Raw genomic sequence first — 59,261 nt, 5'->3', positions numbered from 1 at the left:
TGGCGCTCTTTTAGCTTATGGTCAATAATAATATCGATTTGATTAATAAGACAGTCAAACTCCTTTTCGTAACACATCCAATTGCTAGAACTGTGTATTTTGTGTTGGTTATTTAGATTTAACATGAATGAATATTCGAAGAGAATAAATGGGTTATTAGAAGTTAATGGAGCATTTACAGGATATTTACTATGTAAGTAATTAAGCTTTTTAATTAGAGGATGATTACTAATGGAAAACAGTTTTAGCAAAAAACAGTATTTCAAATATTTAAATCTAAGGTGTAAAGGGGAAATGTTGCACTCGACCTGTAACGAATTAATTGGGGTTTTTTTTCATGGCGCCAGTGATAAGTCTCAGGCTGTGATTTTGAATAATATTTAATTTGTTAACCAACTTGTCATTAGCAGAAAAACATAGAAATCCATATTCAAAATGACTGCGTACAAGAGATTTATATAGGGTAAGAAGGATTTTTGGATCAGAACCCCAATATGTTTTTGCAAGAGACTTTAAAATATTAAGAGCCTTAAGAGCTCTATCAACTATGTGGTCTACATATTTGTTCCATGATAAGTTATTCATGAATATAACACCTAAAAATTTAACTTCATTTGTGATAAGAAGAGATATATTATTATAGTTTATTTTAATTCTTTCAGACCCTACTTTATTAAAAACTATGACTTTAGACTTTTCAAAGCTAATGTCCAATGCAAGATAATTAAAATAAGAATTTAATTTAACTAAAGCTTCGTTTAACTTAAGATTTAGGGTAGTTATATTATTACTAGAACAATAGACTACCAAATCATCAGCAAACTGTAAATTGTATATATGAGAGCCTAGAATTAAGTTTAATCTATGTATATAAAGTGTGAAAATCAATGGACTCAAAATGCTACCTTGACATGTACCTTTATGAGAAAGCCTTGGACCAATAAGTCTATTATTATACTTAACAAATACCTTCCTACTGTGCAAAAAATTAAAAATCCATTGTATAACTTTTACAGGTAAACCAATCGCAGCTAATTCCGTGGATAGAATATGATGGTTAACATTATTAAAGGCTCCAACTACATCGAAGAAAACTCCAGCGAGAGCTTGCTTTGATTGTATAGCATTATAAATATCAAGATGTAAGTGAGCAATGCTCTCCCTTGAAGACCTGCCTCTTCTAAAACCAAACTGATTAGAAGGTAAAATATGATTAGACTCTATGAAATGTTCCAATCTTTGTTTTAAAAGTTGTTCAAATATTTTTCCCATGCAAGAAGTCAATGCTATAGGTCTATATGAATCAAAGTTAAACTTGTCCTTGTTGGGTTTTAAGATAGGTACTAAACAATCAACCTTCCAATCCATAGGAATAAGATTATGCTCCCAAAGAAGATTCAGGATATTTAATAAAATTAGTTTAGATTGAGAAGACAGGTGTTTAAGCATTTTATATGAAATGTAGTCAAGGCCAGGTGTAGAGTCTTTTCTGGATGAAATAGCAGAATTTAATTCGACAATGGTAAAAGATTTTATAATAAAATTTTGATTAGGAAGAATATGGCAGAAAGAATTAAGATTAAAGGCTGGCTCTACAGTATCTGGAGTATATTTTTTGAGAAAATCAAAGATCCAAGAATAGTCAGAGTTGTTATGGGAAGGTGGAGAATAGCTTTTGTTAAATTTTCGCGTATACGTCCAAATGACTGATATAGGAGTCGATCTGTTAAATTGTTCACAAAGTTTTATCCAACTGTTTCTTCTCTCATTTCTGATAATATATTTTTTGGTGGCTTGTAGTCTTTTAAAATTAATGTAATTAGCCTCAGTGGGATCAGATTTAAAAGTCAAATAAGCGTTTTTGCTATTTAATACGGCTTTGGTGCAATTGAAATTCCACCAAGGAAGAAGTTTTTTTTTTTTATTTAAGTTAGAAGGAGAGCATGAAGATAAAGCTGTATTAACCAAAGAGTGCTTAGAAATAGAAGATGATTTCCACAGTGCTGAGTGTAAAATATCTGTAAATTTTGTGTAGTTATGAAGGGGGTCTTGTGTATCAAGAGAAAATTCAGTGAGCAATAGTTGGACATTTAAATTATAAATGTTCCAATCAACGTTGTTCAGGTTAGGGAAGCAGGGTAGTGAGCTACTATTGGGAATAGGAGTGGCATTGTAATGATTGTTATTAAGTAAAATTTTTGTGATTACAGGAAAGTGGTAGCTGCCTAAGGGATCGTCATGTACTGACCAGTCACACTCTAGAGCCAATGAAGGTGATACTATGGTTAAGTCAAGAGCATTCTGTCTCCATATGTGCGAACCAACAGTGGTCATACTTCCGTCATTAAGTATAACCAAATTATTGTTATTGATAGACTCTAAAATGTCTTTGCCTCGACAATTAGAAGTAGAACAGCCCCAGGCTGAGTTTAGGCCATTAAAATCTCCTGCTAGGAAGATTGGTTCTGGTAAACTTTTAATTAACCTGTCTAGTTTAGATTTAGAAAAAGCAGGATTGCAATTAGTTGGACTGTAAAAGCTTATGATAGTAAGTTCTTTGTTGCTAGAGTATTTTATACGAACAACAACATTTTGAATGGAGTCATCATAAAAAGTATCAATTTTAGAATAAGAAATAGAGCTATGTATTAATATGGCTACGCCATTGTGGGTGTTTCCTGAATCAAGACGAATTACATTGTAATGACGTATCTTAAATTTTTGACAAGGCTTTAACCAAGTCTCACAAATTAACGCAATGTGAATATTTTTGTCCAAAAGGAAATAATTAAAAATATGTTGATTGTGTAGAATACTCTGAGCATTCCATTGCACAATATTTAAAGTATCCATAAAGTACAAATTATTTATTAGTAACCTTTTTTAATGTATCTTGCAGGACATTTTTAATATTTTGGGAAGAGATAGGTATTTCATTATTTTTGTTTAGTGTTATAAGTTTTACTAAAGCTTCTGTAATAGATTTGAGTATTATTTCGGAATTTAAAAGAGATAAGAACTGATCAGTTTTGTTTAATGATGGAAAGTGAGAGCTGTTTAAAACATCAACAAAGCTTTTTTTCTGAAATTTATCTCTGTTAAGCTGGATTTTTTCTTTTTTAACAGGGCATGCAGGGGATATGGCAATGTGATTGCCAGAGCAGTGACAGCAACTGGCTGCAGTATAAGGAGTCTGACAATCTTTAAAATTGTGACCTTCGCCACAAATGCTGCATCTTTGTGAATTTTTACAGAATTTTGCAATATGACCATATCTTAAACACTTTAGACACTGCTTTACTGGCGGGATGTACTGCCGTACTTCGAACCGCCAGCTGTTGAGGTCCACACTATCTGGTAAATTGGGACAGGAAAAGGTTATAGAAATTGTTTTTGTGGGGATTAATTTTATTTCTCCATTTTCTCTTACACGTCGCATAAATCTACGTATAGATATAATATTTTTCGTGCTAGTTAGAGCTGAATATATTTCTTTATTGGATAATTCTATAGGCACATGAGAAATTACCCCAGTGACCTCTGTAGCGGCAGCCGGAAGGGAAGCTTTAAGTTTGTACCCATCAAGATATTTTTTGTTGCCTAAGACCGCGTTAGCAAAAGCAGGTCTATCAAAGATAACTCCAACTTTACTTTTATTAATGCGTTTTAGTTGTTTCACGCCTTTATTATATTTTTTTATGCTATTAGCGAGTGTCATCATGTCTCTTGTTCCGATTGGCTTGTCAGCCTCTGTACTCTCCAGGAATACAATATAGTCAAAATTACCCCCGTTCTCAGGGTAGTGCCGCACGTAATCGGCTACCCGAAACGGGGCATACCTTTCGGCGTCTGTTAGCTCAACAGATTTTATGGACTCGGAGTCGGAGCTCAACGAGTCGTCCTCAGCGTTACCTTCCTCCTTCTTTTTCCTTTTCTTACTTCTCCCCATCTCTTGATTAATTTATAAGTATTTATTTATAAAAAACTCCAGTGAATGAATTATAAAATTAATAAAATATTTTTGAAAAAAAAAGACCGCCTTTTCACTTCAAAGTTCCCGCGCTTCTCAACTCTTTAAGTTTTCAATTTGATCTTGACTTTATTCACAGATTATAATAGAAATTGGTCAAATAAAATTTAAAATGGTTTAATAGTATTAATACTAAATACTTTAATGTTGTAATGTTTGCACGTATACATATTTATTTTAGTGTATATGCTTTCTGTCTTTTAAATACTAATAAATATTCATTATGTTTATACACAAAGTAATTCATTTTTATATTAATAATAATTGAATCCTTGTTAAGGGCATAATAGAAAATTAGTAAAGAATTTCCCTGAAACATATTATAAGTTTGTAAAACTGTTGTCTGTAATTAATTATTATATGTGATTAGCAATGGATTAGCACTACGACTATTTATATTTATAATAAATGCCAACACAGTAAGTATCTAACTTACAGTTTAGCAACACTGTTAAAAGTCATAACAGAAAAAGATGAATTCTTTGAAATAAGTATTAGTGACTAAATAACGTAGAAATATGAATAAAAAACATAATAACAAATTTCTCTTAAATATTAAATTGCTATAAAAATAAAAAATGCAAAAATTACAGTTATCATTGGCAATAATAAAGCCTCATGCTGTCAAAAATCCTGTTGCGCTTTCATACATAAGAAACGTTATCAAAAATAGTTTTATCGTAGTCAAAACGAAGAGAATTTCCTTAGATAAGGAAACTGCTGAAAATTTTTACGACGAGCATGTTGGGAAGTTTTTTTTTAACCGCCTAGTAACTTTTATGTCGAGGTATAAAAGGTGTTCTGCCTAGAGGTTATTTATCCTTATGATAGAACCTTATTTTGAAACTTTCTCTTTTTTTTTATAGTGGCTGCATAGATCTGCATATTATAAGCCATACAAATGCGGTAGAACTCTGGAGGCGAATGCTAGGCCCCACTAAAGTTTATAAGGCACAGTTTGAACAGCCTAATTGCTTGAGAAGCATGTTTGGTCTATCAGACACGAGAAATGTTGCACATGGATCTGGTAAATGAGATTCCTTTTCTTCAATTATAATGCGTTATTAAATTACGCAGCTTACAGATCATCTGTAATCATTCATTTATTATATAGCTTTAAAGAATGATTTTGCAATCTAATGTTTTATGCCACTGTTTCTAACTTAAAGCTGCTATAAAAGTAATATTTAAAGATTAATATCTTGAGATATAAGCTTGTTTTACATTTATATAAATAATATATATTTTTTTAAATTAATCATACCTTTCATTAAAGACGTACAAAGGTATAATTCAAAGACCAAATTGCATCACATTTAGGACAAATAATAAACCATAATAGCCTATGAAAAATGATATCAAACTAACAGGGTCTATTTAACTGGTAGCTAATACTGCTATCTAACAAATAACAGTGTCAAAAAAAAGACTTGATATGATAACATACATATATGATCAGGGTTCGCCAAACCGATTCATAAAGGTAACCGTTTGAAACGGTTACCGTATGAATCGGTTACCGATTGAAAAGGTTACCGTTTTATTTCGGTTCCAAAACCGTAATAAAACGGTTACCGATTAAACTGTAATACCGAAATATAACGTTATGTATTTCGGTTTTAAATGATTCGGAGAAGTAACATAGGGTGACAAAATCTGTGAGCCATCGTTTAAAATGAAGAGTCTGTAATGTTCCTTTGCTTTTATTGATAATGCTTGGTTTTTCATAAGACTGGCTTCTTTAACTATGAAAGTAATTAAGTTTTTTGTTTTGAATTATTCGTTATATGCAATGTAAACATTAACGAAAAAGAGATGAAAACTTGCTCGCGCCACGCCCGGGGCCTGTCGTCTATCACAAATAAATAAGTTTTAAGTAAAATCACGCAACACACGGGAGCGAATGAGATAGAGATATGGTGTACGTTCGTACCGCAATCCGAGCTAGCGCAGCGCAGCTACAAGAACGGGAAGTGCCCGCTTAAACTTACGACGCGAACGTTATGCCTACTACCGGTTTATTTCGATACTGTATTACCGATATGATTCGGTTACCGAATGATTCTCTTACCGTTATTTTGATTCGATAAATACCGTTTTATAAAGGTAAATAACCCATACCGGAATATCCCTGTATATGATATTTCTGTTTCACCTTCAATATACACTTTACTTGCAGGTAAAATATTTTTAAAGTATCCAGAAGTCTTAGTTTATTAGATCAGGAAAAGCCAGTTTTACTTCCTAAGTTATAGTTTTTTTTTTTTCATCACAGCAGCACCATATTAGTAATTCACTCATATAAAAAGTTTTATCAAAATCAGTCAATAATTATCTACTTCTAGATTTACAAATCTGTAATCGGTTACGTTGTTTATATTAACGCTTGAACACTCAGTTGTTTATACACATATAATTTTAGTTTTAAGTACAAAAACTACGTGAATACAGAAATGTTGTTACCATTTTCAGATTCAGACACATCAGCCGAGAGGGAGATAAAATTCTTTTTTCCAGACTTTTCATTCTACAACTGGCACACCCATGACGAAGTAACATACAGAAAAGGACCTATCATATTTAACCATCATCTTTTTCAACATGTTAGGAAATTGTAGACCAAAGTTTTTATTAGTTTTTTAATTTATATTGTTATCACAGTAAGGGCCGGTTTCGCCAGTTACATAAGGACAGTCCAGTAGGACATAAGAATCTGTCTCCTCAATTAATTACTACAACTTTTAAATTCATATTTACCTACAGAAATACATCATAAATACAGTAAAATTTGATGGAAAAAAAGATTAATATGTCAAAATCTTTTGTGTCTGTTGGATAGCATCATCTTTCAAGTAGCGTTATCTGCTTGGTCTTGTGGTTGTCTGTAACTGGTGAAACAGACCCTAAATATTGTTATTATTTTGGTTTTTGTTGTCAAGTATTAAATTATTGTTAAAGTTTTATAGGTGCTTGTAATGGAAGCTTTAAAAGCTAAGATTATTTATCAAGATTTTTCTTTTCAAGTGATGAGTGATAAATTAGAAATTATATTACTTGTACGTATTTTAATAGGGGAATTTTGATCAATTGGACATTTATTTGATAAATGTTAAAAGTAATCTAGATTAGAAGAAATATAATTAAAAAAAAAAAAAAAATACCTTGCATATTATTTATATTTAGTCCATGCTCAGATAACAACAATAATCTGTTTTTTACTTTTTTTCAATCAATTAGTCTGTTGACTCCAAAATGAAGAATTTTCTTAATTCGATTTTTTACATATTGAAAAGCAACAATTAGTTGTAATTAATGCACCAAATCATCACCATAATGTAACAAACATAGGAATGAGACTATTGACTAAAGTATGCAACATGTAGCAAATATGGGCACACGATAGCTGGGCAACTAGAATATAACATAAAAACCATACTGATATCTTTGATCAATTGAGATGTTAAGTGATTTAAAAACAATTATTCAATCAATAAAAATAATCCTTGACAGTCCTTATTAGCTATTTTGTTAAAAAAATAAAAATATACCTAAATAATATATGGTTATATTTCAAATTCCAAAAGATAGAATCACTGTAAATCATAAAAACATATAATTACAAGAAACGTACAATTATTCTAAATTACATTTAACTTACAACATATCACAAAAATTTCACATTTAAAATTTTTCGGTAACTTTAAAATTTACGGACGGATTAAAATTAAACGATTGAGAAAGTTATTTACACATTAAATTCACGAATGTTATGTCAATTTAGAAATCTAATAGGAATGCGTTAAAAAAATATATTTCGTTGTTTTACAAGTAATTTTAAATGATAAAAATTTATATGAACATCAAGACTTTCTATTTACTCTCCTATTTTGACAAATACTTTTGGTCTTGAGAAAACTTTGATGCCTTCTTCCAATTTCGCAAGTTGCTTTTCTAGTTCCATTTTTCTATTTCTCATTCGCAGCGTGTCAGTTTTTACTGGCATTTTGTTTAATTCATTTACTAACTCGGCAAAACCTTAAAAAGAAAATTTTTCGGAAATTGTACTAATGAATAAATTTCCTATAAATATATTTTTTAATTTCCTAAAAATAAATTGTAGAATTTTAGCATTACAACAATTAAAAAATGAGAAGCCTTTAGTCAATAAAACAGACTATAAATTAAGTTTCACTTTCTAAATTGCTACAACATTAGACATTACAAACTTAGGTAATGTACCCAGTGCTATGTATTTTATGAAGTGAAACTTCTTTATCAAGAATCATTGTGATTTGAAACTCTATGAAACAAAAATTCATCACAATAAAGAAACAAACATAAATATAGTATAGGAGAGAATGAGATAGAATACATTATTTTATATTTTTGGTGAAAAAAAACAAATGTTACATAGGCTACTTTTCAGAAGTCTGACTTATGCTGTGTGAGAACACACACTTTTTTATTTTGCTCTAACCTTAAGTATCTTGATAGACAATCATCTTTCTATTATGTCATCAGCTTTTTTGAATCTACCCTGTGACGAGTAGACATCATAGTTATCAACTTACTTTTTCTAAGCATCCTCAAAGTTTCCTTCCTTTCATTGTCAGGGAGAGTTACGTGGCCAGCGGGACACATTGTGTTGCCATCATCAACCTTTGTATCTTCCTTGACACTATCTTTTCTATCACGGAGATACTTAGGCAAAACTCCTTTCTGGTAACCTGGAAGTTTGAAAAACTTGGTTTTTGAAGTAAGACTTCATTATGCACATTTGACTTGGGGAGTAAGCTGGTGATTGAATGACAAGAGTGTTACGAAAAAGTACTTGGGCGAGGTGAACGTGGAAGTTGAGAGGGAGGATATAAGTTAGTGAAAATAGAAAGAGAGAGTCACATTTTGGCGTGAACTTGGGGAGGCCTGTATACAGCAGTGAACTGCGAAAGGCTGAAGTGAGTGATATATATGATAAAATTAATATATATACCTGGAGGTAAATAAGGATCTTTACTATCCTTCCTATCTAAAATAGCATTCAGGCGGCTCCGATTCCTTTCGTCCATGATATCATCCCCGGCTCTACGAGGTGAATGAGACACTAGAGGAGGGCTTCTTGCACTCCTCGAGTCTCCACTAGCTTTCATCTTAGCTTCTGTGTCATTACCTTCCTTTGTCGGATACAGCATAGTTAGCTTTGTACTTTCCATTAACTTCTGTGATAAATTTGACTCAATTGTCTGGCAACCGATATCTCGTAAGCGACTAGATGACCCAGAAGACTGGATTTCGTCACACGATGATTCTTCTTGCTGCTTTGCTTCCCTCATTTCTTTCCTCCGTAGAAATTCGGCCATGTCACCTTTCTTCATCCTGACATCGGTGACTTTCTTTCGGTTTGATAAACTAGTTTTACCGACATTTAATGTGGTTTTACCACTTTTGTTTGACGGGGAAGATTTGACTGGTCCCAGTGTGTTAGTGGTTACTGGTGTTGTGAGACGCGATGGATTTGACGATTTTAAAGTTAATTTAGGCTCTTTCGGTGATTTGTTCTGTATTAACTTCAACTGTTTCATATTCTCTTTGATGAAATTCTTTTTTTCCTTTTCTGAAATTTGAAGCAACAAATAACAAAATAAACAAAATCTTTGATTATAAAATATCAATAGGCGTTTTATACTTGCATTTAAATGTAACGATCATATATGTACTTACTAGGTTCAGGAAATATTCCTTTTAATGTATACATATTAACCAACAATAACAAATACCAAGATAATAAAATATACACTCATCATTTAGTGTCCGATTAATGAATTACACTTTTTAAATGAAATTATATTCCTCCATATTGAACTACAAGTATTTCAAGAAAAATAAATTCAGTGTATCTTTTAGTTTTCGTTCCGTTTTTGTCACTTTTTAAGTTTTTAAACAACTGTCAACATTCAAAAGGCTGTTTCATAGACTAAATTGCTTCTGGCCATTTTCTCATTATGGTTTAAAATTACAAAACCATGTTTCCACAAAAATATTATTTATGTTGACGAAGTTATTACCTAGGAGATTTTTATGCTTGAAATAAGAAGATAAAGCTAGATAAAATCATTGATAAGCTTTCGATAACATGAATATGGTATCCGTGCCTTTACTTATTTAGAACTTGCTCGAGATAAGTACATTTTATTAAACAAATAATTATGTTACTGTATTAAGTTGCCTACGATATCATAACTTCAAATTAATATATTAGAGGTTTTACTGCACCTTGTCTTTAAAAGTCAAATACTAATCATATAGGTACTCTTTGTAATCAAGTTTAATCAAACAACTAATATTTTTTTCATAAATTATAGTAGTTATCATGACTAGCAGTGCTAATAAAACATTGTCCAGTATTGCAAAGTATAGACTATCACGGAGAGGAAAAAAACTACAGTTGTCTGATGATCAACGAACTTTGATCGCATTGCCAAAAGATGTGCCTGAGCGAACTTGGTAAAGCATATTTATTTTTCAAGTTTACGTCTTTAGATAGTAGGCTCCAGTCATTATAGATTAGATTATAATTACGAAGGCATTGAAATGAAAACTTGCTACACGGAAATAAATATATAATGCTCAGGAATAATGCTTTCTATTAGACAGACAGAGAGAAAGAGAGAGAGAGAGAGAGATAGAAAGAGAGAGTAATGTAAAAATTTTAAAAATAGATGAGTATGTTCACAGATTAGATGATAAAAACCAAACGAATTCACAAACTCTAACATTTAACAACTATGTGTGAAAAACTAGACTTGACTTTCGACTAATGTGAAACTTTTACAATACATATATTACTTATATTTTAGTAACAGATTAAGTTTATCCCTAAGATCTATAATCATATACTTATTTGAATGTTTATTATATTTGTTGTCGCTTCTATAACTTACAGGGCAGAAATTCTTCAGAAAGAAGAAAATGACCTCATAATCTACGACATACGTGAGGAAATTTTAGAAGAGGCGATGAAGATATGTTATAAGAAGTACATGGAGAAGCAAAATGTTTTATTCACAGCTTACTGTGCTTCGGAGGCTTGGTTAAAACTAGTTAACTGGTAAAATTACGTTGATTGAAATATACATAAACCTGGACAACAGATCAGGGTGTCTATTCTCTTTGTATTTCTATAAAGTTAAGACTAGACAGTTAAAAATAGGGATGTTATTTAACTATATGTTCCGTATCTCTAACTGAAACATTTATCCATAATAAAAACGTAACTGTAATCCAATAACGTATAACAGTTTTGAATAATTTTACAATAGGGACGGAATTTATATAACATACGCTTCCCTGTAATATCCCACTACTGGCCATAGGCCTCTTTCCCCATGTAGGAGAAGGATCAGAGCCTTATCCACCACGCTGCTCCAATGCGGGTTGGCGGATATATTCCCTACTATGAGTAACGATCGCTATCAGGTGTAAATGATAACAACCGGGACCGACGACTTAACGTGCTCTCCGAGGCACGGTGGGGAGACCCACAAGGACTGCACAAACACCCAGACCACGGCAAACACCTGTATGGCCAATACAAATGTTTGTCATGTGCGGGGATCGCACCCGCAACCGCCAGCGCAACAGGCATAATCCATAGCTGTGACCGCTGCGCCAACGAGGCGTCACATATATAACATATATTACACATCTTTGAAGTAAATGTTCTTTACGTACGCTTGTCTTGGGGAGTAACCTGGTGAATGCGTGACGAGAGCGTTACGAAAAGTGTGATCGGGCGAGGCGAACGGAAGTTAAGAGGAAATATAAGTTAGATGGAAGTAAAGAAGTTTTACTTCAGTCGTGTGGTCTAAAGAACACTCATTTTTTTATTTATGCCGTATCCTACTTTTTTGTATTTGCCTCTTTTAGTTAAAGATTATATTTAGTATCGATTACACGATATTTCTGTATGAATATTCCACAAAAGTTACAAGCAGAATTGTTGTTATTTTGCAATTCCCTACAAATAAAAATCATCCAATCCAAGGTACTTCTTTCCTCACGACCCCGGTGAAGATCCAAGCGCTTATCCACCTTGTTACATACCTAAACGCAATGAGTCCTGGATACCAGATGAGCTTCCAGATCCATCGCCCAAAGATACTTGGTGCAAGCAAGAGCTGGTCGTCCAGGAAGAGATACAGGATGAGGTCTTAAGGAAGTGGCCAAGTTCATCATCTATAGATATATCGATTGTTGAAGATATACCTAAGAAATACTGGTTATTTTCCTTTTTATTATTTTATTGTATTTTCCTATTTCTAAACACGGTATCAAAAAGCAAATATTTTCATTTTACAATCGCAATGTTTATATCACAATTTGAAAGTCACATTTTGATTAAAACTTTATGTAACATTACCCTTGACCTTTCATGAAATTATTTATTTATTTATTTACTTATAAGGGATGGTACACAGCACAGAAAAAATTATAAAACAAAAATAAATAATATATAATATGTTTTTTAAAGCACTTTAAATATGTATTGTAAAATAGTAAATATTTGACATTTTTTTTAAATAAATGGAAATTGCTGTTTCTTTTGAAAGAAAAAATTTGATAAATAATAATTTTTTATTTATTATTAATTAACTTCAGCCTATCGCAGTCTATAGCTGCTGGACATAGGTCTAACCAAGTATGCACCAAACATCACGGTTTTCGGCAATCCTCATCCATTATCATAAACATATCTTAATACGATAAGGTTAAGTAAAATGTTTGCCTCCCTTTTTAGAAAAAATCTTATAATTACTACATATAAATTATATATCATTTTATAGATAATTGCTTGCTCAACCGGCATCAACAAAAAAAAAAAAATTACTATTGCTTTTTTAAAATTGATTGTTAAAATAACGCGCTCGGCGGCTTTCATTTCGGAACAACGTTAACATGATTGACGGTCGGTAAATTTTTGCTTATTTAGTGCGAATTATTCGCAAGGGTATTGCTAGTTATTATTATTATCAAACGTTTATCTACTATTTATCGTAGGAGTAGAAAATACTCAAGAAAAGGAAACACCTACAGATATTGAATTGTCCGTCGTCTGTTACGACTTTCAACGTCGTCGTCTGTTACGACTTGAAACGTTCGTCGTATATAAAATAGTTCAGACACCATTTTGTTCAAGGTTTCCCGGTAAAGTACATCTGCCAAATGAATTAGCAGATGTCTCTGAGGATACTTCAAAAACGATCTCCTATGTAAGTTAGTTTCGTACTGAATTAGGTACTTACCTAATTGAATCTGAAGGCTCTAGATGACTCAATTGGCCTTAGTTGGATTTGGGCCTCTTTTTCTATGAAAGACGATATCTTTCAAGCAACTGGTTCAAAAAGGGCAATATGATAATAATGATAATAATAATTATGCTATATAGAGGTGCCCTTTGACTCCTTTGTGACGCTTTTCGTTGTTTTTAGTTGAGTCATTATAATTTTGAGATTTTCGTCTACAGACATTTTATATATTATATATTATTTTTACGCTAAAATTTTTTATTTATTCACGATATTTTCAATATAGCAAACCGCTGATCTGGTCGCGGAGTTGGTAAAAGTGCTGATCATATCTTGTCTAATAATGTATCTAAATAATAAATATTCCAACGACAAATTGGTATTTTGGTTTGAGGTAGAAAAATTTAAGATTTATTAGTGATAATTGAATAAATGTGATCCCAGGATACGGAGTCATCAAGCTCTGCTGGCAATATCGGAACTGAGAGCGAAGTGCTAGAAAACGTTACAGATTATAACGTCGCAGAAGATTCACCTAAGGTAAAAAAAAATTTCAACCAGATTAATTTTATTAGACCTGCCTAAATGGTAGCCATATGGTACCCACTAATATTTACTATAGAATACAAGTATTAACCTTTTTAGAGCTTGTTTCACCTGTATATGAAGCAACCTGATGTGATGAACGGCAAGCAGCTTATAAAACTGTAAGATATAGGTACTTTTTTGCCATAAGGGAGACGTTTTAATTCGTCTGTACATTATATTTTATCATCATTATCATTACAGCCTATACAGTCCACTGCTGGACATAGGCCTCCACAAGTTTACGCCAAAAATAACATGAACTCACGTGTTTTACACATAGTCACCACGCTGGGCAGGTAGGTTGTAGACCGTAGGGCTGGCTTTGTCGCACCGAAGACGCTGCTGCCCGTCTTTGGCCTGTGTATTTCAAAGCCTACAGTTGGATGGTTATCCCGCCATCGGTCGGCTTTATAAGTTCCAAAGTGGTAGTGGAACTGTATTATTCCTTAATCGCTTCTTACGACACCCACGGGAAGAAATTATATTGTAAGTTGTAGTCTATTGGTTGAGATTGTATCAACAACTTATGTGTTAACTGAGGTAGGGCACAGAAGGAAATTTCCTGCTCAAAATATGGAGCAGCCCGACTGGGATAGTACCTCGACTTTACAGAAGATTACAGCTAAATAATACTGCTTTCAAGCAGTGTTGTGTTCCTGTTGGTGTGTAAGGTGACCAGAGGTCCCGGGGAAATTGGGGATAGGGTCGGCAACGCACTTGCGATGCTTCTGGTGTTGCAGGCGTCTATAAGCTACGGTAATCGCTTACCATCAGGTGAGCCGTACGCTTGTTTGTCGACCTAGTTGTATAACAAAATGTAAATTATAAACAGCGGCCGGTGTAACAGGGCTTTTACGTGATCCGTTAAGTTGATTAGTTAAGCAACTAATTCTAACTTTATACAAGATAACAAAAATGTTAAAAAGTTTGTAAATTGAGCTCTGATTGGTAAGGTTAAGTTTATTAACAGATTTTGAATATTTAATTTAGACGAGGAAATCTTCACGAGTTATGTTTTTTTTGTAAAATTGTAAAATTAATTCGATACAGCCGATTTTTGATTTGATTAACTTAATTACTTTAATTATAAAAATATATTAATGTTTATATTCAAATATATTTTAGATTATTCTTTTTGTTTATTCCCATATCATACCATTCCACATCATACTTTGGACTGTATTTGGGCCGTAGTAGGTCCATTATATAATTTTTATGTATTTATTATGTATTATTATAGCGAACATTACAACCGTTTTGGTGTAATAGTGCGTAGTCTCTGTAGTGGGATTCCCGCTCGGGACGTATATCACGTCGGAAAACACGTTAACCCCTCGGTCCTGGCCGTTATTATAAATATCTGATAGCGATCGTTACTCATAGTAGGAAACATTTCCGCCTACTCGCAGTCAAGCATGTTTGATTAAACTCGAATCCTTCTCCTACATGGAGAAAGAGGCCTATGCCCAGCGGTGGGATGGTACAGGACGAATCGTTATACCCAACATAGACCATAGGAAAGTCTTAATTTGGCACGCTTAACTGCGTACATCACAAATGTTTGTACAAATAAACCAATGTAGCTGTCTGTACATTTTATGTGTATTTCTGAACCCTGAAAACAGGTATAACTGAGGTAGGGCACAGCAGAAATTTCCTGCTCAAAATATGGAGCAGCCCGACTGGGGTACCTCGACCTTACAGAAGATCACAGCTAAATAATACTGTTTTCAAGCAGTATTGTGTTCCTGTTCGTGAGTAAGGTGACCAGAGGTCCTGGGGGGATTGGGGATTGGGTCGGAACGCGCTTGCGATACTTCTGGTGTTGCAGGCGTCTATAAGCTACGGTAATCGCTTACCATCAGGTGAGCCGTACGCTTGTTTGCCGACCTAGTGACATAAAAAAAAAAAATAAAAAAAAAAAACAAAATTTCATTTTAATGGGGCCATTATCTGTAAGGGCTTTGTTTATTTATTTGTCTCCAATATACCTACCCTGCTGTGTGGCTACGGCACTAAAGAATTTAGCCACCCCCTCTCTTCCCGTGGGTGTCGTAAGAGGCGACTAAGGGATAACAAGGTTCCAGAACCACCTTGGAACTTAAGAAGCCGACCGATGGCGGGATAACCATCCAACTGCTGGCTTTGAAATACACAGGCCGAAGACGGGCAGCAGCGTCTTCGGTGCGCCAAAGCCAGTACTGCGGTCACCAACCCGCTTGCCCAGCGTGGTGACTATGGGCAAAACACATGAGTTCACGTTATTTTTGGCGTAAACTTGTGGAGGCCTATGTCCAGCAGTGGACTGTATAGGCTGTAATGATGATACCTACATATAATACTTTTGGTAGGAATCTCTGTTGGGTGATCTGAAAACCACTACACCGGTAAACGGATCACTCCAAGGAGCCGGGGATTCAACCGTTGATAAATTGAAGCCGAAACGAAAACTTACAGACAAGAGCAAGTTGTTCAGTAAAGCGAGGTATTTTATTTTATTATTATGTTTCTCGTCGCAGCTTCCTTCTCCTTACTTATTCTCTCTAGTCTCCTTAGGTACCCCTTCAGTGGCGTGGCGTACTTTTGAGCGTACTTTTGAGCATTTTGATTTCTCACAAAAGAAACAAAAATGCTTGCATCAAATTAAAATAAATATTTATTGACTACTAGCGACTCGCCCCGGCTTCGCACGGGTGCAATGCTGATACTAAATATACTACAGAATGTCTTTATTTATAGTGTGAAGCTAGCTTATGACATGGTTATTAAACATAATAACAACAACATTCAAATATGCGTCGTTAGATTACGCGTTGTTACAGAATGCGTTGAAGAAATAAAGGTTCACTGCTCGTTCCCCGTAGGTGTAGCGTGATAACATGTAGCCTATTGTGTTGACCCAACTTCTTAATAATATTCGTGCCAAATTTGAAGTAAATCCATGCAGTACTTTTTGAGTTTATCCTGGACATACATACCTACAGACAAACAGACAAAAATTCTAAAAACCATATTTTTGGCTTCGGTATCGATTGTAGATCACACCCCAAGTATTCCTTTTAAAAAATATTCAATGTACAGTTTTGATTTTCCTACCCTTTTATTATATGTATAGATAAGTTATCATTTCCTCCTAGAAATTGGGAATCCAATTAAAATAAAGTAAGTTTTGGAAATCCCGGCAAGCACGAAGTAACATCGTGGATAACATTTTACAAATTTTTTTTGCTTAAACACGCTAGGGGCCCCTGCAGCCCGGGGGCCCCGTATAATTGATACGGTTGATACGGCGGTAGCTACGCCCCTGTACCCCTTACTCTTCTTTCGTTTAGTTACTTTGCGTGATATGTATTTTATAACATAATTTCTATGATAAACATGGTTTTTGTAATTTTTTTCAAGAATATTTATAGAAATAAGTTAGTATATATAATTATCTAATAAAAGGACGCGAGGAGTGATAAAATATTCTTTTTTATATTGTAGAAATGAAATTAAAGATTTTATAATTTGATATATTTGCTGGTTTATACCTAAACTCACTGTGCTCGTGACTTCGTCCGCGTGGAATTAAGTTAATTAAAAAAGTTATTAAGTTCGCAGAGTTATAAAATAAATAAATTTCTAAAATATAGGTAGCCTATGTTACTCCTAATACATTAGCTATCAGTCAGTGAAAGTGCTGTTTAAATCGGTCCAGCTGCTTCAGAGATTAGTCGGAACAAACAGACAAACAGACAGACAAAGATTGTAAAAAAATGTTATTTTGGTATATGTACCGTGTATATATCCATGTGCATATTGTAAAAAGCGGTTATTTTAATATTACAAACAGACAGTGAGCCGTACGCTTGTTTGCCGAACTACTTATATAATAATAATAATAGTAAAATACTCATTCTTATAGTTTGGGGAGATCAAAGGCGACTCTTCCGCCACTAGACGCAGACTCTCGGTCCAGAATCAGTATCATCTCCGATTGTCGTCTCAGGAATTTGAGGTAATTTATTTATAACAAAATTAAATTAATTAATAATTAATTTAATTTTAATTTTTTATGTTTGGTATTCTGTTTTTATTGTTATTCGAACTTTTGTAATGCACTCGTTGACTACATTTTAAAGTTTTTTTTTTAAATTTTAATTAAGTGCTTTTGCTGTTTCTTTGGTTTTGAATTTTGTTTGTTAATATTTTATTGATGTAACGATGGAACAAGGTCCTTTTATGTAAGTGTTGCGTACTTCTGTAAGTGACTAGTTCACCATAAACTTATTTTTACGAATATTTGAACCCTGTATTGTTAATAGTGAATAAGTCGTTGTACTGTGTGGCTACAGTACTAAAGAATATAGCCACCCCCTCTCTTCCCGTGGGTGTCGTAAGAGGCGACTAAGGGAAAACACAGTTCCGCTACCAACTTGGAACTTAAAAAGCCGACCGGTGGCGGGATAACCATCCAACTGCTGGCTTTGAAATACACAGGCCGAAGACGGGCAGCAGCGTCTTCGGTGCGACAAAGCCGGTACTGCGGTCACCAACCCGCCTGCTCAGCGTGGTGACTATGGGCAAAACACATGAATTCACGTTATTTTTGGCGTAAGCATGTGGAGGCCTATGTCCAGCAGTGGACTGTATAGGCTGTTATGATGATGATGATGATGAAGTCGTTGAAGTACCTTTATAAGAATAAATAAATAAATAAAATAAATAAAATTGCTCCGCCGTAGTTGTAGCGTAGTATCTTGTAGCATAAAGTGTTAATTACTAAATAGGCCTTTTAAAACAGAAGTGGTCAAATCGATCCTGAATATTACCAGATTAATGAGTTGAAGCCAAACGAATAAAAGGAAAAACGTACAAACTAACGGACCAATTACGTTATTTCTTTAAGCTCGGTTGCTTGTCATCATCATCTCACTTAAGCTTAACGCAAACCACTGCTGGACATAGGCCTTCCCAAATTCGCGCCAAAAATGGCATGAACTCATGTCTTTTGCCCACAGTCACCAACCCGTCTGTTCAGCGGCGTGGTGACTATGGGCAAACACGATTGCTCAAGTCAAGATTATGTATTATTTTTTGCCAAGTTACAAAAAAGGAGGTGGTACTCAATTCGACTGTATTGTTTATTTGTCACCTCTTAATTATTTATTGAGCGTACCGATTTTGATGATTCTTTTTTAATCGAAAGGTGGTGCTTATCAAGTATTTTTCGAGTTATCCTTAATAACGCGTATTTAATTTTTTATTTTTAACTACCTAGTTACGTTATATTATTTGTCGATGTAACTTGATGTCGGTTTATTTTTCGTTTACGAGCAAACTTTGTTGGATTAACTATACACAAACAAATTGTGTTGGAAAAAAGTGCGTGCATACAAAGTACACAGGTCAGAAGTGAAACTTCTGTGGCAAACTAATTTTTAAGTCTCGTTTATATTTATACAAATCTAATGCCTTGACTCTAATAACTTGACGCTGCGTTGGCGCAACGGTCACAGCCATGGATTGTGCCTGTTGCGCTGGCGGTTGCGGGTTCGATCTCCGCACATGACAAACATTTGTATTGTTCATACATGTGTTTGCCGTGGTCTGGGTGTTTTTGCAGTCCTTGTGGGTCTCCCCATCGTGCCTCGGAGAGCACGTTAAGCCGTCGGTCCCGATTGTTATCATGTACACCTGATAGCGATTGTTACTCATAGTAGGGAATATATCCGACAACCCGCATTGAAGTAGCGTGGTGGATTAACCTCTGATCCTTCCCCTAAATGGGGAAAAGAGGCATATGCCCAGTAGTAGGATATTACAGGCTGAAGCGTAATGCCTTAGATTTCCGTTCCAGCGCCATCTAGTTAGTTTGCAATGTAATACAATCGATATTAATGTAACAACCTTTGTAGTTTGTATAGTACACACTAGGTGGCTCTGTTGTTCGACAAAAACGTTGCACATCCTCATGACGCTAATATTATTATTATTGCGTTTCATCCGTAAAAAGAAGTTTCACTTCAAAAACGTAACAAAAGCAAAAACAAATAAGTAAGGAATGAAACAATAATTCTTTGTTTACTATCAAATAAATTTTTAAAAAGTTAAATAATGCCTATTAAGGTTGTCTGGAAGAAATCGCTCTTAGCGATAAGACCGCCTTTGTACATCTTTCTTCGTATGTATCCCTTTTGTAACATTTCTTTGTAGTGTACAATAAAGAGTATTTATTATTATTATTATTAATGCCCATGTAATGTTTATAACATAACGAAATTCGTGAGAAGTGTATACGATCGCACACGTGTTCTGTGACAAAAGATATGACTGAAAGAACGCACTGAATGCAAAACAAGTTTATGCAGTGTATACACGAATAATATATTAATAAGGAATAGTTGTCCGTTTGTTCACTTTATTATCGCTAGCATCAAATCGAGAAATAATAAAAACTCCTTATTGTACACCAAAATAAGTAACATAACAAGAAAAAAAGAACATCATCGCAAAATAAGTACAAACAGATTTATTATAGAGACAGATAGTATGTTATTTTAATCGACTTTTAAATAAGGAGGTCCTCAATTCAACTGTATTTTTTATGTACGTTACCTCAATACTTTTGACTGGGCGGACCGATTTCGATGATTTTTTTTTAAATTGAAAGTTGGTGCGTGTCATTTGGTTTCATTTAAATTTAATTGTGATCTGATAAGTACTTTTTTAGTTAATAATGCGTATTTACTTGAGGATTTTTTTGTCGACTTACGTTGTATTATACCTAATAACCGTACTGTAACTGTAACTGTGTAATACTGTAACTGGGTGTACTGATTTTGATGATTCTTATTTAACCCAAAAGCTGATGCTTGTTTTGTGGTCTCATTTAAATTAAATCGAAAAATAATAACAACTTTTTGAGTAATCTTTGATAACGCGTATTTACTGACTAATTTTTTTGTCTAACTTTTTTGTTTGCGAGTGAACACAATTATTTTCTGGATATTTGGTGATATTTTATTAAGTTTTCTTACTACCTTATTACCATTATCAGGATAACCAAGCATGTCGTGTTTGTTTTATATGGTTGTAGTTTGAGGAATGTAAATGTTAGGAAAGTTAAATTGTAATTAGTACTCTACAAGTAAGAGTGGAAGAATAGAATAACATTAAATTTGTCTACTATTCTTAGCGAATGATGTTGCGTAAGCGATCACTTGTTACTGTATAATGTTGTTTTTTTTGAAGTGAAACTTCTTTATGGATAATTTTTTTTACGTATGAAACGTCACGAAGATGTGCGACGTTTTGATGTGCAACGTTTTTTAATTATGATACCGCCTACTTCGTCCGGTACAGGCGTCACCCGCATCGTGACCCGCTTCACCTTAGTTTTCAATAGTTTTTAATTATTTTTTTTTCAATAAGTTTGCCAAAGAAGTTTCTCTTCTGACATGCGTACTTTGTACGTACTTTTTTTGGTTATTTCGGACAGAAACTACGAAATTAATTAGAAATTTTTTTGGCACACATTTATATAAGGCATACACTAATACTAAAAAAGCGCAATATTAATCATGAATTTAAACCAATTAAAAAATTTTTAGAATTATAAGCAAGTCAAACTGCGGGATGCGGAGAGTTTAGTGTATAGGTCGTTGAACCGTGCTCTAGCATATTCAAATGGAAGTCAATACAAATTGGAGGGAAGTAAAAAAAAACTCGTATTTTATCAATACAATGCATTATGCTCGTGCATATAATGTGAACACTTGTGAAATATTATCAAGGGCTGGCATTTTTCAAAAAATAAAAATAAGTGTCCACAAATAATATGTACAAATATATATATTTTAATTTTTTTATAATAGCTGCACAGTTTTCTAAATAATTGTGTTTGCTCGCAAACGAAAAAAAAACCGACTTCAATTACATCGAAGAGTAATACAACGTAGATCGACGAAAAAATAGTAATACTTTGTTCGTATTCCATATAACGCGACATTATAAAATTGTACAATTATATAATGTTCTACTGTTATTTCTAACATTTTGTTAGCGATTGTAGGCAGAAGCGCTGACATCGCTTATTACGGCGGGTTTTTTAGTTGAAGCGGATTTATATTGAATTACGGTTTATGTCTTTTTTATTAAAAATATGTACTGTTCATGTTTTCACACAGCTCCGATGCACGACTGGAGTTTACCCCTTCAGATCAACTGTCTAAATAGGCACAAAAAGGCTTACTAGTCTAAGAAATATATTATTACTATATCAAATTGTAAATAAATGAATCTATAACGCCATCTATCGGAACCTAATTGCGTTATTAGAAAACGTCTGAACGCCATCTCTAACAAGGTCATTCGTTCAGTAGATTTTACTGTTCAATTTTTTCATTCCGGGGCCTTAAATGAAAATCGATTCTTAAGAAGAAAACTCCAAAAACAGTCAAGTAAATACGCCATATCAGATATAGCTCAAAAAGTTCGAGTCAAATCTCAATTATATTTAAATGGGACCACATGACAAGCACCACCTATCGATTAAAAAAAGAATCATCGATATCGGTCCACCCAGTAAAATAGTAATGAGGTTAATATAACGTTGGTCGACGTAAAATAGCCAAGTAAATACCCAGTATTAGCGATAACTCAAACATTAAAAGCTCAAATATATTTATAACGAATAAACTGCTACTCTCTACTCTAGTGGAATATTGTAATTTGATCGATAGTGAACGACGTAATTTCATAAAATTTTGATAGATGGCGTTGTGGCACAGTATTGAACATAACCGCAGTCGTCTTAACATCGTCATGTAAATACGTGTCATTAAAGATTACTCAAAAATTGCTCATTATAACTCAATCATATTTAAAACGGACGACATGACAAGTATTAGCTTTTGATTTATACAAAAAAGATCAAAATCAGTGCACCCAGTAAAAAGATATAACGTATAATACAACGTAGGGTGACGAAAAAACCGTCAAGTAAATACGCAATATTAGATATAACTCACAAATTACTAATCAAATCTCAATTAAATTTGAATGGGACCACGTGACGATTAGTAGCTTTTAATTTATATAAGAAACGTCAAAATCGGTGCACCCAGTAAAAAGTTATGAGGTATAATACAACGTAAGGTGACGAAAATAATGGCAAGTAAATACGCGTTATCAAAGATTAATCAAAAAGTAGTTATCAGATCTCGATAAAATTTATATGTGACCACATGATAAACATCAGCTTTCGATTAAAGTAAAAATTATCAAAATCGATACACCCAGTTAAAAGTTATTGCGGATTTTCAAGAGTTTCCCTCGATTTCTGTGGGATCCCATCATCAGATCCTGGTTTTCTTATCATGGTACCAAACTAGGGATATCCCCTTTCCAACAAAAAAAGAATTATCAAAATCGGTACACCCAGTAGAAAGTTATGTGGTATAATACAACGTAGGTCGACGAAAAAAGCGTCAAGTAAAAACGCATTATTAGATATAATTCGAAAAGTAGTTGTTAGATCTCAAATAAATTTAAATGGGACCAATCGGCACACACCACCTTTCGATTAAAATAAAATTTGTCGAAATCGGTCTACCTGGTCAAAAGTTCTGATGTAACATACATAAAAAAAAAAAAAAAAAAAATACAGTCGAATTGAGAACCTCCTCCTTTTTTGGAAGTCGGTTAAAAAAAAAAAAAATTGATATTTTCAACTTCTCATACGCAGTTTAAATTTGTTAGAACCTAGTTGTTTTTAAAACTTTAAACATAATTCAAATGCTGACAATACCGCCTTTTGTGAGTATGAATTTTGATCTATTCTATAATATAAAAATGAGTCGCTGAATGTGTTGCTAAGCGCAAAACTCGAGAACGGTTGGACCGATTTCGCTAATTCTTTTTTTTAAATGTTCCTTGAAGTAGAGGATGGTTCTTACGGAGAGAAAAATTCTAAAAAAAATTTAAATTTCCTGAAAAAGTCTAAAAACAACACTTTTCTATACTCCCATACAAAAGATTTGTGATAATACTTAAAAGTCAATTTGAACTTTAATACCATACGATAAAGCGCCGGGTCAGCTAGTGAATGTGTGAAATTAGTAAAATTAATTAACTTGTTACTTAATATTACTTACAAGTATTATTTACAATCACCAAACATCAAGAACCTACAAACTTCCATCTCTTAAAGAGTCTTCATTCAACTCAATATAAGCAAGTAGGCTTATAACTTTGATACATCGTAAGTGACAAGAAGACACTTGAAAAGTTGCTAAGTGACAGCCCTGAATAGGTTATACACCCCAGGTGTGCAAAGTTCATCGACCGCTGATTGTCCTCGACGTTCAGAACTTGGTAACAAGGGAATTAGTAGAATTCACCTTTTTATAGCTTTTAGGTAAACAAGGATATATACCACAAGATAAGGAGTACTTAGTCATGAGTCGTACCGTAGAATTTAATAGTTACTAAATAAAGAGCCGGAATAGTTTAGTGGATAGAACGTGGAAATCGATTTCGGATTTAATTCCTAATTGTCATTATTAATTTTCCTTTAAAAATTCATCTCATTCTTAGAAGTTAAGGAGTAATCGTGAACAGCCTCGGAAGAAATTCGTGTATTTGTCCATCCAGCAAGTCACAGGTGGTTAGCGTAGCTGATTAAGTTCAGACCTTTATACTACTAAGATCAGTATACTATATAGAATCTTAATCTTACAGAAGATCACAATAAAATACTACTTCCAAGTACTGTTATGTTCTTGTGGTAAGTAATGGCTGGTTTACACAGTGCGAGCTAGCGTACGAGTCAGTCTTCTGAGTAGGTGCACTTTTTTTTACGCAGAGGAAATCTTCAAAAAGATGCCCGGTTCTTGGGGTAGAAACGGGTTATGTCGGATTCTTACCCACTAAAACCTCTGCGATGGCCGTCTTCGACACGAAGTTGGAGGAGCTACGGGATCGCTTGCGCATGCGTATCCGCTGATCCACCCGTGCCTCGCTCCAACCGAGATTGTTGGAGCCCGTTAAAGAGGGCAAGCATTATAATTATTACAGCCTATACAGTCCACTGCTAGACATAGGCCTTCACAAGTTCACGCCAAAAACAACGTGAACTCATGTGTTTTACCCATAGTCACCACGCTGGGCAGGCGGGTTGGTGACCGAGCATTATAATGCTCCCACCAAACTGCACGTTTGAGCTAGCAACAGTACGAGGCCGACCCGGCTGCCACTGGGCTGTTCTACTGCAGTAATTCGCACTGTTTGGACGTAACTTACGAGTAACTCGTACGTGTGTTGGTCATTAGCTCGTAACCGAGTTACTTCAGCAGTTTTTGTATTCACTCGCCTGCTCGCCCGCCAGCAACTCGCACACGACAGCGGCTCGGCCGTCGCTCGCATCGAGATATTTTCCAATTCCTGACATAATATTGTTGTCATAGAGCGTATCACCGTTTTTATTATTAAAACAAGTTCACTCGACATCGCGACTCGACTCGGACGGGGCAGTAGCTAGGTGTTGTGTAGACAGCAAAGGCGAGTCGAGCTACTGGCCAGGCAGCAGCTCATCATTATCATTACAGCCTATACAGTCCACTGCTGGACATAGGCCTCCACAAGTTTGCGCCAAAAATGCCGTGAACTCATGTGTTTTGCCCATAGTCACCACGCTGGGCAGGCGGGTTGGTGACCGCAGCAGCTCGCCCTGTGTAAACTAGCCTTAATGTAGACAGAGTTTCCGGAAATGGCATTATGTTGACAATGGGGATAGGGTCAGGCGATTTTATGAAGTTTCCGGTGTCTTCCACAAATTACGTTATTATATTTTACAATTAAAAATGATTTAGATTTGTTGACTAAATCTTCTTAATGAAAGAAACGCGGTCAAACAGACCTAACTTTTATAACTTATATTGTGCTACTTTTAAGTAAATAATCCTTACTTAAAGGATCTCTGAAGGAGACCGATCGATCGAGTCCTTTGTATCGCTAAAAGCCTTTGTTCATTTGATGAATGGCTAATTCGCATTCAGTACAGTGTTATGTATTTTGACGTTTGCTATTGATAATGTCAAGATGGCGTATTATGGGGAAAGGGTGGTGTCGCTAATGGGGTCAATGGTTGATGCCTTGTGTTCGTGTTGAGTTTAAGTACTCATCGATTGGGCTATTTTTAGACAAGAATAATTATATTATATGACAATTTAATCGTAAACAGAAAGGGATCTTAGCGCACGCTGGTCTGTCAGACCGATGATATTATGTATACGACATTAGATTTTTTAACAAAATATACAAAATAATCAATCGTGCTATACTAATTGTATAATACCAAAAAATAAATCCTGCTAATGTTTACAGTTTTTTTTTATTATAGTATTAGTAGTTCATTTAGTATTTAGTTAAAGTATTAGAAAGCTTGTTAATTGTGTGTGCTTGCAAACGAAAAAAAACCGCCTTCAGTTACATCGACAAGTAATACAACGTAGGTAGATGAAAAAATATTCAAGTAAATACGCGCTATCAAAGATTACTCAAAAAGTTGTCATCATTTCTCGATTTAATTTAAATGAGACCACAAAACAAGCATCAGCATTTACAGTACATTAGTACATTACATACATTACATAGTAGTACATTACAGGGTTTAATACATAAAAGGCGGTATATACAACGTAAGTCGGCGAAAAAGTAGTGAAGTAAATAAGCATTATTAGTTATAGCTCGAAAAGTACTTGTTAGATTTTAATTAAACTTAAATGGGACTACATGACACAATACACCTTTTTATTAAACTAAACCATCGAAATTGTTCCACCCCAGTCAAAAGTTCTGAGGTAACATAATACAATCGAATTGAGATCCTTTTTTTGGAATTCGGTTAAAAAAACCTGATTCGTTCCAGCTAAATGACTGTCTTTATCAAGTTTAGCTCTTAGCAACAAAATTCATATTTCAATAACGATGTAACGGTTGTCCTTCAACTATGCTTCCTTGTCCTTTGATGTTTCTAATCGAAACTTTTGTCATGGTCTTTGAAAGATCATTAGATTATAATCCAGTCTGATGCCCTTCCAATCTCCTCGCTTCAAAGAATACAAATGAGCTCTAATCAAAGAGGCAAAGGAAAACGGGTCCAAGCGACCCCATTTGCACCGTCCTAATTTCTGTAATCCTCAACTTTCGCCCCCAATAAACCTTATCCCTTTACGTTTAAGGGTTAAATTTTAATGAATAGTTGCAGTTCTACTAATTGAGGAAATGTAATAGTGCCAGTGATGTGGTCCGACTAGTAATAATATCGATGTTATAAATCTGGTAATATATTAGTTATCCATACATATTATTATCTACTTGATTGTTATTACTTACGATTTAGCCGTGATATCCCACTGCTGGGCATAGCCCTTTTACTTCATGTGGGGGAAGTCATCATTACAGCCTATATAGTCCACTGCTGGACATAGGCCTCCACAAGTTTACGCCAAAAATAACGTGAACTCATGTGTTTTGCCCACACACACATGAGTTCACGTTATGTGGGGGAAGTATTGGAGATTAATCCATCATGCTGCTCCACTGCACGATCCGCTCCACTCCACTTCACAAATATTACTTACGAAATCATTAATGAAGATATAATCTATACAAATAAATAAAATTAGAGTGTCTGTTTGTAATATTAAAATAACCGTTTTTTACTAAATGCGTTTCGATGTATACAGGGTACATATACCAAAATAACATTTTTTTTATAATTTTTGGCTGGACCGATTTTGACGGAACTTTCACTGGCAGATAGCTGGTGTAATAAGGAGTAACTTAGGCTACTTTTATTTTAGTTTTTATTTTATTTTATAAGTCTGACAATTGAACAATAGCTTTTTCGTTACGTTCCACGCGGACGAAGTCGCGGGCACAGCTAGTAAAAAACTTACGTATAATTTCAACGAATAATAAGTAAAGTAACATAAATTAAGTCTCTGGGTAGTTTACTACATCAATAAATAAAAAAAAATACGTTATTAATTGTAAAAACGATGGAATAGATAATAATTATCGTCATATCCATATATGTATAAGAGGTAGAGTTATATATATAAGTATATATGAATATATTTCCGCGACATATATGTCGCTAAGGGTCATTTTCGAGTACTTCAGAAACCTTTTTATTTTCACATACATATATATAATTTTTTTGTATAAATCTGTAATTTAAAAATATATTTTACTCTAAGCGATGGGGTTTGCAGTCGCTGAAACAGTGTCTTTGTATGACAAAGGGGTAGGGATCTAAAATGGTAAAATTTCGCTAAGCGCAATACTCGAGAACGACTGGACTAATTAACTTTGTGATAACTTTTGGTTTTTACGGAATAAAAAAATTTATAGGAGAAAATTAAAAACTTCAGAAAATCAAACGATTACTTCAACTTCAGAGACAGTTTGGATGACGGGAAAATGTCAGCTAATATCGAATATCGTTTGATACAATCTATCGATTCTACAAGACTTGGTTCTCATCACTGTGCTCTACAAAACTTCGTGTATTAGTTTAAATTTTACGTTATATCATAGTATGTTTGTAAAGTTCGTGTACATTAGCAAGATTCATTTGCTGGGTGAATTCTGATAACATTTGCATAGTACGTGTTTGAAATTAAATTTATAATCTTTTCTGTGAATATTTATCTGTCTGTCATATTGCGTTTAGTAGCTGTTTAGTTTAAAAGAGTAATTGAGTGGAGTTGGTGTGATAATTAGTGTCTAAATTCTCATTAAAATTATTTATTATTTGTGCTGTGTGGTTACGGCACCAAAGAATTTAGCCACCCCCCTCTTCCCGTGGGTGTCGTAAGAGGCGACTAAGGGATTCCAAGGTTCCACTACCACCTTGGAACTTAAGAAGCCGACCGATGGCGGGATAACCATCTAACCGCTGGCTTAGAAACACACAGGCCGAAGACGGGCAGCAGCGTCTTCGGTGCGACAAAGCCAGCCCTGCGGTCACCAACCCGCCTACCCAGCGTGGTGACTATGGGCAACACACATGAGTTCATGCATTTTTGGCGCGAACTTGTGGAGGCCTATGTCCATCATTGGACTGCAATAGGCTGGAATGATGATGATGAAAATTATTTACAGGTTATGTATTCTAAAACTGTAACAGGTGTAATAGTGTTAGTGAATACATTTTGATTTTTTTTTTAATATCTAACTAATCGCTCTTATTGAAATTAAAGATAATAGTCTTCTACGTAACTTCTACGTAAGATTGCCGGTGTAGGCTGGATGAGGATTGCGGAAAACCGGGATGTCTGGCGCGAACTTCGAGAGGCCTATGTCCAGCAGTGGGATGTTACAAGCTGAATCGTGGTCTTGATCGTGAATGTATAGTAAATAATTTTAGCAAATCAATATGAAAAAATATCTGTTCCGAGGTAATCAAAATTATCAATATTTGTAAATCGTCACTCACTCAGAGTCACGATGTACCCGAAATATCGTGAAAAAGCCGCAACAATGCATGCTGTTGTTAATATATCTATATTTTTTTAATTTTTAAGACGTTGCTGAGTACGTCGTAAAAAAATCGACGTATGCTAATTCACTGCTTTATCCTTAATATATCTTCCTGATAGAAATAAAAATAATGTTTAAAATGTACCAACTAAGATACACCGTCTCAGACACATATCGATTCGATTGTTAACCAAATGTCTTGTGGGAAATAACAGAATATGGAATTAATTTGATGAACGTTGACTCGACGATAAAACCTTGGAATTTTCAGAATTGCTAAACGTGCATTATGGTTATTTATTGAATAGTGTTAGCGGAGGGTAGCCCTGATTGTATATGAAGGTAGTTTCACAATAATTGGCCGATGGTAGCTAAGGAGATAATTACCTACTGTTACCATGAGTTTCAAAATCCTATTGGGGTTGCTATGTCGACTGTATCGATCTACTGTGCATCTGACAGACAACAGGGCTGTATCCTTTAGTATGTTAGTAACCAATACTCTTAATGCGTCCATATTAACATGGAAATATTATTAGAAACTCCGTGAAGAGCTAAAGAGTATGAACAGACATTAATGAACTGTAAAACTTGTTCGACAAATGATTTTATTGAATGTGAACGTTGCAACAACTGAGGTAGGGCACGGCGGGAAATATTCTGCACAAAACCAGGAGCAGCCTGACTGAGGAAGTATCTCGACCTGCCAGAAGATCACAGCTACATAATTATCTCCTGCAGTTTTGTGTTCTTGTGGCGAGTAAGGTGACTACTGGGGGGAATTGGGGATAAGGTTGGCAACGCACTTGCGATACTTCTGTTGCTGCAGACGTCTATAATCTAGTTGTATATATATATAAAAAAAAACGGCAACAGAACCCGGCTGATAAAATAGAATGAGAGATCTTAAGTATATATCAGAATTAGCGACCCGCTCCGGCTTCGCACGGGTATAAAATATATTATAGTATCTTCGAAAATATTCATTTAAATTATATGCTGTAAGGGCCATATAGATCTATATTAAACCAACAATGTATTTAAGGTATTTAATTAGATAGGAATAATGCTGTATTGGTTAAAATCGCTTTGAAAATTAGCCATTATTTGTCGTAAAAAGTAAATGACAAAAAAATGTTATTGTGGGATATCCATAAGAGATAGACATATACCATAGCGGAGTTTTCTGTAGACCTTTTCAATGTGTACAATACTTAGTACATTATTTTAATAAATCTCGTAGGGTTCAGGCTGCGTTTGAAATGTAAGCGAAAAAAATGTAATTATTTACGACATCACATTAGACACCTTAAAAATAACAGTATTTCTCCACTATTTAATGAATGTTATTATACATATAAACCTTCCTCTTCAATTACTCTATCTATTAAAAAAACCGAATCAAAATCCGTTTCGTAACTTTAAAGATTTAAGCATACATAGGGACATAGAGACATAGGGACAGAGAAAGCGACTTTGTTTTATACTATGTAGTGATGAATCTTCATCCTAAGGGTATATCCTAGTTAGGTACAACCTCGGCTTAGGATCGAAAGTAGGTAAATTAAAAATAATTAAAAATAATCATTTAATCTCTAATGAATTAAATGTGGTGGTTGCGTGGCTATATATTTTCTTCTTCCTTATACCTATATGATGTGAAAGTGCCAGCGTACCGCGGCAATTGACCGCCTTCAAAGGTTACTTGTAGATACATCGGATCGTATGCATAATATAATGTAGTTTTGTATTCAACTCATTTCGACAAATCGTTGAATTTCATTTCGACTGTTTCTATGAGCGAGATGAAGGTTTTATTCAATTATACAAGATATATCCTGTTCGGTGTGTAGTTTGGGAAAATTTAACTAGATGGCTCTGGTTGTATTTCAATTGTTTCAATGTTTTGTAAAGTATATAGGTAGTATTTTTTTCACAAATCACTTTATATTACAGATTTTACAATTATAACTTTTATCTTTCAAATATATACACGGTTATTATTTAATCAACAATTTAATACTGCAGTATACATAACCGATTCAATTCTGAGCAATACAGTTATATACCCCACGCCATCCCTATCAACTGTCTACTTTCGTCACACTTCCCAACCGCTACACCAGCGCCTCCTCTCCAACACCCGCTCCTCACTTTACATTACCCGCTACAGCTTTAAATTAATAATAGTAAATATAGATAAACAATTTGTGTTTGGACGTACTTACATTTAGGACGAACGGCCTTCCGAAGATGCTGTAGACCTAGTAAGGTGATGCTTTAGAAAATAAGAGATCCAATACCATACCCTATGGAAAAAATCTCATAAAACATGGACACCCGAAAAAAATAAATACAGATGTGAGTGATAAATATATATATCACACCCAGACTCGGGGTGGGAATCGAACCCACAACCCCCGGAGCAGAAAGCAGGGTCACTACAAACTGCGCCAGCGGACTAGTCAATCTATTATTGATATCGTTAATCTCATGTAATCACACGTTCATGTGTTTACGTGGTAGGCCTCTTTCTGCATGTAGGAGGATTGGTGCTCAATCCACCACGCTGCTCTACTGCGACTTGACGTAAGGCCTATTATAACATCAATGAATATGTTACTGATGAAAAGGCATGGGATTGAATAAAGCTCGACTAGGCTATGTCTGTGAACTCAATCTGTAAATAGATATAGTTAAAATATTATGAGCAGGTGACGTGTGGTGGTTTCGACACACACGATTGGCTGTCTCGTGTTTGTCCTGATCATTTCATGGTCATACTGTTACTTTTTGATTTTAAATTTTTAAAAGAGTACCGAGAGTTTTTTCCTCCGGCTTTTTTTTCTCTCGGCCTGCACTAGGGATATTAGTTTAACTTATTTATTGTAATATTTAATAAAGCCGAGGACATAATAGGAAGGTAATGTCTACCGAAACATTAGAAATTTAAAGTAACTTAATATTTTGATTATTTTGACTAAGTTAAGGTTGCACATAACACTGGGTAATATTACCTAAGTTTGTAATGTAGGGTACATTAAATTGGGTACATTAATGTTAAGATTTAAATTTTTTTGCTACCTTAACTTTCTTTTATTATTGTCGAGTTTTTTTTTAATTTATTTGTATTATTATTTTTGTAAATGATATTATTTTGACTTTCGTTAAGTGTGTATCACCTTATGACGAAATAAATGTTTTCATTTCATTTCAATAAAATGTTATGTATATACTCTATAGTATATAGGTATAAATATCTGAACGCACACATAAATATTTGAAATATCTTAGAAACTAAATACTAAATTAAAAACATATTATTCACAAAATTTAAAAATTGAACTGTTTTGTTTATTTAAAACAACTTGACATAATTAGTGTTACAATTATGACACTAAAAATGTATGAGATTCGGCTGTCATGAATCATTGGCCACATGAATGTCGTTATAAATTCAGGAGCTGTTTTAGTGAATCGAACGTACATAACTACATACAATTGTATAATGACAGTGAAATTATACAGGTCATCCCGGGAATTGAACCTCGGGACGCGGGTGTCAGTGTCAGTCACCTGGTGGCATTGACTTTTGGACCTTACTAAACATATAAATGCTTACAAAATAGTTCAGTTAATCAAATTCTTTATACTAAGCGTTCTGCGTCGTCTTACTCGCGGCAACAGAGATGTCGAATTGGGGCGAATAGGGCCATTTTTTCTATCTAGTAATTTCAACGCAGGTACATATAAAAATATTTTTTAAATTTAATAGGAATATAATTATTACGAGAAATTTGAAAAAAAAAACTTAATTAACCGATCAATGCCTGTATGAGAGCTATAAGGATTATTATATAGGTCTGTATGAGTGATAGAAGCTGCATAAATAATTTGTCAAACTTTGTCTGTTTGTACATATGTTCATTGACAGTTGTAATAAGGTATATATATTTTAAAATTATGCGTAGGTTTTATCTTGATGTAACGTCTAGAAGTGAAGTATTTACTGTATAAAAATGAAATGATAATAAATTTATTTTCACATATCCATGTATGCATACGTTTTACATGTTTTTGGAATAATATAATATATTTGCGTGGAATTAAACAAAAAAGTTATTGTTCAGTTAGCAGAGTTATAAAATAAATACATTTTTAAAATAAAAGTAGCCTTAGTTACTCCTTACCATATCAGCGTTTCAGGGATTAGCCGGAACAAACAGACAGACAGACAGATAGACAGACAAAAATTGTGAAAAATGTTATTTTGGTATATGTACCATGTATACATCCATACGCATGTAGTAATAAGCGGTTATTTAAATATTACAAACAGACACTCCATTTTTATTTATTTGTAATAGATATAGTATGTTGTTAAATAAGTTGTAGTAGAAACGTATAAACGTTATGAAGAAAATAACACGCATACGAAATAGCAGATAAAGACTTGTACGAAATAATATTAGAAAATAATGTTTACTAAAAAATGTTAATACGAAATAGTGAAGAGGGACAGATTAAATAATAACTATGTTTTTAATAATTGTGTTTGCTTGTAAACGAAAAAAAAAAATTACTCCACTAAATACGAATTATTAGAAATACCTCAAACTGTTATCTTCAAATCTCAATTAAATTTAAACTACCTGACAAGGACTATCTTTCTATTAAAAAAAGTATCATCGAAATTGGCACACCTAATAAAAAGCTATGAGGTATATAATACGACAACGCCGGTCGACGAAAAAATAGTCAAACAAATACGCATTATTAGAGGTAGCTCAAAAAGTAGTTGTCAGATCTCGATTAAATTTAAATGGGACCACATGACCGAGCACCGCTATTGATTAAAAAAGAATCATCGAAGTCGGTACACCCAGTAAGAAGTTCTGAGGAACACAGATAAAAAAATACAATCGAATTGAGAACTCCTTTTATTGAAGTCGGTTGATAAAAGAAGATAAAAGAGCTTTCAACAATATCTCATTTTAATTTCAGATTGGAAACACAATGTGAGATAACATCGGAAAAGATCGAGACACCGCCCGGTGAGATGATCAAACGGAAATAAAACAATTGTTGTTATTGTTGTTAAATGTAACTAATGTAGTCGTTGTTGTTTTATGTAACGTATTTGTAGTCATTGTTGTTACAGGCAACGAGGAGTTGCTCTCAATACAAAATAAATAAAAATTATATTTTAAATATTTTGTTTTAATTGTAAGCATTTAGAATCCAGATCCTGCTCTATTTGTTACTAGGCTATATCTTTGGAGTGGTAAAAGTCAGATATTGGAAACATTCGAAGAAGATTTATTTGTAATGGTTGTTGTAAAGAAAAAATAAATAAAAATTTTGAGATGTGAAGAATAGATAGATGTGTGGATAGATGTCGCTACAAAATAAAGGGTATCTCACAAAGAAAGCGAAAATATAAGATAGATAAAAATATTAGTACAGCTAAAAGTAGATAGCAACCGCTCTGGTATACTGGTGCGAGTAGTCGCCTAAAACACAGACGGTTTGTGGGTTCGAATCCCGCTCGGGATGGTTATTTGTATTTTTTATAAATATTCCTTTCCGGTTTTGATGTCTGTCCTTGTGGGTCTCCCCGCCGTGCCTCGGACAGCACGTTAAGCTGTCGGTCCCGGTTGCTATCACACAAGAAGACTACAGGCTATTTTTTCTTCAAACTAATGCGTGTGAAACCGCGCAACACAGCTAGTATGTGTAGTTTAGTACTTACCTAATTTCTAATTGTACCAGATAAGTAACTTATCTAAAAATTATAATGCTCTTATATTCTCTAACCCTCATTACTATGAGAATATTGTGGGGTCTGAAAAATGTACAATAAATATTGTCAAGAGCAAATAACGACCTCATCTTTAAGACCACTAAGCCAGTCTGTCCTGTTGTACGAAATAGTACAATAATAATATATCACCTCGGTCGTTTCTGTCTGTTTCAATTCCAAATTTCTCTTAAACTTTAATATCATTCGCAGGGTAAATAATGCTTTTCCATAATATTATAATACGTTTGAGGAGATCTCGAATGCGCATAATCATGTAAATGGCGCCCTCATCGCTTCCATTATTTTTTATTGTTTCTCGCTATACTTGAGATGTCGTTTTTTTTTTTAAATGATCTTTATTTTTCATCACAACACAGTTTTTTTAAAAAAAAGAGTAACTACGGAATTTATTGCCGATTCTTTATTGACTCTACTTTCTTTTAGCTATAGTTAATTAAAAGTAGGTCTTCAGACTATTTGAAATAACTTTAATATTTTGTATGGACAATCGAGATGTCCAATATTGTTGAAATATTAGCTATTGCTTCCGATTTGGTTCGTTATTTCACTAGAAATGTATTTTATCGTGATATGTTTAACAGCTACATGACGAAATGAATGTCAAAGAGATAATATTTTCATAATGCATAGCAATTCTAGTCCAGATAATCGACCTTAAGCTTACGACCTTCTTTGTATGATGAAGTTAGAATGTCATTAAAAAAAGATAAACCGATAAAATGTAACACAGATTTTCGGGATAAGATAAAGTGTTTGGTCCAAAATAAAGAATCTATTTATTGATATGTTATATCAGCAAAGTTTATCGGCGGTAGTTTCACTTTTAACAATGTTTAATTAATTAATAATTAATTAAAACAAAAATAATTTGTAAAATGTCGATAAAAAAGTGCTTTTGTAGCCTATTCAACAAAAAGTAACTTTTAATTATTTTTTGATTTACTACAAGATCGAAATATATATTAAAAAAAAACTTACAGGAACAGAATCGTCTCCTCATTTATCAGTAGTAGGAAAAGTGCTGATACAATAAAAGCCTATATAAGGCAAACGTGGGTATTCGTAAACCTACGGACGTTATTTGCACACGTATTGCTGTAATGTTGGGCGTTCCTGCAGAGCTTAGAGACGGCAGGTAAGGAATTTTCGGATAGGGGAATGATTGTAGGATGACAAGGATTGCATTACTATTTTAGGTTTATATTTCATAGACAAATTTTACGTGTTTCTTTATTATGTGGTAGTGTAGGTTATCTTGATTTATTTTTAATAAATATTTAGTGGGAAGAGTTGTGGGCTATAAACATGCTGCAAACATTTGGAGCAACAGCAAGATTAACTATCATTCACTAATCAGACGATTTTGAGCTGGAGAACTAGATCAATTACCTACCTGTAAGGCCTATACAAATATTGTCATCAGCCATTATTAAATCCGCTACCACTGCGCCAACACGCCAGTAATATATCTCCCCATTAAAGTTCAATACATACTAAATTTTAAAAATTTTTTTTTTATTAACAATAGCATGGTATCAACCCTGTCAAAGATTATCATTGTAATATGAAACTTTGAATAGTTATGAGTTTTATAAAGAACTCGCTATAGATGGCGCCGCGGTCGCTTAGAACCGAATATAAATTATCATATAAAAAATTTCGATCTAGCAGATACAATCGTTCCATAGCTTAATTGGCTAAAGCACCGACGCGGTCAGTCGGAGGTGGAGGTTTGATACCCACTGGAACGGGCGATTTTTGATATGATATCACAAAAATAAATCGCACAGATATTTTTTTTAATTTTTACGATGTTGATATTAGTATTGATTATGGGACATATCCATGGTCACCATAGCGGCGACGTCACGGCCGCCCCATCAACAGTGCACGTGAGAGCTGATCCGAGCAGTTTCAGAGCTACTGCATATAGAACTTATGACTCAGATGATTATATCCCTTTATTTTGTTTCGTTATATAGCATAACCTGTAAAGGTCAAATGTTTGATTATAATATAAGTATAACTGGTAGATAAGGCTGTATGGCCTAAAGTCCGCTTTTGCATAAAATATTCTGTATCGTTGAGTCATAAGGTCCAAAGAATATGTAACTGATGTCAACCAATCTGAAACATGTCTAATAACATCTCATTGGATTAGTCGCGTCTCTATGGTTGGTGCTTAGTAAAGCGTGGTGATCTACTGCGAGTTTGTTATCGATTTATCTACAAATAATGAAGTTATCAGGTATTTAGAGTACAACCGGGACCAAAAGCTATGTGTTGTCTAAATTCAATGGGGAGATCTACACGGACATAAACCAGACAAAAACTTTTTGAAATGAAGAAATATCTGGTCTAACTCAACCTTCTATAAAACTATAGTACCTCTATGGCAGAACAATTATCAAGAACAAGCAGTGGCGTAACAAGGGGGGAGAGGGGGTAAAGGACATCATACCCCTGGCGCTACGCACAAAGAGGCGCCAAATAATCCGCAAAACAAAAAATTGCTGGACATATTATAATTATGGTTTTCGAATTTGGGCTAACTAAAAGGTATTTTGTCCCGGGCGCGAGTTGAGCTAGTTACGCCAATGAGCGCAAGGTATGAACGATTGATGCATAACGCAGCTTAGCAGATAATTAAGTATGATTAACGTACGTTGAACGTGGAATACTTATTCGCTTTGAGATAAGTAATTGGGTATCCTGGTAAATGTAACAGTGATCACTTGTGACCAATTTATCCTTATTTCTCATCATTTAGACTACGAATAAAGGGAAAATTTCGTTAAAAATACAACAATTTCGATTAAAGAAAAGGCGGAAAAAGATTTCTTTGAGTGATATAAAACATTTTACTAAAAATGAGGAATGAGTTCCCCCAATTCCCGTTTCTTACCTTTGTGTTCACCTTTGATCGAAATAATGGATATTGGGTTCTTGTCCTTTGATAGTTAATGAATGGTATTCCACGAATCATGTGTTTAACTATCGTTTCATTTATGATTAGCTTTATTCCAAGGCATAACAACAATGTTGGAGGGAATTCGGGATATAAGGAAACTTGTTGTACAGTCATAGATTTATTATGACCATTAATGGCAGCTTGCAAAAGTAGCAGTTTATGCTTGAAATCAAAGTGTAACGAGCTAGCTGTGGTAAAACTGAATATTTATTTACTTAATACTTATGGTACGATTTAAAATGCATCAAAGAAAATAATATTCTGAGCATAGTGAACGCAGATTTTTTTTTGAAAATGATTACACTAACTGAACCCGCAAACATTGTTTTGCCATATATGTTATTAACCACAATATCCCCCCCCTTATAACTTAGGGGTATGAAAAATAGATGTTGGCCGATTGACCCGATATGCACACAAAATTTCATGAAAATAATCGGTCCAGCCGTTTCGGAGGGGTATGGTTACTAACATTGTGACACGAGAATTTTATATACCTATAAGATTTTAAAACATTTTAAAAACAAACAAAAGCGTTTCTCTGAAAAAAATTATTCCCGATAACTCTTTGAAACTCGCGGGAAATAGACAAGTGTTTCTCGTTAAATAAAAGGACCGCTTCGAGATTGATAAAGGGCTCTAAAAAGGGCCGAGATAGAGGCCGAGTTCAGAAATAGCCGGGGTAACGACCCTGGATAACGAAAAATATTTTAGGAGATTCTATGAATTTACGTAATAAATTATGTATGAACGTCTCTTTTAACTTCAAAGCGGTTCTGTAATATAAAACAATTGAACAATTTTGTGCTTCGTTTCGTTCGTAAGCTCGGACAAAGAAATAATAGATATAAACTAGCTGACTCGGCAAACGTTGTCTTGCCGCTAAACGCTAAAAATAGGGGTTGGTGGTAGAAGGCTGAAAATTTAGGGTTGTATGTATGTTTCAACGCCAAATCATAATAAAATAAAAAATAAATAAATTATCCAAAAATAAAAAAAATAAAAATTTTGTAAATAAATTATCTAAAAATTAAAAAAAAAATTGGGCTTGGACTACAATTAACATTTAGGGGGATGAAAAATTGATGTTGTTCGATTCTCAGACCTACCCAATATGCACACAAAATTTCATGAGAATCGGTCAAGCCGTTTCGGAGGAGTTTAACTACAAACACCGCGTCACGAGAATTTTATATATTAGATAATAAATATCGATTAATAGGTGAACTTACAGTTAAAATTAAAATGTAACATAAACTCTAAGACTTATAAAATACTAGCTGACCCCGCAAACGTTCTCTTGCCATATATGTTAGTAACCCCCCTTAATTCCTCCCCCCCCCCCTCATAAATTAGCTGTATAAATAGATGTTGGCCGATTCTCAGACCTACCTGATATGCACACATATATTCATAAAAAACAATCCAGCAGTATTGTGACTAACATTGTGACACGAGAATTTTATATATAAGATTTTTCACTGAATTTCTTGTTCAATCACAATAAAATATAGCCTATGTCACTCTTGAAGAGTGTAGCTTTCTGTTAGTGAAAGAACGGAGTAATGCAAGATCTTTTATGCATTTTAGAAACATAAAACCAATAGTTAAGATTTAGTTGTAAACATATCTTGCCTCAATTACTGTTACTATTTGAGTTTTAAAGGTAAACATTTTGAAAATACCCCTATTCGACACCCAAGGGGTAAAAAAATCGAATAAAATCGTTACATATCTTTTCATTTTTAACCGACTTCCAAAAAAGGAGGAGGTTCTCAATTCGACTGTTTTTTTTTTTTTTAATGTATGTTGCATCAGAACTTTTGACCGTGTGGACCGATTTCGACAAATTTTTTTTAATCGAAAGGTGGTATGTGCCAATTGGTCCCACTTAAATTTATTTGAGATCTAACAACTACTTTTCGAGTTATATCTAATAATGCGTTTTTACTTGACGCTTTTTTCGTCGACCTACGTTGTATTATACCGCATAACTTTCTACTGGATGTACCGATTTTGATAATTCTTTTTTTGTTGGAAAGGAGATATCCCTAGTTTAGTACCATGATAAGAAAACCAGGATCTGATGATGGGATCCCAGAGAAATCGAGGGAAACTCTTGAAAATCCGCAATAACTTTTTACTGGGTGTACCGATTTTAATCATTTTTAATTTAATCGAAAGCTGATGTTTATCATATGGTCACATATAAATTTTATCGAGATCTGATAACTACTTTTTGAGTAATCTTTGATAACGCGTAGTTACTTGACTATTTTTTCGTCGATCTACGTTGTATTACTCGTCGATGTAATTGAAGTCGGTTTTTTTTCGTTTGCGTGCAAACACAATTATTGCTAACAAAGTAGAGAATCGAAAACCCGTTAGATCCAAAGAAATCAATCAAAATAAATTAACTAAAAGGTGTAATCTTCTTAAGCCTAAATAATAAAACAGATAGATGTATATATACTTAATTGATTAAATTTCTGAGTGAGAGAAAAGTTTCTCGATAAAAAAGGATCGGTGAACTCGGTGATAAACGATTGGACGCCCATCAATTAATTAGACCCGATCTCTCAACCCTTTTAGCTTTATTGAATAATTGATGTCCTCCGTAATGTATATAGGTTACGAGTGACTACTTCATTAAATCAAAGGATTATCGGTTAAGCTCTTAACAACGAATAAGTGACACATTTATAAAAAATCACAATCAAAAATAATTTTATTCAAACAGGTTTCAAAAGCACCTTTAAATCGTCATCTTACAAATTAGAATTTTAATTATCATTAAAAAGTACAGCTACCATTCGGAATGTAGATTCTGCATAGAAAAAACGGCAGCTACTTAAAAAAAAACTGTATTTTAATACAAAATTGGTAATATCTTGTATGAAATACAGCGTCACTAAATCCACACATCTTTATCATTTATGTACCTACGCAAAATAATATGCTTTTAAATACAAACTTTAAATTTATTTTCAGGCATACACTTATAATAAAGCAACAGGTTCAAATCTGATTTAAATATGTCATGAAATTTGTTTTTGAAGATTTAATATATATAAAAATTACGAAACTATCAACAAAAAAAAAATGTATCTTTGAATATTTATAATAGCAGATTGTACAACTAGAAAATTATAAGAAGCGTAGGCGTAGTTGAAAGTTATTCTTAGAATAGCTAGCCATTCAATCTTTTTTGTTATAAAAAAAATAAGTTTTATACACAGTAGCTAAGTAGGGAATTCGATATTGGCTATTTTTTCCGATCCGGGATTTCGAGATTGACATAATGCGATCCCGGGATCCCAGAATTTTATAATTTATTCTTATTTATAGTTAAAAGCATGTAAAAATCAGTTTTTATTCAGACTTTTGCAATCGTAATCACATTTTTATAAATTAATAGACACGATAGCATCAATAACTTATTAACATTAATTACTTAAAAACTAATTACTTAACATAGTATTTTGTTTTATAAACAATCAATAAGCTTTAACACAAACATTTTACTGAAGAAGCTAGTTACCTTCTTATTTTTTGTAGTGTTATGATCAATTATTTTTCATAGTCAGATCCCGGATCCCAGTTTTCGAATTCTATATAGCGAAGTCATCTCAACAATTGCTGACTAAACTAATAACTTGGCTAGGACTATTTCGTATACATTTCAGTTCTTTTCAGAAGTGGATGTGGCCAGGATACTGTTCAATACATATAAATATTATAAAAAATTGCTCTAGTCTAGTGCATGAAATACATAATGTTTTTCTGCTATATGTAAACAAGGTACATAATAATGTATCACTTCATCACTTCAGCCTATCACAGTCCACTGCTGGACATGGGCCTCCCCAAGTTCGCGCCAAAAATAGCCGTCTTCGGTTTGTGTATTTGAAAGCTAGCAGTTGGATGGTTATTCCGCCGGTCGATCGGTCAGCTATTTAAGTTCCAAGGTAGTAGTGAAACTGAATTATCCCTTAGTCGCCTTTTACGCCACCCACGGGAAGAGAAGCTATATTCTTTACTGTCGTAACCACACAGCTTTAATAATTATGTATAATTGAAACAAACTGTTCTCTTTATTATCGATTGATTCAGCCTGTAATATCCCACTGCTGCTTATGAAAACAACCGGGACCGTTAGCTTAACGTGCTGTCCGAGGCGTCTCGAGGCTCTCATCCTGAGCGAGAATCGTATCTGCCGGATCCGAGATCATCGGTTTTAGCTTTCACGCACCAATACAAGAATTACCGTTAAATTTCTAATCGTTATATAAATAAGTAATGTCATATACTTATTAATAAATTCTTTCCTTAAAGCCACCCTTTTAAGATACTCTCTTTGAATCTTGTTATTAACAAAATAATATCCATTTGAAAATTATAGTGAACTTTATAATCAATGTATCCCCTCGATATAGAACAAAAAGTTATCTGTGAGCACTAGAAGTGACGTCACTTTATTTGTTTTTCAGCCTTGAAAAATAACGCTGGCATGTCATTGGAATATCTTTATTGCTACACGACCGTTTTACGACATCTCGCCTATAGGCAAATATGTTTTGGGGTTCCACTTTCATACATTATCTGTCTTTATAGTCACTACAGTTATATTTGAGCGATTATAAAAAATATGTTATATTATGGATTAATTTTTCATTTTATCCATTATAATTTATAATTTTTAATTATAACTTTAATACAAGATTTTTTCTCGCTTCTAGTTTTCTAATTTCTGAGATTGCTTGACATTATTATGTTTACAGAATCCACTTCTATAGAATTCATGATATTTTATATCCTATCTTCCTCTATAAACATGCTTTTTTGTAGAAAGAAGTTTCTATATCGACAAATAAAAAAACTTCTTTGATTAATATGAAATTTATTATTAATACACATTTCAACTTTTTATCATTTTAATTTAAATATTGTAAATGAAAATTAAAATTAAGCAACTGATTTAAAATAAGAATATTACAATACACCACACAGCGAAGTCTAAGAAGTTAATTAATTAATAAGTACTGACTTTAAAAATCTTTTTGGATTAGTAAAAAAGATTATAAAAAAAAAGTGATTTACTAAAACAATAATATATGTATACCACAATATACCATACCAGATATACACCACTTACAATGTATTAAAATACTTTTAAAATAAATCTAACCAATACCACAAACAGATAAACACTAGCGGCGAAAACCCACAAATGTTTTTCGTCATAAAACAACCGAGAGTGACGGTAAAACTGAACGCTCATAAAGTCGGATTTCTCCCCTTCATATCCAAAATATTCCGCTGCATATTTGCTGACAGCCCCTCACAATATGTGAATCATAAAAATCCTAACATTATTCCTATATATCACTTCGCTAAAGGGCCGAAATAATTGAAGATTCCACGAGCGCTTTTACTGACTGTTCGCTGAACACATCTATTGTGTTACAAGTACCTACGTTTGGAGATGAAATATAAACGAATAATGTCACCTTAATTTTATAAGACTATTATATAATATGTATACATATGACATTAGAACTAATGTTTAATTTTGACACACAGATTTTAAACATTTGTTATGATAAGTTTTATGTTATATGGTCACATTAATGCTTAGTGCTTCGTTCATATCATATTCGTTCGTCGACTTATGAAATAACATGCTCTGGCTATTCCTAATAATTACAATTCAGTCGTCAGTCATCATTGTCAAAATTGAAGCTTGACTTTAAGAATTTATGAAGAAAAAAAAAGAATGATTATTAACCGACTTCAAAAAAAGGAGGAGATTACTTCATTCGACCGTATATATATATATATATATATAATATATATATTTTTTAATGTATGTTCGGGGATAACTTCGTCGTTTATGAACCGATTTTGATAATTATTTTTTTGTTAGAAAGGACATATCCCTGATGTGATATCATGATAAGGAAACCAGGATCTGATGATGGGATTTCAGAGAAATCGAGAGAAACTCGAAAATCCGCATAACTTTTTACTGGGTGTACCGATTTTGATGATTTTTAATTTAATCGAAAGCCGATGTCTATCATGTGGTCACATTTAAATTTCATCGAGATCTGATTACAACTTTTGGAGTAATCTTTGATAATGGGTATTTGATTGACAAATTTTTCGTCTACCTACGTTGTATTACTTGTCGATATAATTGAAGTCGGTTGTTTTCCGTTTGCCTGCAAACACAATTATTTAAGCTATATTGTACTAAGATTCTATTCAATTGAAGATAATATTATTATTATAATTTATAAGATCAGTTTTAGAACGATTTACCTTTTAATATAAAAATAATAAACATTTATGTTCTAAATTTAAAAATTTCGTTCATAATGCTATTATTTTAAAAGTTCTCTAAAATGCGTACATATTGTTATTACATCAAAAGCTAAAATGACAACTTTTTTATTTCAAATAACTTCGATAATGACACAGCTGCCACACAAACTTTCATGGCTCATTTCACCCTCATGAGGGTTGAAATTCTAAAGAAACTGAAACACCTGTTTCATTATCTGTAATTAAAAGACTCATTATACGAATTTAAACTTCTAGCTTCAAATATTGCGGAAATTTTACACAAAATTTTATGAGGGATTTAGAAGTTGTTTTTATGTTACGTCATATGGTAGTGTAGGTAATATATTTATAATCTGTGTCTGTTCGAGCAAAAGCGCAGATAATAATAATATTTATATATGTCTCAAATTTAAATTTAGAGTGTATTTTAAAAATAAATTAATAGCTAAAACTTATTGTTCGGTGTAGGATTACATAGATGATAAATATGTGTGAACTTAGTGACGCTGTACATTTCAGGCAAGAAATTACTAATTTTGTACTAAAACACTCTATATTTTATTTAAATCATTATTTGCCAATTTTTCTCCGCAGAATCTACATTTCACATCGGTGGTAGCTTCATTTTTAAAAATAATAATCACTTTCGACGACTCGTTGGTGCGGCGGCTATTGCGCTGGCGGTCACGGGTTCGATCCCCGCTCACGACAGACATTTGTATTGGCCTGGATGATGACAGTTTGTCGTGGTCTGGGTGTTTGTGCTTGTGTATTGTGTGTGTTTCCGGACCCCGGCACAGGAGTACATCCTACTGGGGGCCGTTGTGTGAAGCGTTTATTATTTATTAGCTTACTGTTTTTTTTTAATATTTAAGATTATTTGAATAAAGTTATTTTATATTTAGATTTTGTTTTATTTTAAATGAACATCAAGGGCTCTAAAATTCCCATGCCCTTTATTGAACATCATGCATTATAATTATGCTTATACTACAGACGATTTCTTATTCACGTCTACAGATCGACAGTCTCGTAACTGCCTAGATACGCTAAGACGTGGTCCTGACGTTGTTTTACCTGATGGTGAGCGATTAACGTAGCTTATAGACATCTGCACCACCAGAAGCATCGTAAGCGCGTTGCCGACCCTATCCCCAACTCCCTCCCAGGAGTTCTGGTCACCTTACTCACCACAGCAACACAACAGTGCTAAAAGCTATATTATTTAACTGTGACCTTCTTTAAGGTCGAGATACTTCCCCAGTCGGGCTGTCCCAGATTTTGAGTAGGACATTTCCTGTTGTTATCTTAATTATATAGTTTATGCATTCACCTACAAATACTAATAATTATTAATAATAATAAAAATATAAAATATAAAACTAAATTTAAATACACATCTCTTTTGTTCATATCAATGATATGGGTAATGGTAAAGGTTATGGCTGTTGCAAACAAACTAGTCTAAAATACATATATATTTGCTTATACAATCTCTATCTTCGTCGCTCAATACCAAACCGTGTTTAAACGATGAACGTTTGTTTCAACCTTCGTGTACGACCGCATTGATTAAAACTCAATTTCCAAAAAAATTGCTCTCAAACGTTTCACAGTCACGCGAGGCAACCTTGTACCTCAACCCTTGTAATCAATACTAACGAAACCTAATGTTTTTAATACACTTTTATTATAGCTTTGCACATTCGAAACCTTTATTAAAACTAGTGTATTGGGAAAGGATAGGGTTTTTGCATGTCTTTTTCTTTTTTATTTATATAACAATATATTATATCCACGGGCTTATAATGCCCGTGCTAGCATGTCTTTTATTAGCTTCAGCGGGTTTGTATGTTTGTAGCCGACCCCTTTGGATTTTATTTTGAACCACTTCAAACGTTCAAATTTTCTCGTAATTTAAGCTTAGTTTTAGTTTGGTTTATTTATACAAGCGTGTTTTTTTTTGTTTTTTTAATATTATTTTCAGTCAGAACTTTGTTTAATAAATCAAAATAAAAAATAAATTTGCATGAAAGTGATTCAAATTTTTATTGTGTTATAAAGAGGTTTGGTAATTATGAATGAAAAATGATACATATCTGATCTATATATATAATTGTATATATACATATTAGTATCGCAGTAGCATCGCATCGTAACACACACACATATATATATATATATATATATATATATATATATATATATATATATATATATATATATATATATATATATACACTGTGATTACGACTACAGTTGTCGATTTTTAATTAATTTTTGACAAAATAAATGGTGGGTCTATATATATATAACCCCGACCATTCCCAGGATCACTGATTACCTCACCACAGGAACACAACTGCTTGAAGCAATATTATTTAGCTGTCATCTTCTGAAAGGTCCAGGTATTTCTCAAGACGGACTGCTCCAGATTTTGAACAGGATATTTCGTCCTATGCCTTACCTCAGTTTACTTCAAACGCCACATTGTCTAAAATACAATATCTAGTTCAACTTACGTTCTTATGCCTTTAATTCTAAGTCTGGTTACAGATTTTGAACAAATTGTGTATGCATTTACATTAGCATTTATTGTTCGCATGATGAAGGTTGATGACCACTCAGTTATTCCATTATATCACAGGAATGATAAACACAGTCCGACGTCGATATCCACCTTGTCAACTGGGACTTATATAAAATGAACTGTGGCCCTTATTCACACACGTTAATTCGAGGAAAAAAAAACTTTTAGCCTTCCGCAGTCAGTAAATGGGCTCCTACACGAAGAATTTTTCAATTCGAATCTATAGTTCCTGAGATTAGCGCGTTTAAACAAACAAACCTTTCAGTTTTATAATATTAGTACAGCTTTAGTATTATTTAGAGTTATTTATTGATTTTTATCTCACTCTTGCTCCTTTAGTAATATACTTCACTAACTTATATCTCCCTCTCAACTTCCGTTCATCTCACCCAATCACACTTTTCGTAACGCTCTCATCACGCATTCTTCAGCTTACTCCCCATACCAAGCATGCGTAAAGAAGTTCTTTTTAAAAATACATGTATCCAGACAAAGTAGCGGCTATAAGTTCTATTAAGCACTAAAGCTTCATTCATTTACGACGTACAAAATTCGTCAACATATTACAGTCCACATTCATATTACGTATAAAATTATACAAAGTTCCTCTGTAGTCGAGTAATAAACTACTAAGTTACACTATAACAACTACCAACGGAACTACGACTCCCATTAATATTACGACTGTACAGTTTCACTAAATGTTAAAATAATGATCCCACGTGTGGCCCGAGTTATAATTTGAAGCTTATGTATTAGCGTTGAACATTTAATTGTACCTTTGTTTTTAACCGACTTCCAAAAAAGGAGGAGATTCTCAATTCGACTGTATTTTTTATTGTTATTTTTATTTTTAAATGTATGTTACATCAGAACTTTTGACCGTGTGGACCGATTTCGTCGAAAGGTGGTGTGTGTCAATTGGTCCCATTTAAATTTATTTGAGATCTAACAACTACTTTTCGAGTTATATCTAATAATGCGTTTTTACTTGACGCTTTTTTCGTCGACCTACGTTGTATTACCGCATAACTTGCTACTGGATGTACCGATTTTGATAATTCTTTTTTTGTTGGAAAGGAGATATCCCTAGTTTAGTATCATGATAAGGTAACCAAGATCTGATGATGGGATCCCAGAGAAATCGAGGGAAACTCTTGAAAATCCGCAATAACTTTTTACTGGGTGTACCGATTTTGATACTTTTTAATTTAATCGAAAGCTGATGTTTGTCATGTGGTCACATACATTTTATTGAGATCTGATTATTACTTTTTGAGTAATCTTTGATAACGCGTAGTTACTTGACTATTTTTTCGTCGATCTACGTTGTATTACTCGTCGATGTAATTGAAGTCGGTTTTTTTTTCGTTTGCGAGCAAACACAATTATTACTCGCCATTTAATTTATTTACAGACTAGCTATGTGCCGCGATTTCAACTGAGTTAATTAGAGAAATAAAATGAACTAAAATGTTGTAACTAGGTATAGATTATATAGTTATAATCTATACATATAATAAAATGGTAGGAAAGTCAAAACTGTACATTGAATATTTTTTTAAAAGAATACTTGGGGTGTGATCTACAATCGACACCGAAGCCAAAAATATAGTTTTTAGAATTTTTGTCTGTTTGTCTGTATGTATGTCCGGGATAAACTCAAAAAGTTCTGCATGTATTTACTTCAAATTTGGCACAAATATTATTAAGAAGTCGGGTCAACATATAGGCTACATATTATCACGCTATCACCTACGGGGAACGAGCAGTTAACCTTTATTTCTTCAACGCATTCTGTAACAACGTGTAATCTTACGACAAATATTTGAATGTTGTTGTTGTTATGGTAATAACCATGCTATAAGCTAGCTTCACACTATAAATAAAGACATTCTGTAGTATATTTAGTATCAGCATTGCACCTGTGCGAAGCCGGGGTCGCTAGTACAAAAATTATTTTTTCAATTCGATAAAGTTTTACCTAAGATGACAGCGTTGAATGAAATAAACAAACTTTTCAGGTTTATAATATTAGTAGCTGTTTTTCGTCCTTTCACATGCGCTAAAAATGTTTTATAGACTAGGCTATAGGCTCCAGTTATTCAGTTTGCACCTGTAGTGCCTGGTATTATTTAATTAAATTATTTAGCTATTATACATATAAGTATAGATCGTACACTAGATAACATAATATACATAATAAGATAAAATAGTTTTATTAAGTTATAGTATGCAATTAAATATGTGTTAAATTTTTCGTCATTCGCTATAGAATTCGTCAGTTCCTATAGTAGTTAGTAGTAACTAAATGCCTTTGTTTTAGGGCTACTGTTGCTAAGCAGACTGTAATACTTCATAAATAAAGGTCACATATAAGCTGAATAGAGCCAGAGATAAGAAGCGAATCGAAACCACGATACCGGAGCAGAAAGCAGGGAGTTTATTCTTGTATATGTTTAAAAAAAATGTTTATCACAACACACTGTCTAGAAAGGGTTGTATGAATAACAGATAACAACCTAATTTTGTATTCCATGCGTATGAAGTTGCGGTCAAAAGCTAGTAATTTATAAAAAAAGGTAGGCGGCCTATCTCTCTGGACATCTTCATTCAGACACGTGGTCGATATACTACGTGACGTACGAATGTCTCGATCTTTCTGTAAAGATAAATACTTCAATGGAAAGTAACCCTTATCACAATCAGGTACGGATCATATTCAGAATTTTTAATAAAGTTTATGCCTTTTTTCATTTTTAAATGTCTTTTCAAATGAATTAACAAAATGAAGGTTTGAAAATGATCATAAATAATCATTACTATACTAAATAGTATAAAACAAAGTCGTCTCCGCCTTCTTTTGTCTGTTTCTTTGCTTTCTTATTTAAAACCACGCAACTAATTTTGATGCAGTTTTCACTATCATTTATTCCTGAAGGTTTATACGATAACTCGAACTGAGGTAGGGCACAGCAGGAATTTCTTGCTCAAAATATGGAGCAGCCCGACTGGGGAAGTACCTCGACCTTACAGAAGATCACAGCTAAATAATACTGTTTTCAAGCAGTATCTTGTCCTGTTAGTGAGTAAGGTGACCAGAGCTCCTGGGGGAATTGGGGATAGGGTCGGCAACGCGCTTGCGATTCTTCTGGTGTTGCAGGCGTCTATAAGCTACGGTAATCTCTTACCATCAGGTGAGCCGTACGCTTGTTTGCCGAACAAGTGATATAAAAAAATAAAAAAAAAAAAACGTCAAAACAGTCTACTTAATTATTGGTATAATAGAGAAAATTCCATGTTTTGTAATAAAGCCGTCAAGAAAACGATTTTTCGGGCGTTTACACTGCGAACGCTGGCTAAACCATAGATCAAAATAATGTACTACGGAATTGTGTATCATAAAAAGGCGTATAAAAATTCCGTAATAGTATATATAGTGTATATCTGTCACCGTGGACGCTAATCGGACTTCAATATTACAAGCTATGATTGAAATTATAAAATTATGTTTGTAATTTATTAGGTTTAGATTAAATGTTTAAATGTTTTTAATTAATGACCGACATCTTAGTGAATTGATTATCTGTTTTGTACCTTCTTGTAGTAAGTACTCGTTTAGTTACTATTTCTTCCTCTCTTCTATCAAGAAGAAGAGTAATAGAAAGAACTTAATTTGTCACGCTGTTTGACAGCTGATTTATAATAAACGTGTTTCAAAATTAAACCCTCACCATGAGACCCAATTGTAAACAAAAACAATTGAAATTGTGACTTCGTTACATAGCGTGACAAGGATCTTTTACGGAAAAGGAATTTGGTTGTTTCGTAAGCAAATTTATGCCGGCCGCGTGACGCAGGCACGCCCCGCTTCAAGTTTGCGTTTTATTACTTAATAAACATTTGATGGTGTTGCAGTTTCAAACCCAGGAGATATGTATAATGTATAATAGAACTATAGTTTATACTAGGGCTAAGAATCAACTAGTTTAAAGATAAAATTATATCTTTTGGAATTCCTGTTATTATTTTAAACGTTAGTTCGATATAACTTATTACATTTAACTGATAAAGTTTAAAATGTGGTGTATTATCCAACCACATAATTATGAAAAGAAAATACTTTTGAACGATCAAAAAGCCAAGTGACTGAGGTAGGGAACAACATAACTGAGGTAGGACACAGCAGGAAGTCTCCTGCTCATAATATGGAACAGCTTGACTGGGGTAGTACCTTGACCTTACAGAAGATCACAGCTAAATAATACTGTTTTCAATTAAGTTTGTGTTAGTGAGTAACGTAACTAGAGGTTCTGGGGGGAATTGAGGATGGGTCGGCAACACACTGGCGATGCATCCGGTGTTGCAGGCGCCTATAAGCTAGCGTAATCGCTTACCACCAGGTGAGCCGTACGCTTGTTTGCCGACCTAGTTAGTTTTTTTGAGTTTGTAACCTACTAACAGGTTTGACTTCTGAAGACATTATGTTTATAGTAAACAATTTTATCGTATTAACAAAGTTATTTAGTGTTTATTTGTCCTCAAACTACGGAAGTTCGCGCCAAAAATGGCGTGAGCTCATGTGTGTTGCCCATAGTCACCACGCTGGGTAGGCGGGTTGGTGACCGCAGGGCTGGCTTTGTCGCACCTAAGACGCTGCTGTTCTTCTTCGGCCTGTGTCTTTCAAAGCCAGCATTTGATGGTTATCCCACCATCGGTCGGCTTTTTAAGTTCCAAGGTGGTAGCGGAACTGTGTCATCCCTTAATCGTCTCTTACGACGCCAACGAGAAGAGAGGGGGTGGCTATATTCTTTACTACCGTAATCATCATTCATGTATGTATAATCGGTAACCTCATTTCGAATAGGCAACCCTGTTACGTGTACATATTACCTGTACGTTACTGTATGCGTGACGAGAGCGTTACGAAAAGTGTGATCGGGCGAGGCGAACGGAAGTTGAAAGGTATGTATAAGTGAGTGGCGATAGAAAGAGAGAGAGAGAGAGAGAGAGAGTTGAGAGTCGTATATTACTGTAGGGGTAGGTGTAACTAAAGAAGTTTTGCTTGAGTCGTGTGGTCTAAAGTACACTCATTTTTCTATTGTCGAATCTCAGTTTTTTTTGTTAGATATTTCTGGTTTTAATCTGTCAGTCCAAAAACTGTAGGTTAGACCTCTCATCTTAGTCCATCGCAGTCCACTGCTAGATAGATGCCAGCTCAATATTGCACCAAAGCCCGGTTCTCCGCAATCCTTATGCAGCCTTTATGTAATTACTCAGTTGAGAAGAAATAAAGCCTAGCTCTCATATCAAGTGTGAGTCGAACGGTTTCTATAGAAAATGATGAAGAATAAAAGGAAGTATTGGGAAATTACTTGTAAGATTAGATTGGTATCAGAACAGAGAAAGCGACTGTAGGTACACAGAAACTGGTGTGGTAAGATTGAAAAGGAAAGTGTATAAAAATCAACAGATGCGAGTATTCGTCGAAAACCAAATAAGGATACACTTGAGCATTCTATACTAATCAGAAAATGATCATATTTACCTCATCTCCTTAGGAATCGCTTACAAAATTAAAATCAAAAATAATTCGAATAGGCTCTAAAAACACCATCAAGTCAATGGTTAAAAGTGAAACTCCCATCGATTAGGAATGTAGATTCTGCAGAGAAGAATAGACGGGAAATTCCGCAGTAACTGTTAAAAAGAACTGTGTTTTAATGGGTATAATTTTGGTAACCAAGGTAACTGACATTGCTCGAAGGATTGCACAGCTGAAGTGGCAATGGGCAGGACACATAGCTCGACGAACCGATGGTCGATGGGGCCAAGGTTCTCGAGTGGTGACCGCGTACCGGGCGCCGCAGCGTTGGCAGGCCCCCCACGAGGTGCACCGACGATCTGGTCAGGGTCGCGGGAAGCTGCTGGATGCGTGCTGCACAGAACCGATCGTCGTGGAAAGCTTTAAGGGAGGCTTATGCTCAGCAGTGGGCGTCCGTGAGCTAATGATGATGATGATGATGATGATGAATATTGGTAATGTTTTGCATAAAATACAGCGTTACTAAATCTACATTAACACATCTTTGCCATTAATATAAATCATACAAAGAATTTAAAGCTTTCGCTATTAATTACTTTTTAATGCAAACTTTTAATAATTAATCAGATAATTTGGTTTGCGCAGTCGGAAGATTAGTTACAATTTCATTCTTCTTTCTCGTGTTTACATACTAAATAAGCTAAGCTATTAATTTATTTTAGTACAAAATTTAAATTTAATTTATTGGGTTATGAATTTTGAATCAATTTTATGAAAAGTTGTGATAAATAATGAAATCCCTATTCATGCAATTTTTCCCATTTATTTTTTACACTTTGTTCTAATATATAATTCTATAGTCACATAGACTTATTAACTAATTATATTATGACAAATATATATATACATAAATAAGTAATTTATTGATTTAAAAATGTAAATGTTAGGTTAAATAAAAATGTAATGTAAATGTTAGGAACAGAGGTACAGAACTAACATTCTGTAATACTCGTATTATTATTGATTTGTGCATCAATACGTTTATTTATCCATCTCCTATGATTTTTTTATTAAATTGTAACAACGACCGACGATGAAAAAATAAGGGGTGCGTCAATACGATCTCGAAATTTCGTGAAAAAGTTTCATTTTTTTTAATTATTTATCCATAAATATTTAACGTTTTCGACGAAAACAAAATTTCATTAATAATTCATGAAACGGGAAACCTTGCGAGAGATATTAAGAGGCTGATATTTGAGATCAAAATCGAAGCTGACGTTTGTTATGACGCTTCCTAAAAAATTACGCTGCTTCCGAATATCGTCTCAGGTTCAAAACCGGGTAAGTTCATGTGAGATCATTAACGACGTATAATTATTGTTTTTCTTGATTCAAATGAAAGCTCTCAATCTGTTTTAGACTATCTTAATAAAATAAAATAAATAAAAGCCTAACACTCAAAGGCTCAACCCCGTAGAAAACAATTTTTTGTAATTATGGGGTCAAAAAACGCATAGTTCAAACGCCCTGACCACTAAGGGAGTTGCTGTGACCATTTCGCCTACGCCATACACAACAACAATCAAATCAATCTGTCTGTCTGTCTGCCTGTCTGCCTGTTTGCCTGTCTGCCTGTCTGCCTGTCTGCCTGTCTGCCTGTCTGCCTGTCTGCCTGTCTGCCTGTCTGCCTGTCTGCCTGTCTGCCTGTCTGCCTGTCTGCCTGTCTGCCTGTCTGCCTGTCTGCCTGTCTGCCTGTCTGCCTGTCTGCCTGTCTGCCTGTCTGCCTGTCTGCCTGTCTGCCTGTCTGCCTGTCTGCCTGTCTGCCTGTCTGCCTGTCTGCCTGTCTGCCTGTCTGCCTGTCTGCCTGTCTGCCTGTCTGCCTGTCTGCCTGTCTGCCTGTCTGTCTGTCTGTCTGTCTGTCTGTCTGTCTGTCTGTCTGTCTGTCTGGCTGTCTGGCTGTCTGGCTGTCTGGCTGTCTGGCTGTCTGGCTGTCTGGCTGTCTGGCTGTCTGGTAGGCTACTTTTTTTTCCGAAATTTACGCTAAATCGGGGTTTTACGCGGGAAAAAAAACCATATTACCAACCATTTAGAATATAGCCACCCCCTCTCTTCCCGTGGGTGTCGTAAGAGGCGACTAAGGGATAACACAGTTCCGCTACCACCTTGGAACTTAAAAAGCCGACCGGTGGCAGGATAACCATCCAACTGCTGCGGGCAGCAGCGTTTTTCGTGCGACAAAGCCAGTACTGCGGTCACCAACCCGCCTGCCCAGCGTGGTGACTATGACCAAAACACATGAGTTCATGTTGTTTTTGGCATAAACTTGTGGAGGCCTATGTCCTGCAGTAGACTGTATAGGCTGTAATGATGATGAGGATGAAACATTTTTGATTAAATGCGATAATTTTTTGCGATCAAATTCTTTTTGTTTAGATAATTGTGTTGAATTTTTATGGGACAATCATCTATACTAATATTACAAAGCTGAAGAGTTTGTTTGTTTGTTTGTTTGAACGCGCTAATCTCAGAAACTACTGGTCCGATTTGAAAAATTCTTTTTGTGTTAGATAACCCATTTATCGAGGAACGTTATAGGCTATATATCATCACGCTAAGGCAAAAAGGAGTGGAGCATCAATGAAGAATGTTTCAAAATCGGGGGTTATTTTTTCCTTTTGAGAACTTCCGCTGCGTGCGCTGTGAAAATAGTTAAAGTTTCGCAAAAATCGTGTATGACAGAACTGATCCTCTTTAAAAGTTCTAAAAAAAGTCCGCAACAGCATATATCTATCTTTTAAGGTTGGCTCACTATAACCTTTTTATACTAACCAAGTTGATTCTAAAATAATGCATTATTTGCGAAGATGTTCTTACAGACATGATATTAATCCTTATCTAAATAAATACGTTATTCATTACAAGTATTTAATTTAAAATATGATAGCTTTTTACATAATTCGATTTCAATGAGTATCTCAGGAGATATCGCAGTTTTAAAATAGCATCGCAGCAAAATAATGATCAAGTATTGCGCGCGCCTTTGTTCCACGCGGACGAAGTCGCGCACAGAAGCTAGTTAGAAGATATAGAGATATAGTGATGAAGGTTATAGAAAATTACTATCCTCAAATTAACGCGGGCGCAACCGCGGTGCACAGCTAGTCGTCGATAAAACAAATCTTAACCTACCTTGTGACTACCGTGTGAATTGCACACACACGACGACGACGATACGATGACGACGTGTTGGCGCAGCGGTCACAGCACTAGCTGTTGCGGATTCGATCCCCGCTCACGACTGACATTTGTATTGGACACATAGATGTTTGTCGTGGTCTGTGCTTCTGTATTTTGTGTGTTTCCGGACCCTTGATACAGGAGAAAATCCTACTGGGGGCCGTTGAGTGTGAAGTGTTTATTGGAACGAAGTTCCTTGGAGCAGGCTTGGAGGGGTTAGAGATTTTGCTGGGCGATCGAACTGAAAAAAAGTGAGACTAAAACCGTAAGAAAATTGTATAATGGAAGTTACGTAATATCAGTCACACGACTGTATAATATGACGTATGTAAAACCGAACTTATTTAATATTAACAGCTATTAATGTTAGGCGTTTTTTGGTAAAATAATGAATTTAAATAGTTATCGTTGAGGTATAGTGTCTATTTGTTAGTCATTTTTTTAGAAGTCTCTTAAATGTTAAACAAATATGGCGTACTTCCGACCACAGAAAATTAGAGTAAATTGTGTAATTTAGTAGTATTTAGTTTAGTTCAGTGAATAAAAATAACCTATCTTACTAATAATTTTTTTTTTAAATTATTTATGTAATTGTATACCGTCGAAAAAAATAAATAAAGACATATGTTTTTTATTTCACTTAATAGTTTGAATTAATATTATTTTTTGTTTGATTTATTTTATTTGCCGGCACTTATTTGTTATTTTCTAAAATACTAAATTTCCTTAATACTTTTATGTACTTAATTAAAAACCAACGAAAAAATAAAAATAAAAAACAAAACAAGAACTAGAAAATATGTATAATTTTTTTTTTCAAATTGTGTTGCTTCTATACTATCCGTAGGAACTTCGTTCCTTGACACCACACAATTGTTTTGATTTTATTTACTACACACACTTTTTTTTTTAATATTAACTCCACACATCTGACATTTTACAAGACAGGATATCGTTTGTTGAGCCAGCCAGTTTATTTTATAAATAATATTGTAGAAGTTTGATATAAATCGTTTAAACTGGTAAATTATAAATTAGCTTCCACGAACGCTCCTGCCGCCACTCGGCTCTCATTTCCTCCGATAACGACATTTAGCAACAAACATTCACTCTTATAGAAAATATTACCGGTGGAAAGCGAAATCATTGTGAATTTCCTTTTGAAAATGTTGGTTATATCGAGAAAATTTTCCTTTATATTTCGTTTTATTACAAATTTATGATAAAACCAGAATTTTATGAGATACACATTCGCCATTTTCCTGTTAGATTAAAGTTTTAGTAGGAGTAGATTTCTTTGAACTGTACTGTTGGCGGGGCCGGATTTAGAGGTCTGGAGGCCTCGCGGTTACAAAGGAGTGAAGGCCCCTAAATTATTTTCCAAATAAAATGGTCAATTTAAAAAAAAAATTAAATTCATAATGATAATTAAAAATAATAGACGCTCTGGTTTTAGAATCAGAATATCCTGTGTTCTGGGTTTGAAATCACAAAACATAACCATTAACGCCTAGACCGAGATAAACATGAGATACACACAACATGACAATAATTATCATCTATAGATATAGCCGATAGATAGAACCCCGACCTGTATTGATCTAGGAGTATACACAATTATACATGACATATCTCGTTTAAAATGTGCAAATAATGGCATTAATTAATGCAAGTTAGGTTTCGTTCAACATTGCTCTTCAATTACTGAAAGGCGTTAGAAACAATGTTACAAGCGCAATAGAATATTATAACATTTTGTCTTTCGAAATCCTTACGCTCCCCTACTTATACTATGTAGAAAAAGCTACCCATTTTACCTGAAGAAGTTTTCTTGTTTAGGATATTAACTTTCTCAACCTAGCACGAAGTTAACTTAAAAAAAATAGCACTCGAATATTACTACTGTACTCTGTACTGTTACTCCTGTACGTCCTAAGGTTGGCTGGTACAGAATGCTTTTAGCATTAAGCCCGCCTTTTGTACAATTCTTTAATGTATTCTGCAATAAAGTATTAATAAATAAATAAATAAAATGTTCTTCTGTGCTAGTTCCGGCACCTACGAACAGTTGATTATCCTATTCTTTCTGTTGAGTCACCTTAATAATATAAAGAGGGTAGAATTATATTTTTGAATGAAGGTAAGATTTAAAATAAATAAACTTAATAATTAATGAACTGAATTTTAAAAATACTTTAACCATTATAATGTTATCACTGAGTGACATCTATAATCTTATATATAAAATTCTCGTGTCACAGTGTTAGTTACAATACTCCTTCGAAACGTCTGGAACGATTTTTATGAAATTTTGTGTGTATGTCGGGTAAGTCTTAGAATCGGCCATCTTTTTTTTACACCCCTCAGTTATAAAGAGGGGTGTAAAGGGTACTAATAAAATATATGGCAAAACAACGTTTGCGGGATCAGCTAGTAACATTATAAATGTGAATATAAGTTTGTTTGTTACGCTTTCGCGCGAAAACTACTAAACTAATCATCATGAAACATTGTACACATATTTTTGGAGGTATTAAAGGTAACATAGGACTTTTTATTAAAACAAAATCAATACGAGTGAAACCGCGGGTAAAGGCTTGTAGGCTATATTTTAACGAGAGAAAGCGGAACACTTAAAAGCGCACCGTCTACGCAGGCAAAGCCACTTCAGAAAACTAGTATCCTATATTACAAAAGAGATGACTTACACAATAGTTAACATAATGCTGCAACGTTTCGCAGTTTGTTTGATCTCCGCACCACGTTTATACAGTACTAGCTGCACCACACGGTTTCACCCGCGTAATTTCTGACCCTTGATCTTCCGATCCGGGAATGTCTGGACAAAAAATAGCTAATGTCTTATTCTAGATCTCCAGCTATCTACATACTAAGTTTCATTAAAATCGGTCGAGTGATATTTGCGTGAAATAGTAACATATATACATTCTCCCAGACTTTTCCATTTATAATATTAGTACGACTTGTTCGTAAACACACGACCTTTATTCAGCATCATCGGTTAACACGATAGGCGCCATAGATTAAAACCATTTGTACCGTTGAATGAGGTTTGCTCATTACCATACACTTTCTTTACAATGGATTTCTCTCACAACGCTTTGTAGCGTTTTAACAATTTTGTTCTCACCTGATGTTCAGTGATTAATGTATCTTATAGGAGCCTCGTCTCCAAAAGAAATCGTCTTGAAAAGTATCTTGGAGTTTTCTTTATATGTTGATGAGCGTCAGCCAAGAAACCCTGAGTGACGTCAGCTATGCTGGCGTC

At 34.1% G+C, this 59,261-nt stretch overlaps 3 protein-coding genes and 1 long non-coding RNA gene across 4 annotated transcripts; 3 read left to right on the top strand and 1 right to left on the bottom strand.

Moving 5' to 3' along the window:
• Positions 1-4,589: 4,589 nt before the first annotated feature.
• Positions 4,590-6,703, top strand: LOC123660281 (nucleoside diphosphate kinase 6-like). Its single transcript, XM_045595376.1, has 3 exons — positions 4,590-4,817; positions 4,897-5,057; positions 6,503-6,703. Exons 1-3 carry the CDS (start codon positions 4,609-4,611, stop codon positions 6,646-6,648), a joined length of 516 nt encoding a protein of 171 aa, XP_045451332.1. The 5' UTR covers positions 4,590-4,608; the 3' UTR covers positions 6,649-6,703.
• An 870-nt stretch (positions 6,704-7,573) lies between these two features.
• Positions 7,574-9,982, bottom strand: LOC123660530 (enkurin domain-containing protein 1-like). Its single transcript, XM_045595587.1, has 4 exons — positions 9,749-9,982; positions 9,021-9,641; positions 8,602-8,757; positions 7,574-8,065 (listed from the first exon to the last, which is right to left on the bottom strand). The coding sequence occupies exons 1-4, from the start codon at positions 9,780-9,782 to the stop codon at positions 7,905-7,907; spliced, it is 972 nt and encodes a 323-aa protein (XP_045451543.1). The 5' UTR covers positions 9,783-9,982; the 3' UTR covers positions 7,574-7,904.
• A 311-nt stretch (positions 9,983-10,293) lies between these two features.
• On the top strand, positions 10,294-34,665 carry LOC123660528. The gene is made up of 8 exons (XM_045595586.1): positions 10,294-10,531; positions 10,971-11,135; positions 12,072-12,305; positions 13,224-13,296; positions 13,777-13,872; positions 16,272-16,405; positions 17,828-17,920; positions 34,459-34,665. Exons 1-8 carry the CDS (start codon positions 10,398-10,400, stop codon positions 34,529-34,531), a joined length of 1,002 nt encoding a protein of 333 aa, XP_045451542.1. The 5' UTR covers positions 10,294-10,397; the 3' UTR covers positions 34,532-34,665.
• A 15,638-nt stretch (positions 34,666-50,303) lies between these two features.
• On the top strand, positions 50,304-51,620 carry LOC123660467. The gene is made up of 2 exons (XR_006744200.1): positions 50,304-50,384; positions 51,591-51,620. It is a non-coding gene; the product is annotated as an uncharacterized LOC123660467 (long non-coding RNA).
• The last annotated feature ends 7,641 nt before the right edge of the window (positions 51,621-59,261 follow it).

The sequence above is a fragment of the Melitaea cinxia genome, chromosome 15 (genome assembly GCF_905220565.1).
Source record: "Melitaea cinxia chromosome 15, ilMelCinx1.1, whole genome shotgun sequence".
Taxonomy (NCBI): Eukaryota; Metazoa; Arthropoda; class Insecta; order Lepidoptera; family Nymphalidae; genus Melitaea; species Melitaea cinxia.
This window is presented reverse-complemented; position numbering and strand designations above follow the sequence as displayed.

Coding starts and splice junctions, on each gene's coding strand:
- LOC123660530 (XM_045595587.1), bottom strand. CDS start 9,782: ATGTATACATTAAAAGGAATATTTCCTGAACCTA. Junction 8,758..9,020: donor AGATCCTTATTTACCTCCAG/GTATATATATTA, acceptor TCAAACTTCCAG/GTTACCAGAAAGGAGTTTTG. Junction 8,066..8,601: donor TTTGAGGATGCTTAGAAAAA/GTAAGTTGATAA, acceptor TTTCTTTTTAAG/GTTTTGCCGAGTTAGTAAAT.
- LOC123660528 (XM_045595586.1), top strand. CDS start 10,398: ATGACTAGCAGTGCTAATAAAACATTGTCCAGTATTGCAAAGTATAGA. Junction 12,306..13,223: donor GATATACCTAAGAAATACTG/GTTATTTTCCTT, acceptor ATTTTGTTCAAG/GTTTCCCGGTAAAGTACATC. Junction 16,406..17,827: donor AAGTTGTTCAGTAAAGCGAG/GTATTTTATTTT, acceptor TCATTCTTATAG/TTTGGGGAGATCAAAGGCGA.
- LOC123660281 (XM_045595376.1), top strand. CDS start 4,609: ATGCAAAAATTACAGTTATCATTGGCAATAATAAAGCCTCATGCTGTC. Junction 4,818..4,896: donor CTAGTAACTTTTATGTCGAG/GTATAAAAGGTG, acceptor TTTTTTTTATAG/TGGCTGCATAGATCTGCATA. Junction 5,058..6,502: donor AAATGTTGCACATGGATCTG/GTAAATGAGATT, acceptor TACCATTTTCAG/ATTCAGACACATCAGCCGAG.